The sequence below is a fragment of the Gobio gobio genome, assembly GCF_949357685.1.
Source record: "Gobio gobio genome assembly, chromosome: 5".
Taxonomy (NCBI): Eukaryota; Metazoa; Chordata; class Actinopteri; order Cypriniformes; family Gobionidae; genus Gobio; species Gobio gobio.
The window spans coordinates 38168626-38240714 of record NC_137101.1 but is presented as its reverse complement, the minus strand read 5'-3'; the positions used below and the strand labels follow the sequence as shown (position 1 = coordinate 38240714).

General features: G+C 37.9%; 1 protein-coding gene across 1 annotated transcript; it reads right to left on the bottom strand.

The window, feature by feature from the left end:
- Window positions 1-27128: 27128 nt before the first annotated feature.
- Window positions 27129-62398, bottom strand: LOC307126292 (uncharacterized protein; the record flags this gene model as incomplete). Its single annotated transcript, XM_079816756.1, has 5 exons — window positions 62331-62398; window positions 59200-59347; window positions 43574-44808; window positions 29752-29825; window positions 27129-27333 (listed from the first exon to the last, which is right to left on the bottom strand). Exons 2-5 carry the CDS (start codon window positions 59282-59284, stop codon window positions 27129-27131), a joined length of 1599 nt encoding a protein of 532 aa, XP_079672882.1. The 5' UTR covers window positions 59285-59347; window positions 62331-62398.
- Window positions 62399-72089: the final 9691 nt, after the last annotated feature.

Genomic DNA, 72089 nt, shown 5'->3' with positions numbered 1-72089 from the left:
CTAAAAACGATGATCTTCCATGAATCGGTAGAAGATAAATAAAAGCAATACAATTGTCAAATATAGATATAATTCATTCAATACGAAAAGGTATTGCTAAGATAGTTCAAATTGAGCATTTCTGTTGCTGCCTGTAGCAAAAATAGTTATTTTCTCAAGTCATCCTAGGTGTATATGACATTCTTCTTTCAGACGAATAAAATCTGAGTTATATTACAAAAGGATGAAATATGCTAATTTTTGAGATAGGAATTTGGGGTTTTCATGAGCTGTATGCCAAAATCATCAGTATTAAAACAATAAAAGACCTGAATCCAATCCAAGCCTAATTGGAGCCTAATCCAAGCATTAGAATTGGATTTATAGTTGCACTGTTTTTGAAGTCCATAAAAAGTGCACCTGCCCATCAAATAACATGCTCCACGCGGCTCTGGGGTGTTAATAAAGGCCTTCTGAAGCGAATCTACAAGTTTGTGTAACAACAATAACATATATTGAACACTTCCCTGTTCAATATATGGAAAAATTGTTGAAAGTTCCTCTGCCGATCGAAAGACTAACGCGACCAGGTAGGCTCGTCATGACGTCACGTATGCATCTTGAGTTTCACTTTCAACATTCAACACTTTTCCACAGAAGGCGGTCGGCCGAAAGTTTACTTGATAAAGTTTTAAATATGGATATTTTTCTTACACAAATGCACCGATTCGCTTCAGAAGGCCTTTATTAACACCCCAGAGCCGCGTGGAGCACTTTATTTGACGGACAGATGCACTTTTTATGGACTTCAAAAACAGAGCAACTATAAATCCAATTCTAATGCTTGGATTAGCCTGGACTTTTGTAATATACAGGTCCTTCTCAAAAAATTAGCATATTGTGATAAAAGTTCATTATTTTCCATAATGTAATGATAAAAATTAAACTTTCATATATTTTAGATTCATTGCACACCAACTGAAATATTTCAGGTCTTTTATTGTTTTAATACTGATGATTTTGGCATACAGCTCATGAAAACCCAAAATTCCTATCTCAAAAAATTAGCATATTTCATCCGACCAATAAAAGAAAAGTGTTTTAATACAAAAAAAGTCAACCTTCAAATAATTATGTTCAGTTATGCACTCAATACTTGGTCGGGAATCCTTTTGCAGAAATGACTGCTTCAATGCGGCGTGGCATGGAGGCAATCAGCCTGTGGCACTGCTGAGGTGTTATGGAGGCCCAGGATGCTTCGATAGCGGCCTTAAGCTCATCCAGAGCATTGGGTCTTGCGTCTCTCAACTTTCTCTTCACAATATTCCACAGATTCTCTATGGGGTTCAGGTCAGGAGAGTTGGCAGGCCAATTGAGCACAGTAATACCATGGTCAGTAAACCATTTACCAGTGGTTTTGGCACTGTGAGCAGGTGCCAGGTCGTGCTGAAAAACGAAATCTTCATCTCCATAAAGCTTTTCAGCAGATGGAAGCATGAAGTGCTCCAAAATCTCCTGATAGCTAGCTGCATCGACCCTGCCCTTGATAAAACACAGTGGACCAACACCAGCAGCTGACATGGCACCCCAGACCATTTTACATTTACATTTATGCATTTGGCAGACGCTTTTATCCAAAGCGACTTACATTGCATTCAAGATACACATTTTACATTTTGTCAGTTCTTGCTTTCCCTGGGAATCAAACCCATGACCTTGGCGTTGCTAGCGCCACGCTCTACTATTTGAGCTATAGGAAAGGCCAGACTGTGGGTACTTGACACTGGACTTCAGGTATTTTGGCATTTCCTTCTCCCCAGTCTTCCTCCAGACTCTGGCACCTTGATTTCCGAATGACATGCAAAATTTGCTTTCATCCGAAAAAAGTACTTTGGACCACTGAGCAACAGTCCAGTGCTGCTTCTCTGTAGCCCAGGTCAGGCGCTTCTGCCGCTGTTTCTGGTTCAAAAGTGGCTTGACCTGGGGAATGCGGCACCTGTAGCCCATTTCCTGCACACGCCTGTGCACGGTGGCTCTGGATGTTTCTACTCCATACTCAGTCCACTGCTTCCGCAGGTCCCCCAAGGTCTGGAATCGGTCCTTCTCCACAATCTTCCTCAGGGTCCGGTCACCTCTTCTCGTTGTGCAGCGTTTTTTGCCACACTTTTTCCTTCCCACAGACTTCCCACTGAGGTGCCTTGATACAGCACTCTGGGAACAGCCTATTCGTTCAGAAATTTCTTTCTGTGTCTTACCCTCTCGCTTGAGGGTGTCAATGATGGCCTTCTGGACAGCAGTCAGGTCGGCAGTCTTACCCATGATTGCGGTTTTGAGTAATGAACCAGGCTGGGAGTTTTTAAAAGCCTCAGGAATCTTTTGCAGGTGTTTAGAGTTAATTCGTTGATTCAGATGATTAGGTTAATAGCTCGTTTAGAGAACTTTTTCATGATATGCTAATTTTTTGAGATAGGAATTTTGGGTTTTCATGAGCTGTATGCCAAAATCATCAGTATTAAAACAATAAAAGACCTGAAATATTTCAGTTGGTGAGCAATGAATCTAAAATATATGAAAGTTTAATTTTTATCATTACATTATGGAAAATAATGAACTTTTATCACAATATGCAAATTTGTAACTGTAGGGACCTGTAACTCCGATTTTATTCATCTGAAAGAAGAATGTCATATACACCTAGGATGAGTTGAGGGTGAGTAAATTATGGGCTAATTTTCATTTTTGGGTGAACCATCCCTTTAAGGATCCAATTGTAGCCGACCACAAGGGCATATTTGACATGCTTCAGGTGATTTCTCAAGTGTTGATTGATGTGTTGATTCGAATGTTCGATGGCACGCATCAAACGGAGTGCAAATTTTCCACTAGTTTGCCGGGAGCATGCGTTGCTTCACTGTTGCAAGCAGCATATACTCAGTGCAAGCGTGCACATGCTTACGCGATTAAATGTCATGGCATGTATGATGGCCAATATGTGAGCAGGCACCTTGGTCCAGCTTCTCCTTCCCTTCTGTTGTTTTGTTGTTGTTTTGCACAGTGAGGTGAAGCCCTGTTTTTTTCTGCCACAGGTACTGTATAATACATCCTGGGTTGCGGGGATAGAATCAGTTTCTCAAACATTATTGTGTTGACCAGGCACGGTGCCAGGATTCCAGTTTTGGATGGGCCAGACCAATTGTGGGTGGGCCTTAAATTAAAAATGTTATTAAATCACTGTTTAACCTAAGAAACAATGACTGACTAATATACTGTTATATTATCTGTGCTTACATAATAGAGATTTTAATAGCTTGATGCTCTTTAAATATTTTTTTGCATTGTAAAAAGTTTTGGTGCATACTACGGACCTGTCTGCGATCGCTCTCCATGGTTCTGACCAACAAAAAAAACGCTTTGGAATCTCCATTACGCACCTGGCTGTGATTTAGCACATCTCTCTATATGGCCTATATACTGTAAAAGTGGTCAGGAATCGAATATTTCCCCAAAACAAAGTTTAGTTCTGCTCGTATAACATGAGGCCGAATATTTGTCAATTCTGTTTAATTGTTTAAGTTTTCAACAATACAGATCAACAACACTTCCCGACAGTTTCAATCAATAGTTGGCAATATACCTGTTTGACGCTTTCATACAACATTAATTTCTTTCGATTTCATTAACAACAGACTGAGCTTGGCTTATTAGACAGAGAAGATGCATTAAAATGTAGTCTATAGGCTACTACAAGATAATAACTAATACAATATGCTACCGCATATTCACGGTCATCCATGAAGATTAACAGCCCTTTAACGCAAATCGGATCAAGCATCACAATATCAACAAAGTTTGCTGCATTCCAAAAAAAAAAAAAACATTTCAAAAGCCATTAACTTATCAGGCTAAAAAAATAAAACTTGATTGTCTAAATGACACTCATATTATTGCGCCAACAGGCAGGCTTAAAAGATTGCAAAATGTGAAAATAGATAGGCATGGGAGGAAGAGAGAGCATGAGAAGAATATTCATTCATTGCGAATCAAATTGTTTAACAGAGCAGTAGGAAAGGGCATGCTAGGGCCTACCTATCTCTCTGGCAAACTGGGTACATTCCAGTACTCGACATCATGATCCTCCATCATCTTATTTGTTCTCTGAGAATGCACAGTCACCGGAGCGAATGTCTGTCAGTTCTTGTTTGAGGTTCTCGATCAAATCAATCGTGTCTGTCACTGATGTGTCGATGGACTGGAGACTTTTAGACGTGAAGTCTGATTTACTGAACAACTGTTTGAAAAGTACAAGGAGGAATATGAACTTTTTTGTTCTGATCTGCTGAAGGAGTGTCTGTGCCTCAATCTCTGTCCCCCCTCTTCCGCGTACTGTGCCAGCACCTCCATGATAACATCATACAGAATTAAAACTTTTGTCACTGCGGCCGATCTTGAATCCCACCTTGTGTCGCACCCTCACTCCAATTCATTCCAATGACCTCTGATTCGGTCGCATCTCTCTTTGTGTGTTAAGGAAACAGGCATGACGTTCGCTAGCGCACATGAAGGTGTGCATGGTGTTGAGAGAGTCAAAAAAGGTTGAGGCATCCAGCGATGTCTGGGCCATAGCTGACAGGACAAGGTTTAACCTATGAGAGTGACAGTGCATGTAGATGGCGTTTTGAAAGGTGCCCTCAAGGATGGCTTGGATACCCCCCTTATGCCCAGCCATTACCGATGTACCATCAAACCCAAAACCAATGCAAAGGCTAGGGTCTAGTTCAAAAGGTGTGACAACTTACAATATTTTCAGTGCTATCGCATAAGCAGTCATGTAAACATGATCGCATCTATAAAATTCCAGGAAATTACCTGCGTTTTTGACCTCATCATTCTCCCGGTTGCTTCTTGTTTGGCACAAGTGATAAGAACGTCCACAATGACTTTGATATGCTCCCGATTGATTTCACCCTGTCTGCCATCTGTGTTGTTGAGTTGATGGATGACAGAGCCACGCTCAGACATTGGCAGCCTGTAATTGTTAAATTTATCCAGTGCAAATGTGTGCGATTTGCACTATTTTGGTGCTTTAAACAAGAGTGTTTGAGGTGCTTCCAGTCCCAGTATCCAGTCTGGCTAAACTTCTCCTCCTTGCCTCACTCACCAAAGTGCCTCCACATCTTACAGAAGACTGCATCCTTCCTAATGCTGTACTCAAGGAAATTGTATCTGCTATACCAGTTTGTGGAGAAACTCCTTGCTTTGTCACCTATCACTGTGACCGAATACTTTAGCCCTTGTTGAGTTGCGGGTTTATCCACAGAAGACAGATCCACAGGGCTATCATCCACTTGCAAGGGAGAGGCGGAGGCGCTGGCGCCATCCTAGCACAGGCGCTAGTCGCGCTAGCATCCTGGGGTGGCAGAGACAAAGATGTGCTAAGTGTTGTGGATTTCAGATCTCCTTCATCTCCTGTTTGAACCTCAATGTCTGCTTAAAATTATTTTGAAAACTTAACATTTAGACAATTTTAGCACAAATTATGAGCTTATTTGCCGATTTTTAATCATTCTTGACAAAATTTAAATTTATTAAAAGTTAAAAAAAAAAATTGAAGAAAAGTTTTGGGTGGGCCTGTTAAAGGGCATATTGCAGGTTACATTTTTTTCGAGATTAATATATAATCTTGTATGAAAATACCATATGAAAAGGTAATGCAAGATTTAAAATGTTTTAAAAAGACATAAGAGCACAAATTTAGTAGATAAAGTGGCCGTTTTATTGGCCGCTTGGAAAAAGCGTTTTTTTTTTCCAACAACGCATCATATTACGTCACGAGAGGGAGTCGTTCGCCCAGCTCTGCGTTGGCTCAGTGCAGAATAGGTTGGTATTCAGTAGAGTCTGTGTATTTTCGGTAGTTTTTCTATTCCAATTTATCATTGTCATGTTAAATTATTGTGTCCAGCCTGTCTGGACATCGAGTCTACAGGTTTCCTAAAAAAAAAAGAAGTTAGGAATTCAGCATGGTGGCGTTTTGTGCAGGTGAAGAAACGGGACTTCTCTTCACGCATCTGCTTCGAAACACGCGGTGGTCAGTGTTGCCAACTCTCACGAGACAAATAAGCAACCGCAGCTTCAAAAACAAGCCCAAAACAAGCCCAATATTATTATATTATTTATTATCATCAATATTATTTATAATAATGTGAGATGGTGGTCCAGTGGGTTAAACCATGGAACTGATAAGCAGAAGATTGCTGGTTCGATCCCAGCGGTCACCACCAGTGTGTCCTTGAGCAAGGCACTTTACTCCATGTTGTTCCAGGGGGATTGTCCCTGTAATAAGAGCACTGTAAGTCGCTTTGGATAAAAGCGTCTGCCAAATGCATATATGTAAATGATATGTAAATTATGTAATAAAAAAATGTTTATCAATAAATGAGCCTGCAACATATTAAACTGACACCTCTCGGAAATTTGAACAGCAAAAACAGATGTGATTTTACAAAAATCATCAAATTGCAATAAAGGACATGCAATATCCTCCGATCAGCTGTGAACAGAAGAGGTTTGGAGAAAAAAAAAGAAAAAAAAAGTGACATGAAGGCCAATTATGGTAACCCATAGTCGGAGTTAGTGCACACATATTAGGGGCAGTAAGTAGTGAACACACACACTGCAAACCTTGAAAAAGATAAGCCCTACATCTCAATGTGCATATACTATCTGCCCTAAATAGTATTGAAAATGACTGTCACATACTATTTAGGATGGATAGTATGCACATTGGGACACAGGCAAGCACTAAGGGAGCGCTGCAGTATATCCACATATTTATAATAAAATACATTCAAACCATACCTACTGTTATTATTACTATACTTGTTTTTTTTTATAATGGCCAGTAATTTTAAATACATTACAAATTTGTTTTTATTTTTATTAAATTAGGTGCCTCTCTTCCCTGTTTCCTCTCCATCTCAGTACATCTCAGCTGTTGGCATTGTTTGTAAAAATGTATACGTCTATTTAAGTCTACTAACTATCATTACGTGCATTTATAACGTCACATACCTGCACGTGGAAAGCGATTTTTCTTCAGTGAGGGGGAGAAGGAGGTGGGATATATGAGGACGAATTACTACAGCACTTGTATCGTTGCACTGAATGCCTATTAGCTGAGAGAAGACAGTGTCAGTCAATGTATTGGACAAAACAGTGACCATAAATGTAAAGAAACAAAGTTGCTTATTATATTTTCCTAACAAGCAACCACACTTTTTAAAATAAGCCAAAAAAACTGCAACCCGCGACTCGTGATTTTTTAACGCGACTTGCCAAAAAAGAAGCCCAAAGTCGCGTTATACGCAGACTTGGCAACTATGGCACTGGTGAGGTGGTGGGGATTCTTTTGTGGTGCCCGGTGGTTTGTACTTGCTTTTGAGTGCCGTGGATTCTGTGCTGAATTTGCAGTGCGAGTTTCAAGTTGTGGTGTTTTTTTTTATTTGCACACTTCACGCCTGTTGGAACCTTGTAGTGTGCCGTAAATGTGTGTTCATTCTTTTTTTCTATGAACGAGACCGGTATTAGCATTTTAGACATTTAGAATTTCATGCAACATGCGGTATTTGTGAAATTGTAATAAAACTGCTTGTACAAGCAATACAGCTTTCACTACAGTCTGTGGCCAGTTATTAGCCCGCTCTTGTCTGGTGGGTTACAATCTGGCGTAGTCGGCAGGGTCATTATTGGCTTATTTTTTTTATTTATTTATTTTTCTGGCCACTGTAGTGTTATGTTTATTTTTGATTGTAACCCACCAGACAAGAGCGGGCTTTAATCTAAATCAAATACCTTTCTAATAACTGGATTTAAGAGATAGAAGAATTAATAAAAATCAACCAGATGGTTCTTCTTTAAAAGAGACCTACAAAACAAACTTTCATGAAAAACTATTATCTTCATAAATGAAAATAAATAAAAACGCTTAACAATACTTATTACCTCCAAGCATAGTTTGATCATTAATCATTCAACACTCTGCAGACTGCGTCACCAGGCCGATCACCATCAATACACACGGGATAAATCATTCAACACTCTGAAGACTGCGTCACCAGGCCAATCACCATCAATACACACGGGGTTCTGAAATGCAATAACAAAATCAGACCACTTTCTTCCTCCTCCAAGTAACGTTAGTCTACTACTTTACATAAACCCATTATCTCAATAATAAAACCCATACATGGAGCTACCTCATGCCCACATTTATTTATGTGAAGGTGACCTAGAGATACACAAACAATTCTAAGCATGAGCAGCATAAAACAATTTGCATACAAGTCTTTTTGCTTTAAAAGAGAACAGTCCTCTTCATTAAATTTCTATTTCTAAAACACAGTCGAACATAAGTTACCTGAAGCGAGCTCACGCTTGTTTGCACAATGAATGAATGAGAACGCACTACGCTACGGTGCGTCTATTTATAGTACGTGCAGACGTAGGCATTACGCTAACCCAAGGGCTTATGGGAAATGTAGTCCCGAATGCATACGTCACCCTGTCACATATATAGAAACTTTTCTTCTAAGAGTGTAGGAGGGAACACTGCAGAACCCACATCGTACCCCGAATGAGTTATGTGGAGTACAATACTGAGCCGTAGCCCGCAACCGAGAGGGGGCTCCAGCCCCACTGAAGCGGAGGGCTCTGCCAACTGAAAGACGCAGGCTTTCGTTAAGGAGTGACCGTGGAAAAATATATGGGATCCCCGCAGGGTCACTCATAAAACCCGAGCCCAGTACCGGTTGTAATGGTGTTAACTACCTCCTGGGGCAAGTCACCTAGAACCTCCGTGTCCTGTCCAGGGACCAGACATGAAGTTTCTAGAGGTCTGGACGCGGGTGCCACAGGATGCCCCGTCTCTGAGTCATAAGGTCCTTCCCTAGAGGAATCTGCCAGGGAGGGGTTGTCGCGAGGAGCATTAGCCAGTACGGCGCCACCAACCGGACCTGCTCCTCGTCCTCCCTGACTTTGCACAGGGTTTGTGCAAGTAGGCTCTCTGGGGGAACCGCATATTTGTATATAACCGCATATAGCCGTGCGCAAATGCATTCGTGCCAAGTGTGCCCTCGGTCAGCAAATAAAACTACTGGCAGTGGGACGTTTCTGGGGAGGCAAAGAGGTCGACCTGCGCCTCCCAGAACTGTCTCCAGATCAGCAGGACCACCTGGGGGTAGAATCGCCACTGTCCCGGGAGCGCAGCTCGTGATAGCTCGTTGGCCACACAGTTGAGCACACCAGGGACATGAATGGTCTGAAGCGACCTCAGACACTTCTGACTCCAGAGGAGAAGATGGCAGGTGAGTTGCGACATGCGACGGAAGTGCAGACCACTTTGTCTGTTGATGTATGCAACGGTCAGTGTTGTCCGTGCGGACCAATACATCTTTGCATCATAACAGCCTTTTGAGGCGGCTCAGTGCAAGATGTACTGCTAGCAACTCGAGGCAGTTGATGTGCCAATGCAGGTGCGGGCCCATCCAAACCCCTGACACTGCATGTCCATTGTACGTGGCCTCTCAGCCCATGGCAGAGGCATCTGTGAAAACCACAGCATGCCTTGACACCTGTTCCAAGGGCACTCCGGCCCGAAGGAACAAGGGGTCTGACCACGGGCTGAAGGTTTGGTGGCAGGCTGGTGTGATACTCACCTGGTGAGGCAGTTCAGCATCGACTGATATCAAGATATTTTACTTTATAAAGTTTTAAATATGGATATGTTTCTTACACAAACATGCCACTTCACTTGAGAAGGCCTTTATTCACCTCCCATGGAAGAGCCAGGACCTTTTTAATAAAACTCAGATTTTATTCGTCTGAAAGAAGAATGTCATATACACCTAGGATGACTTGAGTGTGAGTAAATTATGGGCTAATTTTCATTTTTGGGTAAAAAATTTAAGTAAATTGCTCTGAAATAATGTTTGATTTAATGATTTAAACATCTACAGAAATCAATGAGTCTGTGTTGCACCGACAACAGCGGCAGAAAGGCAGAGGCAGTATCGTGCACACCTAAATGCTGATCCTGGAAAAAAAGGATAAATACTTGCAGAATGAACGTCAGAGATGGAGAAAAAATTTAGAGACAGGGAAAAAGAAAGGAATCAATGAGTTAAGTGAAAGACAACAGCGCCTGAAGCGTAGAAAGCTGAGAGAAGCTTACAAAAGAAGCAAGGAGAGGAGAGAAGCACTGAAGAACTTAACCCCACTCCTCCACAGATCATGCCCCAGAGCAGTATCCACGGCCAGGATCTTCAAGGTAGAGCAATGAGCAGTTAAGAGTGTTAGAAAATGACTAGGCTGAGTGATAGAAAGTGTTAGAAAATTAAACGTTCAGTTTAAGGTGCAGTGTGTACATTTTGGCAGCATCTAGTGGTGAGGTTGTGAATTGCAACCGGCCACCACTCACCCCTCCCTTTCGAAGCACATAGAGAAGCTACGGTGGCCGACACAGGACAAAGATGCCGTCGTCTGAGACAGCAGACAGTAGTTAGCTCTCTGTAGAGAAGTTTGTCTGTTTAGGGCTACACAATGCACCTTTAATAAAGTACTATTAGTTGTTTAGGTTGCATGTGATAGTTTTACTGACTGAAAAACCATCTGACTGATGGCTGTTCGTCGTGTAACAGTAATGATTCAGTCTGGCAGGAAGGCCAAAGTCTGAACACCTCACAGCCCTCGTGACTTTTCTAATCAAATCATACTTAAACAAAGGGCCTGTATGTTGATGTAATCATCTACGCTGATTAGATCCGAGGCATCATCGTGTAGCCGCAAGAGATTGGAGCGTTGAACTCTTTGGGCGTCGGCCATCCCCTCTATGAGAACAGGAGCGACCATCAACTCTTTGCATTCTCGCCACCACAAGGAAAAGACCTCTTGGCATTTCGCCATGGAGGGGAAGACCAACCCTGGTCTTCCCAACCCTGAGAGAAGGCCTCCCTGCATGGAGAGAGAAACCGGCAGACTTCTGGAGCGACTTTCCTAAACTTCAAAGAAATTCTCCTGGGACCTGAAAATCCTTAGCGAACTTCCCAGACGATTCGAGCCCAGACACTTACACGAGAAGCCGTAGTAATGCAAGTATTCTATTTCACAATCAAACTGCTTGGAAAAGGTTGTCTGAATTATTCCCGTTCACGGGACTATGAATTTCTTGAGGGCTCTTGTGAAATTGCTGTGAAGCTGTCTCTCTCTCTCTGTCTTTCTCTCTCTCTCTCTCTCTCTCCCTTGTTAATTCTCTCTTCCCATCATTCTTCTTCCCTTTATATTATTCGTTAAGTTTCATGTTTCCTTGTTTGTACCATATTGTTTATTTTCTCCTACATATATATGCATATTTCCCCCGTATGAATCGTAGCTTTGTAAACTGTAGTTGTTTTATTAAAACCCAATGATTGCATTAAATTGAATCCGTATTGCTTTGCTCACAAATATCGAAGTCAATGAGACGTAAGATTTTAGCTACCCATTTAAGCTTGATTTTCCTGTATTACTACTTCAGTAATACAAATTGTACAAACATAAGAGATATTATTAGTCCTGATCAAGCAGATTAATGTTTCTTAAGGTTTGTAAGATTTATAATTGATGAAGAAATCAATTTGGATAAAGGTTACTTTTAAATGATTAAAGGTTCCGTTATACGTTGATATTGTCTGTACAACAAGCAAATCATATTCATAGACTCATGAATATTTATACCATTTGAATTAATTATTCCCCGAAACTCATTGTTGTTACAGTCGTTTTGACAGCCATCAACCGGATTCCTTTTTTCAATACCTTTTACCCATCTACAGAGCCCAGATTTTTGTTGTCCTTTTCCCTGTGTTCTCTCTGGTTGTTCCATCATATCCATTTCTCATCATTATTGACTAATTTATTGATTGTGTTTGTAGGCAACATGTGGAGGGTGAGAAAAAATTAAGAAAAGAAAGTAACAGGATGAAGAAAATAGTAGAACTTCTGGAAAGACTGGACAAGCTAAGAAAACAGAAAGAAAAAAGAGGTGCCAATGGTTAAAGAAGCATTCTGATACACCACGGTCAAAGGTGAATGAGCTAACAGCAAATTGCCCCGTAAACCCCAGAATCAGGAAGACGTTGCTGCATCACCAATCACTGATTAAAGACATCAGTAACAAATATCAACAGACCACCAAAGAAAGGGAAAGACAACTAATTGCAAAAGTGATAACAGGGAGAATTGTCAAAAAATACAGGTTACAGAGATTTGCTGAGGATTCCATCGGCTTCAAGAGTAAGCGTTGACAACATAAGGAGAGTCTTAACTCTGAAAGGAAGAAGACCAACAGGTTCACTGATGAATTCAAGAACAGAGTGAAGACGTTCTATGTCCAACACCTCAATCCAGATTACCTTCAGGCCACACATCCACAAGTGTCTGTGTTGCACTTTTTTAGCGATGGCCTCTGTACTCAGTACAAACAAAGAGGCAACTTCTTCCTTTTTATCACAGAATTAGACAGAAGAAGATTCAAGGCTGGTTCTTGGAATTTTTTTGAGGCTAGTCACGTCAAAAGAGCCCCGGATGGCGTCGGGGAGCCTTGAAAAGAACAGCTGACACAATTGTGGCAAAAGGGCCGTGATATCCCTGATGCACAGGAGCTGTTCAAGGCCTTGACCGAGACAAACACAACAGTGAAACTGTTCTTTGTGAAGAGTGAGGATGTTGAGAGTGCAATGGAAAAAATGCCAAAGCAAATACCAGCAGTCCCGGGAACAATGAAAATCCACCAGGTAATTACTCTGGCTCCAGGAGAACTGATACACCATGATGTCAGCTGCATGTGCGCAACATGGAAGCAGTTTAACTGCAAGTACTTCAACACACAGTGTTTCAGTTTTGGCCCGGAAGGTACCAACTGCTGTGCCACAGCCAGCCAGTGAAGGCAATCCACTGCCACAGCCAGAAAAGGAAATCCAGTGGGGAAGTCCAGAGCTTCTTGGGGAGTGATGCATGCTCCAATATGATCAAGAGCTGTATCCATGCATCATCCTTAGCACAGATGAAACACATGTCCAAGTGAAATGTATGCATCGTGTTGGGCCAAACCGATTCTTCTGGCCGACTCGGGATGATATCCTCTGGATGATATCCCCTGTTTGATGATGTCCTTGAAAGGATTCCACCCCAAAAGCCTTTTATGATGACCTATTCAGTTGGTTTATAATGTTCTAATGTATACAGTGATGCCAGTAACGCGTTACTTAGTAACGCATTACTCTAATCTGACTACTTTTTTCCAGTAACGAGTAATCTAACGCTATTCCAATACTATTTCCAATCCAGTAATCAGATTAAAGTAATTTATCCAAGTCACTGTGAGTTACTATTTTTTGTCATTTTCCTTAGTAAAAATATATATTTTTGCTTTCTTCTTGCGTCTCAACAGGGTTTTTCTGCATAGAGAATTACGAGGCGGCCGCCTCCGTCAAATTTCATGCCGCCTCCGTCTGTCGACAAAACTCAAGACAGGCAGTCACTTGCTCAGATTAGGCATGTCGTGATAATTAAATAATCATCAGAAATATATATTGTCACATGATCCTTCAGCAATCATTATTAGTATATTATGTTTTGCTAGTACAAAGTCATCTAAAGCCATTCCATAGCTGAATGTCTTTCCTCCGTTGTAGCTGTCAATCATTCTCCGTTCAGCATTCACGGTGAGGAGGGAAGTCAAACGCTGGTCATCCCATTCAGAGATCACGCTACAGGCAGCTCTTGATGACGTCGACTGGGACATGTTCCGCGCAAGTTCTGAAGACGTCAGCGAGTTCACAGAAGTGGCGCTCTGCTTTATTAACACACTGACAGAGCAAGCCACACAAACAATAACTATAACGTCCTTCCCTAATCAGAAACCGTGGGTGGACAGTTCAATTCGCACTGCAGTAAACTCGCGCACTACCGCTTACAATGCCGGTCTCCTAACGGGGGATATGAGGGAGTACAAAGCTTCATGTTATGCCCTCCGGCGCGCCGTTAAAGCCGCAAAACTCCGCTATAAAGACAGAGTGGAATCTCATTTCCAACTCAACGACTCCCGGCGGATGTGGCAGGGACTGAGGACCATCTGTGCTTTTGGAACTAAATCCTCTGCAGAGGTGAGAGCTGATCCGTTGCTGGTGAACGAGTTAAACTCTTTCTACGCTCGCTTTGATGGTAATCGCGGCAGCGCGACTCCGGCGAGTGACGCGTCAGAGAGAGTCCCTCAGAGCAGCAACGGTCACGTGATCTCTGTCTCGGAGGACGAGGTTCGGAGGGCACTCAAACGTGTGGATGTCAGGAAAGCTGCTGGGCCGGATGGTATTTCAGGTCGTGTTCTGCGGTCCTGTGCTGATCAGCTCGCAGGGCTCTTTACATCCATATTTAACGAGTCCCTTGCTACATCTGTTGTCCCCACCTCCTTCAAACGATCCTCCATCATCCCTGTACCTAAGATCAGTAAACCCTCTTGCCTAAATGACTATCGTCCAGTGGCTCTCACATCTTTAGTCATGAAGGTCTTTGAGAGACTTATTAAAAACAACATTTGCTCCTCCATTCCTGACACTTTGGACCCTCTTCAGTTTGCCTATCGTCCCAATAGATCGACTGAAGATGCCATCTCTCACGTCCTTCACTCCTGCCTCACTCACATCGACAGCAAAAGTGGGAACTATGTCAGGCTGCTATTTATTGACTATAGCTCAGCCTTTAACACCATAGTTCCCATTAAGCTAACACACAAACTCCTGGATCTAGGCCTGAATTCTTCTCTCTGCCTCTGGATTGAAGATTTCCTCACTGGCAGACCCCAGGCGGTGAGAGTAGGCCAGTTCACCTCCACCTCCATCACCCTGAGTGTTGGAGCTCCACAGGGCTGTGTGCTGAGTCCCCTGCTCTACTCTCTCTACACCCATGACTGTTTGTCCACACACCGCTCCACCTCTATCATCAAGTTTGCTGATGATACTGTTGTCCTGGGTCTCATCTCCAACAACAATGAGACGGCATACTTGGACGAAGTGGAGCAACTGACATCATGGTGCCAGGACAACTGTCTCTCTCTGAATGTTAACAAGACCAAAGAACTGATTGTGGACTTCAGGAAGAGACAGCATCGGTCATACTCCCCTCTCATGATCAGCGGGACACCGGTAGAGAGAGTGAGCAGCTTCAAATACCTGGGTGTGAACATCTCCGAGGATCTGACCAGGACCACACACATCCAGACACAGGTGAAAAAAGCCAGGCAAAGACTGTACCACCTGCGCCAGCTGAGGAAATTCAGGGTTTCACCAGCCATCCTGAAAACTTTCTATCGAGGGGCGATAGAAAGTGTCCTGACTCAGTGCATCACAGCGTGGTACGGGAACAGCACCAGTCACGACTGCAAAGCCCTGCAAAGAGTGGTGCGCTTATCCGAGCGCATCTCAGGCTCAGCTCTCCCGTCTCTGCAGGACATCTACACCAAACGCTGCAGAGGTAGAGCTACTAAAATCATCAGAGACATTAATCACCCTGCAAACTCTCACTTCACCCTGCTGCCATCTGGTAAGCGCTTCCGTAGCCTGATGGCAAAGACTGAAAGACTCAGGAGGAGTTTCTTCCCCCAGGCCATCAGACTCCTGAACTCAGTCACGTGACTTCACTTCACCCCGCACACGCATAAACATCCAGTTTAAACATTAACATCCACATACTGCCATTGCACTGCACTTTACGTTCCTATTGTTACTGTGTAACAACCTGTAATAACCTGTTTGCACATCATACTCCTGTTTGCACATTATACTCCATTTGCAATTATACCTATTGCATGCACATCATACTTCTCTATATATTAATATATATATATATTTTATGTTAACCACTTATTTTTAAGTCTACAGTTTCTCACTTATCATATCCACTTATTTTATATTTTATATTTTTATTTTATTTTTTTATTTTTATCTTACTTGATTTATTTATAACTCTACTTATGTTAATACTTTTTATTCTAATTTTATTCTATTTCTATTTTAATTTCCCCTTGTGTTCTTGTAACTGTTATTTGCACTGTCCATGGAGCGGACCTGTTTACATTTCACTGCCAGTTGTATATTGTGTATATAACTGTGTATGTGACAAATAAAACTCTTGAATCTTGAATCTTGAATCTTGAATCTTCAAACTGCGCGTCACGTTCGGTTACAGTCAGCAGCAAGGTAAAGCTCACTTCAAGATGATATATTCCTGTTATAATACTTGATATGTAGATAAAATAATGTATCTTCCTGAAGTTTATCTAGCGGATTCTGAACGATGTTGTGCTCGCTACCCGGGTGACAACACAAGGACTATTAATTAGCATCACACGCACAATAACCGGAATTTAAAACTGTGAAGAAACAAATAATCAGTGAACTTTTGGACCGATATACATATTAGACTAGGATTTGTGGGCTCAACGCTCATCTTCTCTTTATGCCGTGAACTTTTCAATGTGCACTCGTGCTGCACTGCGCACTCTGATTCCATGTTGCTTTAAGCACATCATTCTGCACCTGGGATGCGCATAAGCACTTTGTTGCCGCTCTGTTTTGAAGCGTTTCATATATTTTCATAGTTTTGTGCACTTAAAGATTATTAAAAAAATATCTTGTTCTCACGTATCTATCATATATTTGTTGTCCCTTTACAGAGCTGCACATTACGTTTACAATACACTATAAATCTTGTAATTTTATATTATTTGTGTAGGCCCATATAATTATTTACATTCATATATAAATTAAAAATTAAATATAAACTGTTTTTCATAAATGTATTTAATAAGAACAAATTAATTTGTACCTTTTCATTAACATGTTTAGATGTTATAAAATTAGTCCAAATATTTTTTTTCAATAATTACTTTTTCAATAATTGCAATTTTTTTAACTATCCACTCACCTAATTTAATATATATTTTTGTCATAGCTTATGATTACATATTTTTATTAATTTATTGTTTTTTCTATAATGAGTGTGTACTTAGTGGATTCTGGATTGTGTTTAACAAAAAAAAGAGTGACCATTAGTTGCACAATCACAGATGTAGATATTCTATAGTTATGTAGAAATATATGAATCATACATTTATAACCCTTTTATTTTGCCAGTTTGTTGTGCTTGTTTCAGTTATTTACTGATTTGACTATATATTTAAATATTTAAAGGTGTTAGCTGTAATCTTACACTGCAAAGTGATAATTTAAAAGGGATTAAATTCATAATTATTTAATGATCGAGGCACACAAAAAATTTATAACAAAGCCCTAAACTAATTTTGACAATTAATTGGCAAAATCGCGAGCCACGGGTCGGCTGGGCCAATCAGGATTTGACCACCTCCGCCTCATTTTGAGCCAGGAAAAACCCTGCTCAAGGAAAGTATTTATGTTAAGTGAAATCTAAAAATTTCAGGAAGTATTTTTTCGTTTCAACTTAAAATGTCAGAAAATACATTGTTACTGTTAAAAATGCACTTCCAATAAAGTGAGTGTTGGCAAAAACGGTTGTCTTTTTTTGTTGAGGCGGCAGGGGTGTTGACAGCAACTGCTGAATGTAACTAATAAAGTAACTTGCAATCTAACTTAGTTACTTTTAAAATCAAGTAATCTGTAAAGTAACTAAGTTACTTTTTAAAGGAGTAATCAGTAATCGGATTACTTTTTCAAAGTAACTGTGGCAACACTGTTACTGTACAATGTTATCGTATACATTATTGTTTTCCTGCAGTTGGGTTAATAAAACTCAGTTCAATCGCAATTTATATCTGTTGTCTTTGTTGGTTACATAATGAAATACAGAGTAGAAAATCTTACTTTGAATTTAAGTAAAAAGCTACAATATATATGTTAAAGGAGGGGTGGGTGAAACACTCAGTTTCAGTCAATCTCATGTCAATCTTGAGTACCTATAGGGTAGTATTGCATCCTTCATATCTCCAAAAAGTCTTTAGTTTTATTATATTTATAAAAGAAATATAGGCTGTACTGAGTCTTTCTGGAAAAAACTGAGCGGCTGGGGGCGTATCGTGTGGACGGAGCTAAAGAATGACGAGCGCGCGCAGCCATTGTGTTGAGAGCGTCTGAAAGCTGACATCCTTAAACGTTGAGAAAAAAAACGTTATCCTAAATAAACCATTGAGATCAATCTGATTTACCCATACATATATGATCCAGAATCAGATCTAGAGGCTGAAATTGAACAGGATAAGCAGCAACAACGACTACAGCAGGACGTCTCTATGGTATGTACTGTAACTTATATATGCTTAGCGGCTTGTCATGCTCGCGAGTTTTACAACATTTGTGTGTGTTTACTCATGGTTTATGAGGACATAATTTGGTTTATCGACTGTATGCGATTTAATGTTAGCAGTAGCAACCGGAACGGCTTTGCGTGTCAGACTAGTGCGTGTTTACATAGAAAAACAATGGAATAGTAGCGCATTTGAATGAATGAGGCGATAGCTAACAACACAAAGACATTTGAAGCAGTTTTACTCACCGCCTGCTTCCAACGCATGACCGTGAACCTTAAACACTAGGACTGCTCCATCTTTCAACATTAGACAAGCTACAAATCCGGAGTTGAACTGTACCTTGTTTATAAACCATTGTTGCCGAAATTCAGGTAACAAACAAAAACACTTGCACAACTCCGTTGCTGCTCCGGAAAAACAAACTCCATCCACTGTCCCATAAATACTGGGTTCTTTGGGAACCTGTGCAGGGTTGTCTCGCCATGGCAACCAAAAACACACTTCTTTGGTGACATTGTTGAAGTCCTGTGACTGTGCCGGCTTCCCTATGAAATGACTGATGTCACAACCCCCCCCCCCCCCCCCCCCCCCCATTCAATACATTTTTGTTGAACTCAATCTGAAATGTTCAGAGCAATCATAACAATACTGATATAGTTCAAATTCTGAAGTTAAGATGCATCTTTGATAAAAAATTATGAGGTTGCTGCAAAAAAAGATTGTGGCGTTTATTGTATTCTAGGTAGCTTACCCCCATGTTGTCACTCATCTTTGTCATTAATGTATAGGGTGGTGCAGGTATGATATCACTTTGTAGGCCAAAACGCAGAAGCAAGTTAGCATTTCCCTTCCGGTTCCCTCGTCCCGAAGTCAATGGGGTTTTTGAATGGGGTTTTGTTTAAATGGCTGAAATAAGGTATGCGGTGAACACAAACTCAAGACACTTTCACGTTTTATTCTATGAATTAAAAAAATTTTAAGCTGTTATGTGTCTTAAAAAGGTGGTTGCTAACAAGTGGCTATATGGGACTACAGAGGCTGTCGGGGAGATAAATGTCATCACGCCGAATAGGTAAACTCAGTCCGCTTTTACTGCCTCATTATGCATATAATTGTGATCTTATAAACTAGTTTAACTCAGACATTCTGGGAAAATGTTTTAGATAAAAATTGAAAGAGTTGTCGGAAGCTTAGTGATGGTGACATTTAAATCGTGGGACCGTGGTGTAGTCCGTATATAGCCTACCTTTAGCTTTTTACTTCTGCTGACTGCATTTAGGCTTCAAAAATTATAAAAGTTGTGTTTATCTGTGATAATTATCTTGATGGACAAAACCTGCAAGTATCATAAACTTGTGTTGATCTTGCTTGTTTTTAGCGATAATCCAAAATCCTATTGGGTTTTTCTCAAGGGAACCAGTGCGATGCTAACTGCCCGTTGGCCTACAAAGTGATGTCATACCTGCTCCACTCTATTTGGCACCTTTAATAAAGTCTAAAGATGTTAAGAGTTATGGGTACGAGAAGGTGCTGGGGCCACTGATAAATGGTCTTGTAAACTTAGAGCAACATTGTGTTTTCATTAGCAGGTTGGACGTGACTCTTAAAAGTACAGTTCAGTTTGTTGTTACAGATAATCTTGCTGCTAGTATTGGATGATTTGTTGAGAACTTTTCTGGAACTCCCATGTGCAGGTTTTGTACTGCTGAAAAGTCGGACATACAGTCAAAAGAAGTTAGAAGTGGGATGTTTTGTTTCAGAACAAGGGAAATTCATGTGAAGCACCTTGAAACAATCGGACGCTAAATGAGCTGTTCAGAATAAAGCAACACAAACATCTGTTGATGAGCTCCACTCTGTGTTAAGAAAACATGGATATCGGCTGCCTAAAGATGCAAGAACACTGTTAAGAACTTCTCGTCAAGTAGAAGCACAGGAATTATTTTTATTTTTATATCTAAATTTCATAAAAAGCTTACTAGGCTCCAACAATATGTAATTTCATTCAAAGATGAAACCTTTAATGAAAAAGTGAATGCTTTAATTTATGATGCTCGTTCTGTTTTTGACAGCGCAAATAGGACAATTTTTGAAATAGCACCATTTTACTAAATGTTATGGGAAAATTTAATCATAGCTATACATTAAACATTGCGCATGAAATGTTTATTGATTTGCATATATTCATACAGAACCAGCTTACTAGGTAAAAGGTCATATACAGAATATAGAGAGCACGTTCTACACTTACACATGGAAAACATGTTTTGTACAGGAGACATGAAGACTGGGATTTGACACTCAGGGTTCAGGATGGCCTAAACATAGGGAGTTAAAATGAACAGCACACTTGGTATTTGAGCAATGCCACGACACTAAACAAAAAGTATTTCAAATTTAATTCAAGCACTTTCAAGGACCTATATTGTTTTCACGTACTTTCCAGGCCTTGAAACCATGTGTCTGAAATTCAAGTACTTTCAAGAAGCGTGGGAACCCTGGGATCCTACATTCCCAGCCCCAACCATTCATCTGAAGGACTGTGGCAGTGGGAATCCTTTGAACCACCAGTGGTAGTTTCCACAGGATGAGAAAGGATTGAGGATGATAGGAGTATTGATATCGCACTGACGTTTGCCTACTGTATTGACTGTATTACACAAACATACAGTTGTGGTCAAAAGTTTAGATCACTTTGCAGAATCTGAGAAATCTTAATAAACATTTTTTTTTTAGTACTGCCCTTATGAAGCCATTTCACTTAACATAAGTTTATATCTTGTCAAAATTATAGCTGAATTAAAATAAATATAAGTGATCCTCTTCAAAATGTTTTATACTTTTCATTCTTAATATGTGTAGTTACTTGGATCAGCGGTTTTCAAACTTTATGATTCCAAGGACCCCCAAATATGATGAACCTTTTATGAGGGACCCCCTTCCTAAAAATCCATCTCTATATTTTTATGTATGGAAAAAACATTTAAACTGTTAGATAAATAGTAAGTGTGACATTATAAATGCAACATATTGTTTCCAATCTTGGAACCTGAAGAAGAACATTTTCAATAGAAAATTGTATGCAATGCAGCTTACGCATTGCATTAAGAATACTGACTTATATCCCCAGTGAGCGAGATAAAGGGGACTATAGTGAGAAAAACTCACTAGAAAGATACAAAGCAAACATACTGGAATGTATGTATATGGCAAGAAAGGAGAGAAACATTTAGAACTGAAACATTTAGAACGTTCGGTAGACCATTTTTGCTTTGTCTTTTTATTCTCTGAAATTTTCTGGGGACCCCTTAGAACCTTCTGGAGGACCCCTGGGGGTCCCCGGACCCCAGTTTGAAAACCCCTTACCTGGATGATTGACGACAGTTTTTTATTTTTTTTTATTTTTGTATAGTTGTTCATGAGTCGCTTGTTTGACCTGAACAGTAAAACTGCCCACTGTTCTTCAGAAAAATCAGTTTTTTGGTTTTCCAGCATATTTTGCATATTATAACCCTTTCCAAAAGTGACTGTATGATGTTGAGATCTATCTATTCGCACTGAGGATAACTGTGGGACACAACTACTAAGAACTAAGGGTGAAAACATTCACTGATGCTCAAGAAGTAAACAATGCATTAAAAGGTTAGTTCACCCAAAAATGAAAATAATGTAATTTATTACTCACCCTCATGCCATTCCACAACCGTAAGACCTCTGTTCATCTTCGGAACACAAATTAAGATATTTTTGTTAAAATCTGAAGGCTCAGTGAGGCCTCCATAGGCAGCAATGAAATGTACACTCTCAAGATCCTTTAATGTACTATAAACATATTTAAATCAAATCATGTGAGTACAGTGGTTCAATATTAATATTATAAAGCGACGAGAATATTTTTGGAGCGACAAAAAAAAACTAAATAACGACTTATATAGTGATAACCCATTTCAAAACACTGCTTCATGAAGCTTTGGAGCATATCGAATCAGCGTATCGATTCAGTGGTTCGGATCGCCAAAGTCACGTGTTTTCAGCAGTTTGTCGATTTGACACACTGCAAAGCTTATTGAAGCAGTATTTTGAAACTAATTCTTTAAGATCCAAGGTGTGTCAACTTTTTGAAAACAATGATCAGGGTAAATAGTACTTATTTTGTCTTCTGGGACACATGCAGGTCATCTTCTGTAGCTTCTGAAGGGCAGTATTAATTGAAAAAATATGGCATGCCCCTGATGGTACTATTAGAGTTGTATAATATTTGTCTAATTGAGAATGAGCGCTATAATCACTGTCCTGAATTTGCAGTGTCCTTTGCAAGTATATTCATTATTGTTTTTGGTTTTAATTCATGTACAGTGGGTTTTTATGATTTCATTTGTTTTCACTTTATTGTTTATTCAGTTTAATGGTTTGCTTAAAGGGTTTCATGTTTTTGCTAAATATTTAAAACCTTTTTCTCAATGTAAATGACAAGTTGAATGTTGCAGTCCTACTGTGTTTGTTGAAAATATTTGCAGTCCTGTTAAATTTTTTTTTTTAATTTACTGAAAAGTAAAATTGAGTTTTGTTGATGCCTTGCTGTTTGTGGCTTAGTTTTTTGTTTTTGTTTTTTATGCTTTATTTTCAACAAAAAGCATGTACAAAGTCCTCATTGTATAACAAAGCACATTTCACATGCCTCTACATAAAATAACAAGAAACAAATAACATAAAACAAAATAAAGGAGAGAGGGTACATAATCATCAGTTTACATATAAATATATATTATATATTATACATATAATTACATTTGTATTATATTTCAATGTTAAGACAGAAATATATTCTGCATGTAAGTACCACTAAATACTTTCACTTTCTGAGAAAATGTTCAAGTTGGAGCATATATTAATCGTTTTAAGGACTATAAAAAGCGGTTTGCCTTTTGTAAACTTGCACTTATGAATATGAAATTTACATAAAAATAAAATAAAATGTATGATCAAATTTACATCCTTTAAAGAGCGTTCTTTAATATAATAACCAAAAATCACATGTTTAAAGATAAAGAAAATGTTTTTAAGAGATTATCAGCAATGAAAACCTTCACATTATTCCAAAAATTCTGGGTATATTGACAAGACAAATGAGAAATTGTTTCCGTGTAGCCTTCACAAAATGAGCATTTTAAATCGATATCAATTTTTAATTTTTGTAAAAATTCTTTAGTAGGATAAACTCGATGAATTAATTTAAATGATATTTCCTTTACCTTATTAGTAAGGAGGAATTTTTGAGGTACTGACCAAACTTGAGACCAATCTATATGATTAAAGATATTGTTCCAGTAAAAAATAGCAGACGGAGTAGAAATATTTTCTTCAAGAAACAAGGATCTAATCTTATAGTTATTCGGCTTCAACCCAGAGAAGCAAGTAGAGCCGACTGAGGTATGTTCAGGTCTAGGAGGACAAACAGAAAGTGCTGATGGATATACACTGCTTTTGAACAGCATATGTACACCTGTAGGTATGGCTCTGATAAGTATCTTGAATTCTTTTAGTGTAACAGGTATATTATATCTTGAGACAAAGTCTTCAAACGTAAGCAAAGTTCCATCATTATTAAATAACTGAATCACTAATAACAACCTAAAAATAAAGTCTTATTTCTATATAAAATGTTGGTGTTATTCCAGATGAGAAAACTTTGAGGGGAAAAATTGTGTTTATAAATAAGTCTCCAGGTAGCAAGTACTTGTTGGTAAAATGTTGAAAGTTTAATTGGAATTTTTTTCTATTTTATAATTACATATTAAAAGAAATTCTACCCCCCCCCCAACTGAGAGAAAATAAGTCGAGGAATTATATTCCAAATAGATGAAGAATTTTGAAGATATTGTCTTAGCCAATTCATTTTAACGTTACTGTTTAGAGAGCCAAAATCGATAAAATTCAGACCACCTTTATTATATGAATTCAGAATTACGGATTTCTTAATATAGTGGATTTTGTTTTTCCACAGAAATGTTATCTACATGATGTCAATTAATTTACAAGTGTGTTATTCAACAGATATTGATTGAGCAGCATATGATAATCGAGAGATGCCTTCTGCTTTAGTGAGCAGTTCTGCCTTTGAGTGATAAATCTCTTTGTAACCAATGATTCAGCACCTTACGTGTCTTCTCAATAATTGGGAGAAAATTCGAGGAGCATCTAATTTTATCGTCTTTTATTATTTTAACTCCAAAATAAGTAACACTCTCTCTTACAGGGATATTACAAATGGAGGATTCCAAGTAATTACCAACTGGAAGTAGCTCACATTTGCTAATGTTAAGGCGAAGGCCTGAGGCTTTAGAAAAGGGCTTAAGAGTCTCTAATGCTACAGCAACCTGGGAGGCGTCTTTTAAAAATAAAACTGTATCGTCCGCTAATTGACTTATTACCACTTCAGTATCATTAACAGTTATTCCTTTTAAAGAGCATTCTCTGATATACAAATTTAGAAGTTCGGTGGCTATCAGAAACAGATACGGGGAGATTGGGCATCCTTGCCTGACTCCCCGATTTAGAGAAAATCTAGGAGATGTCCCACTGCTGAGTTTGATAGAGCTATTGCAATTGGTATAAAGCATTTTAATTGATCTACAAAAGAAGTCACCCAATCCCACCTTACGAAGAGTCTGTAACAGAAAATCATGTTCCAGGGAATCAAAGGCTTTATAATAATCTAAGAAGAGAATAAAATTATCACTAGAGAAAAAGTCAGAATAATCTAGAATGTCTAAAACCAGACGTATGTTATTAAAAAATATACCTTTTTTGTAGAAAGCCAGATTGACATTCATCAATTAAGTTATTCAAAACACATTTTAATCTTTTTGATAAAACCAGAGCAATTATTTTATAATCGTTATTTAACAATGTAACTGGCCTCCAACTATCAATTAATAAGGGGTCTTTATTTGGTTTTGAAATTAAAGTTATAAGTCCTTGGCACAAAGTCGGAGGGAGCGAGGCTCGTTCTATGCTCTCTGTAAACACTTCAAATAAAAAAGGTGCTTAGCTCTTGCTAAATGCTTTATAAAACTCAGCAGTTAAGCCGTCCGTTCCGGGAGACTTATTATTTTTCAAAGAGTTAATGGCCCCAGTAATTTCTTGTAAACTAATAGGGGCTTCGCATAAATTGAATTCTTCATTACTAATCGCCTTCATATTATGTAAGGACTCAAAAAACTCAGATGTAGACTGTTGACAAAAATTAGATGCATATAAATTACTATAAAACTCAGAACAAAAATCTGCAATAATTTTAGGGTCTTCAACAATATTACCATTAATCCTCAATTTTTCAATATGATTATTTTTAGCTTGTTGCCTCTCAAGTCTAAAAAAATAAGCAGAGCTCTTTTCGCCTTCTTCAAGCCATTTCCTTCGAGACCTTATGAAAGCTCCTTCTGCCTTTTGTTTGTAAATTTCCTCTAGTTTAAGTTTCTGTTCAGTAAACACTGCTTTATCGAGTTCTGACAAATCTTCTACTCTTTTAGATAACAAAGTAGATATTTTGAACAGAATTTTATCCTCTTCTATTTTCCTCTTTTTTGCCAACTCGCTACAATACTTCCTAAAAAAATTCCCTATTGCAAATTTTAGAAGTTCCCAAATGCTACAAAATTCTTTTTTCAATTTTAGCTTTATTCCAGTAAGTTATTATTATTTTTTCTACACCAGTGATTATTTCATTATGTTGAAGTACTGAATAATTTAATTTCCAGTATCCAGACTTTTGAATTAGATTTGCGGAAGGTCTAAAAGGAATACTAATTGAAATAGCCTTGTGGTCCGAGAATGGGGATGGTATTATATCAGTAACAATATTATCCAAATCCTTAGATGTAAGCCAAAAATCTATCCTTGACTGACTAGATAAAGAATTATTACTCCAAGTAAACCATTCTTGTGATGGGTGAGATTTTCTCCAAGAATCAATTAAAGAAAATTTCTCCAAAAACGTAATTACATAATCAGGACTTGGACTTCCAGTCTGAGGAAGCCATCTAGCTAACCTACTGTCCAGGACGACATTGAAATCACCTCCAAAGATCAGAGAAGAGTTAGGATATATGGCTAACATATGAGTCACACGATCACCTAAATTGTCAAAAAAGGTCTTATTTTCTCTTTGCAAGTTTAAAACATAAACATTAATAATAATACAGGTTGAGTTTAAAACTTCAAGAGCAAGTACAATGTAGTGTCCAGAAGTATCACAGTCCGAATTTAGTATTTTTCCTTTAAATCGATTTCTCAATATGCAAACTCCAGCAGAATGAGTGGTGCCATGAGATAACCATAAATCTAGCCCCCATTGCGACCTCCAAAAATGTACATCTTGAATATCGGAATGACATTCTTGTAAGAAACAAAAGTCTGTATTAAAGTTATTAATGCTTTAAAAATGCTTTCCTCTTAACAATGTTACGTAACCCTCTACAATTAAGAGAAACAATAGATAAAGACATAAACAAACACCTATAGAAAACACACAATTTAACCCAGAAGATTCCTATAAAAAGTTATAGCAAATCTTAAACTTAAAGGAGAATACCTTTCTTTCTAGTGCAACATTTTTTTTTTGTGATGTCACCTCTTTTATAAATTCACAAAAATATTTGGACTGGAGTCACAGACTCTTTCAAGCCTTTAAACAAAATAATGAGTAAAGTACCATTGTATTAAGAGAGGCTATAAACATATCTTCTTTCAGTTCCAATCACGGTAGGGCATACCTCGCAGTTCAAGTAGGTGGAGAAATCTCCACGCCTTCTACAAAAGCACGGCCCCTGACGAAGAAAGCTCTCTTGTTTTCCTTTCGTGCTTTTTCTACAGCGGGCCATAATTTCATCCTTCTTTCTCTGTCGGCAGGGGACAAGTCCTCTGTGATCCTCAGGTGGTTGTTCTTCAGAAAATCTGCGTCTTTGGCAGCACGCCACACGCCATCCCTGAAGAATCAGAATCAGAATCAGAATCAGAATCAGAATGAGCTTTATTGCCAGGTGTGCTTACACACACGAGGAATTTGTTTTGGTTACAGAAGCTTCCAGTACACAATGTAAATTGACAAGACAAGAGACAAGTAACATAAAAATAAATTTGTAAGTTAAACACACAAAGGTGGAAATGCAATGTGACAGAAGCGCTTCGGATGGAATAGAATATGTACAGATGTTTTGTAAATATAGGTACTATATATAAGTTATAAGGTGCTATATGTGAAATGTCTGAGGTAAAGTATTGCACACATTTATTACACAGTAGGGTGTATAATATGTATATACGGGTGCTATAGGATCTACAGGTGTTTTAAATATACAAATTTACACATTTTTAAGGTGCTATATACACAGAGTCTGACGGAAGTGATGTGAACTGAAATGATGTGAACTGAAATACATGTGATGTGAACTGAAATAAAATTCCTCCAGGAATGCTGCTCCCAGGTTTTTTACGACCAAGACGGTGTGCAATGTCCACGACGTCAGGCACAGTGTGTGCAAACCTGGTGAAAAACTACAGGAAACGTTTGACCTCTGTAATTGCAAACAAAGGCTACTGTACCAAATATTAACACTGATTTTTTTCAGGTGTTCAAATACTTATTTGCAGCTGTATCATACAAATAAATAGTTAAAAAATCATACATTGTGATTTCTGGATTTTTTTTTAGATTATGTCTCTCACAGTGGACATGCACCGACGATGACAATTTCAGACCCCTCCATGATTTCTAAGTGGGAGAACTTGCAAAATAGCAGGGTGTTCAAATACTTATTTTCCTCACTGTATTTCTGAGCGGCGGGACTGAGACGAGAGGAATGCGGATCCAAATGCTAAGCCTTTTATTTACAAAAGATGTGTTCAGAACAGGCAGGGGTCAAACCAAGGCAAACAGGTATGATATGGGCAAGACAAAGAGCATTCCAGGGACAGGCGAGGGTCAACAAACAGATAACATAATCCAGTGGACAAGGCAAGAGGATAATCCAACTACCAGGCTAAAATAACGCATAGCCTACCATTAATTTCCCCCTCAAACGAATGCTTTTTTGTTCATTACCATTTTTTTATGAAAACTCAACTACAAAAAATTTGTACAATAAAAAAAAACCTGCGTAGGCTTTATTAAACTTTTATTAAAAAACGAATAATACGGATGACACAAAATACTCACATTAATAAATAAAAGATCTTTGGAAATTCCCCTTTAAAACGAATGCTCAGTTTGTGGGTCACTAGTATTTGATTGAAAACAACAACAATAAAACAAAGACAAACTCTTACATTAAACAAATAAATATTTTTTTTTTAACAAAAGTTATCTTGCGCTTGCCTCCGCTATCGTCCTATCAATCATCTCGCTCGCGGCTATGATTACAGTTAGGCTACAGTAAAATTGAAAATCACCATCATCGCTACCCACCCTCTGCCGATATGTATTACAGTATTTGCAATGACCATCCCTTGTCCAAAACTGATCGTATTGTAAAGAAAAGTTATGACTGCTGCGTATTTACACTTGACGTTTGGTCTGTGTTTCACACCCGCTCTTCGCTGTCTTGCGCAGCTTCACCACACATATTTAGCCTACTCCACACAGCTAAATAAATCATGCTGGGTGCAGATTAATATTTAATATTTCTGATATGTTTTTCTGTGAAACGCGTTAAGTTGCACAGAAGAAAGCCCAATCTAGGACATGCCCTGTACAGTTTAAGAAGACTATTATTTTGTTACACAGACCTGGGGAAGGGCTGATGACGTCACATGCTCAGATTTGCCTGACCAATCGGCGAAAAAGGGGCGTCTCATGACCGCCCACATGTGGAAAACGAATTTTGATGTAATTTATCCGTTTATTACACGTGAAACAAAAAACGAAACATCAAGCTGAAATCTCGTTTTTTCGTTGAAAAAACGAATAAAGGAGCCGTTTTCTCGTTTCTGATTATTTAATTTCAAATAGGAAATCAAACTATCAAAACGTACACGGACCCTGTACTAATGCCAGAATTAATACTTAATTCAACATGAACTAATGATTACTAAAGACATGAACTAATCATGAACCAATGAAGAACTATCCTTAACTACAACTGGAGTCAATATGGATTCACACATTAATAACAGCAACCTCAGAGGGGTGTGGATGCAGTCGTGGCCGTGTGGAATCACGTAGCCGCTCACCAGGACCGTGTACAGGGGGCTGGCCCGGTGGCTAGAGCCACTGCCCCTCTGCCCTCATCGGCTGAGGTGCCCCTCTTGCTCCCCTTCCCTTCCTTACCCCCAGACGAGAACCATAAAAAACACTAATTCCGCTAATCCACTCTGTGTTTTCCCGCTCGCTCTGCGGCATCGCTCACAGTCTGTGGCAGTGCCCGCTTTCTGTGGAGACGACAGTTCCAGAATATCGTCCCATTAACAGGTCGATTACAAACTACAATCCACATTACAGACAGTGCTTTATCCGCGGAGTTAGTAATTTGGTAGTTTGTTTTTGTATTTTTGTCGGTATTTGCTCCTGTTCTTTTAATAGTGCTAACACGTTCTTGGAAGATAATTAATTGTATAAATCAAATTATTGTACCTGAACTGATCTTATATAAATGACACCAAATTTACTGTTGTCGGTACACTTTGTAGACAAAAAACAATGACTTCACAATAAAGAAGAACGAGTAAAGGGAGGCTAATGCCCTTTGCTGGATTCAAAGCTCCAGCGGGTAAATCATCATATAGAATATATGTTACAGTTTGTCACACTTTAACTCCTGTAAAGTATATTTCCCATCATAATCAATTGTGAGAGTTAAAATGAGTTTAACATTATGATATTTTATTAAGACCATATTAGTATACTCAATTAAAAAAGGTTGTTCTATATAAGTTGTAGTGGGGTACAATGGGGCTAAAGGCACACCCTAAGAAAAAAGTGATTTTAATCATGTCTAAATTAATACTTGTTCAAAAAAATCTCTTTACCAAAGTTTGCAGTATTTTCTGTTTATTTTGATGAATAAAAAAAGTCATTATTGTTCAATAAATAGTAAAATATGTTAAGTATATTTTAAAAATACATTTAAAAAAATTAAGTAAAGATTCTAAAGCTTTACAGTACTAAAAATCAATAAATATATCTGTATTATATGAAATGATTATTATCATATTTTTAAATCTGATGGTTTCATTATAAATATGATGGTGGACTAAGGTAAACACCCAATCTAATATATGACATTTACCACCTGATTCGAACCGTCATGTCAAAAAATGGAAGTCAGCTAACTATTTATTATCATTGTGCCTTTTACCCCAAATACCATACATATTCTTCTGCTATTGAAAAACGGTTGCTTTATTTACTTTGAACAAAACTGAAAATCATAAACAAGACATTTGTCTCAAAATATATTCAATTATTTTAGCAATTCTCATTTGCTACTTAAAAAAAACAAAACCTGAAATATGAGATCAAATCAGCGCAGAATCAACTTTTTGGAGCATAATTACAACAACATAAGTTGAATTAGCACTAAAGCCTAACAATTGTATTTACAATATGATTGTGAAAGGTTTGTTTTTCAATCTTTACAATAAGATGATACTCAACCCCCCTATAGTGCCCCTTTTTTTGGTTTGGTCCACTGCCCTTCCAAGTGTCTGTGCATGGCCCTGCCACTCACCAATAACGCAAGGGGGAAAATGGAAGACCCTGATATAGTGCCCAATGTTACAAGGTTTACTACCAAAAAAACACCTAGTACAGCCTCCACTCATATTTGAAAAAAGTCTTCACTTGATATTTTCTGTCAAACAAGAATGTTGTGAGAAATGTGGAGAGGGATAGGAAATGCACATGGATTGATACATGCCCTGAAGAAATGGAAAAAGTACATGGGTCTGCTTCTTTACATGGGTGTGATGGATTTGCCAAAAGTGAGGGACTTCTAGAGGAAGAGGATTTGGTTTCATGTTCCCTTTCCCGCTACTGTGATATCCAGAGATCGTTTCCTAACAATCTCCTGCAATCTGCACATCAGTGATTCAATGTAAGATGCAGAGAATGACATGAAACGGGGCAAGAGGCGTATGACTGTCTCTACAAAGTGCAACCACTCTTGGACATTATGAGGAACAGGTGCATGTCTATTTACCACCTTGTTGTTCTGTTGATGAAAGGACGGTTGCCACTAAAGCCAGGATATCCTTCAAGCAATACAGTACATGAAGGCCAATCCCATTAACCCTCTGGGGGTTTTCTGTCATTTCTGACCCGAATCTTTTTTTTTTTTTATGTTAAAAATCGTAGCTTCATCGGAATTGTCAGAAACTTGGTGACTTTATTGGTACTTGGTATATGAACACACAAAACAAATTGGGGACAGGATTTGAAAAGTCTAAGTGGTCGTAAAAAAAATAGTCACACTCAAGGTCTTCGGGTCAAAAATGAAATGAATGGGAAATTGGCAAAAATATGAAAATACAGAATTTTTTTGTGCGTACAATCTACAAATCAGCCACAATGCAGAAAAAAGCACAAAACAGTGAAGGGATGAATCTCTAAAACATCAAGAGTGCAAAACAGACAAATACACTCTCTCTCACACACACACACACACACACACACACACATGCACACACAAAGGAACATATGTCATTGCAAAAGCTAATTCTGTGAAAAGTGTGAAATAAAAGCAATTATTCATCAATGTAAGAAATAAAGCACACAGCAATGAAAGTATGCGACTGTAAGCCATCAAGGTTGCAAAATAGACACACTCACACACACACTCATAGGGGAAATATGAGACTGATGAAACTGTAACAGAGAAATGTGAGAATATGTTAAATAAAATCAATGAATCAAATAAAGGGGAGACATTGGATCCAAAATGCAAAAGTCACATACCATGTCTCTCTCTTGAACACACACACAGACAGACACAGACAGACACAGACAGACACACACACACACACACACACACACACACACACACACACACACACACACACACACACACACACACACACACACACACACACACACACACACACACACACACACACACACACACACACACACACACACACACACAGAGTAAGATTTCCATTTACTGTTTGATAAATATTATACTTTTGCTGTTATTTTAGTTTTTTGTGTTGCTGTTGCCAATTTTTTTTTTAAACTGTTCATTGAATTGTACAAAAAATTATTTTAATGAAAATGTTTATTATAAAAGGTTAATAAAAAAAGGTATGACTGAAAGAATTGCATTTTTATTAAGTAACAATTAAAACAATGGGTAATAAAATGCTTTCCAATTGTTCTCTTTCTAATTCAATGTTCAGGTTTGACTGTATTATAAAGTAAAACTGGCACTTCAAATTACCATTTAAACCAACCAAACAAACAAAAAACTTGACAAAAATAGTCTTTGAGAATCTCTTATTATATATTAAAATCCACAACCTGAAAAAAAAATAGGCAAATATGTGCAAAAATAACTAGAATTCACAAGCCTTTCTACAGAGAGCTGTAAATCCATCTAGTGGCTAAAATATGATATTGCATTATAATAATGCTCACTGCTTCCACCAGATGGCACCAATCTGATTTCAAAAATTGTTTTCTATAGGGCTAGTCTCTACTTTAACCTGAAATACAGCATTAATAAAAAAATTCAAAAAATTATATATATACATTTTCTATTATATTCAATTGGAAAAAATGGATCATAATTATTGCATAAATATTCATTATTATCATAAAATTATCTCAAAACACAAAAAATAGAAAGAAATAATATTATTTTTATTAAATAATATTATAATAAAAATATTATTAAAAATAATATTAAATGTATATTACAAAAATACATTTAACTGATTTTACTGAAAAAATAATAATAATTGATTTCAGGGGTCGGGTCATTTTTGACCCGAAGGTCCTGAGTTTGACTGGAAAACGAAGACCCCCAGAGTGGGGCATAAACCTTTTTGTGATGGCTGATGTCAGGGGCTGCTAGCCTGGATGCCAGCCGAACTTAGCCCCGCCCACAACATTTTAACTCGGACAGTTCGGTCTGGACTTGATCGGTAGAGAAGTAATTATGCCCAAACAGAAACTGTTCGGAACAATGCAATTGTCAGGGCGGGCTTTAGACGATGATGGACAGATGATAAACAGTAACGTAATCATCAACGTCATCAAAGGCGCTTGGGTTGAATTTGTTCTAATCCTAAATGGAGAACTTGTTCGTATGTGCATTCACCTTTACTATTTCTCTCAGAAATGATCTTGTTGGTAAGTACTCTGTGGATCCTTAAATTCTTTTTTTTACAACACCGGCAAAGATTGTTTACACTCATCTTTTTCTTCTAACGTTACTTATTCCAGCGTGCGTGCAGACAGGGTTGCCAAGTGTTTACAACAAAACCCGCCCAATTACTACTCAAAACTAGTCAAAAACAAGCCCAATAGTTCTCCTTGAAAAAAAGGCATTTGGGGGGTAAAATATGTGTTATTTTGGCAGGGCTGCCTGCTAAAATTCGCATTCCTGGGTCTGTATATCACATAATTGGGGTCACTTCAGCCCGTGGACTTGGCAACACAGTGCAGTTGAGTTCTGTTGACATTTGACAACTAATGTTATGCGTCGCTCCGTCGCTCTGATTGGTTGTAGGTCTATCCAATTGAGGACTTTCCTGGTTCGGTTGAAACACACCCCATAATCACAGCCCAATGGAGCAGTATCAGACTCAAATTCTGACTAGAATTGAGTATGACGACGTCAGGCTAAGGGGCTGCACCATTGACTTTAAAATTGGCTCTGTAAATTTTCATACACATTTTCAACATGCACGGCGCCAGAATATTTTCTCTACCGGTGCTAAGGGGGGGCTAGACCAATATGTGGGGGTGCTAAGAAAATAATCAGTATTCATGACGTCATAGTTACTTCATAAAGAAATTGTCGTTTTCTTTTTTTAAATAAAAGCAGCTATGGTACACACCACATTCATCAGAAGTGTAGTTTAAAATTATATATGGTCAAAGAATAGGCATATTCAACAAAATAGATTTTTTATTTAGGTGACCACAAGACAACGACAAAAACCTTTTACATGCAAAGGTGACAAAATTTTGAAAAGAAGAAAAAATATATTGTCATTTTACTTATCTAGTAAATGCATCTTGATTTAAGAATGTTTAGATATTTAGATTAGGAAAAAAGACAAAAATACTAAGAAGAACATTTTTTGCAGGACGATTGCGTTTAGATGAATAGCCTATATAAGAAATGTAGGCTATTAAAAACAGAAAGACATATTGTTTCAGTCTTAAAGGCCGCGGAAACAGGCAGGTTTCGTTAAGCATGTCAATCCATTCCGAACATTCTTGGTTGGTTTGCTTCTTTATTGATTCAAGTAAAGATACAATTTAAACAAAACGAAATTCACTTTAAAAAAATGGCTTTCTGCATAACAAAACGTAATGAAGTCAAAATCATGTCTGATCCGCATGTCCCCCGACATATTGGGCATCTTAGTCTTATGATGTAGTGATCTTGCTCAAGCTGTTCACTTTTTTAACATAGATGAAATAATATATTTTTTTTAATATAGTAGAGCCCTGCACGGGCCTCAAAACTAAGCCCTAGCCCGGCCCGTGTCCGACAGCTCATCAAAATGATCAGCCCGACTGGATCCCGTGTTTTTTTTTATCCTCCCTATTACACATTAGTTGCAGCCATTAAAATATTTCAGTTTTGTTATTAATGTCAAAGTAGTTATATTTCGTTTTGTTTCTTTATTAAGTTTATTTAGAAAAATATTTGAAGCATTTTGTTGCTTGTTAAATTAAAGTTTTTGTTATTTAAAGTGACGACCAAGCGGCCCTGGCCGACAGTGAGTTAACCCAACACTTTAGCCTCTCAAATCAACACTTGACTTCTCTTGCTTATAAAATCCATATAAACACTTAAAGCATCGTTTAAACGTTTAGCCTACTATCACCACCATCACAATAAAAATATTTTTTGACAAGATGAGGCAGGCAGATCGCAACGGCGCGCGCAAATGAAACGGGCTACACAATCTAAACAAATAATAAATAAAAAAAACATGGTTGTCTTGCCTACCTCTCCGTGAAATGAATATAAATCCGATCTTCAATTCCAGTGCTATATGCACATTTAACGGAGTTCATGTCAACGAAAGCAACAGATATGAGCATTTTATTCATCAGCTCATTTCAACATCAAAGACCGCATTATGGGAAAGAGCGACCTGAACACTGGTAAGCCTTTAGTCTCATTAGTTTTAATGAAGATGGTTGTGTTTTTGAACATCTCAGACTTCGCTTATTTTCAGTAGGCTATCACTTGCGGCAGTTTGCGTGTTGGCTTGCTTTACTCATTTGTGGGCTCGTGTAGGCATAGCACCGTCCTCTAAACACTGCGCGAGTCAGTCTTGACAGTTGCGGACTCGCGATATCATGGTCTCATGTTGTTTCCACCAGCGCAGCATATCTCATTGTTTCTTTTAATTCTTGAATGTCTAAAATATAAAATGAAGGAGAAGCCTAAAAAGGCCCGAAGCCCGGCCCGCGTTTGAGGTATGACGGGACAATTGGCCCGAAGCCCGGCCCTATAGGGGTGTAAAAAAGTCGGGACCGTCGGGCTTGGGCAGAAATGCAGGGCTCTATAATATAGGCTACTATTTAAACATAAATATGAAACTAAATAGGCTATACGTTTTCTTTAACCCTCTGGTCGACGAAAGCGGCGGCACGTTCTGATGGATTTTTTTCCCCATGACAGCGGGAAAAACTCACTTTAGCCTACTGCATAATTTTTGGCCATACTGTGCTTGAGACATAATTATAAATTATAGGCTAGATTGTCTACTTTTATTTGTATACATGCTCACAATAACGACAGTGGTCGTCAGTAAGTGCCATTAATGCGCATTGTATGTCACAAATCCTGCGGAGTCACTTCTTCGTCGTATTAACGGATTAGATTAGATTTACCGGTAGTTAGATTAAAGTGTGTACACAGTCCCGCCGCTGGCCGTTTTGATGCCCTAAGCGTGATCACTTAGAGTCATTTAGGTAGAGAGAGTATTTTCTTGTGGTGCCCTACGCATCGCGTGTGATGCATGGTGGGAGCGGCAGCACTGTGTGTATTTTCTGTAGCCTAATGGCCTTCGATAAGGGCATTTCTCTCTCTTTCTTTTCTCCTTTTGGACCCCATCAGAGACAGGGTTTCGGCCTGCACTCTGTATTCTTTATCAAAAAACGGTCCATTTGATTCTCAACTGCTTGGGGGGGCTAAACCGGGGCTATTCAAAATTCTGACGGGGCTTTAGCCCCCCCTAGCCCCGGTGTAGCGCCGTCACTGATTTTCAACATAGGCATACATAAAGTCTGGGGACAACTTATTAATTATTGCAGGTTTGCATATAGAGTTCAGTGTTTGTATTTCCTCTCTGATTTGATTAATAATTAGGAATACAGTTTTGAATCCAAAATATGTAATTCATGTGATGTGATCTGCTGTTTTGACATACGTGTGGTTTGGGGGAAAAACATTAATTAGCCAACACAACCTAAGAGTTTTGTCATTTAAAGAGAGATGCCTACTTCAGCTACGTGTTAACTGAAATTATTAAAATACAGATTTAACTGATGTTATTTATCATTCACATAATGAATGCAACATGCTCACATTAGAGGCTTTTTAACTCAATTCAAAACGCATTCAGTTTAATACACCTATTTGTTTAATGCACGGATGTTTTGAAATGTGAGGTTTTTCATCCGTTGCTATGGTTATCACTGTCAATAACCTCAATTTCATGAGTGACCGTGGTGGTTGGGCCAAGAACATGCAGGACAGGTAGTGAGCAGAATAGACGTTTATTTCTTCCAACAACAACACAAAAAAAGAACAAAAATAATAATATATAGGGGAAGAAAGAAAGTTTCATATCCAAACAAAGTCCATACAAAAACCAAAAGATAACTGAAATAATTGAAACTGATATAAAAAATGTTACACAGGCCTACAATAATATATCTAACGTAAAAAAAACAAAAGAAAAACAAAAAGGGTCACCAGCCTATGATGTTGATATGGCAGAACAGCATTGACTAAAGGCCCATTCAAACCAAGAATATATATATATATATATATATATATATATAACTATATTAGCATCCACACCAACAGATGATATTGTTCTGTTTATTCAACGTGCGCTTCAATCTTGTCATCTCTTTAAAGCAGAGTGGATTCTGAATGGCTCTCAATGTTTTTATAGGTCATCAGCTGAAAAAAGTGATTCCTATGATATTGTTTCTCTGTAACATTGGTCACGTATTTCAAACTTCGTTTACCCCAAAATAAAGAATGAAAAAGAGCTTTGCTGTATGTTGGGGCCTTTAGGGAGGACTTTATGAATGTCCTTGAATGACCCAGCCAGAGCCCAGACTTGAACCCTGTGGACAAACCTGAAAATTGCTGTTAACAGTCCACATCCAAACTGACAGATCTTGAAAGGATCTAAAGAAACAAATGGCAGATAATCTGTAAATCCAGCGGTATGAAACAAACACAAAAAAGACTTGGCTGCAGAAAGGTGCTTCAACAAAGTTAAGGATCTGAATACTTATTAGTCCGGGCAAAGTAACTCATTTTGGAGTCAAAAATAGAACTGCAACTGTAAAATAATTTTTTTCAGCTTAGATCATTTCTATGAGGTGTCCAGAACAACATACTAAAAGTCCTAAGAAATCCTAGTTGAGGAAATATGTTAAAGGGTTAGTTCACCCAAAAATGAAAATTCTGTCATTAATTACTTACCCTCATGTCCTTCGACACCCGTAAGACCTCCGTTCATCTTCGGAACAGAAATGAAGATATTTTAGTTGAAATCTGATGGCTCTGAAAGGCTTCCATTGGCACAATGGCACGGTTCACTCTCAAGACCCTTAAAAGGTACTAAAGACGTCGTTACAAAGTCCATCTCACTACAGTGGTTCTAAAATAACTTTATGAATCGGCGACAATAGTTTTTGTGCGCAAAAAAACCCTAAATAACGACTTGTATAGTGATGACGATTTCAAAACAAGGCATCATGAAGCTTCGAAGCGTTATGAATCAGTGAGTCGAATCATGATTCGGATCGCGTGTCAAACCGCCAAACTGCTGAAATTTGGCGATTCAAACCGCTGATTCGACTCGCTGATTCATAACGCTTCGAAGCTTCATGATGCCTTGTTTTGAAATCGTCATCACTATGTAAGTAGTTATTTAGGGTTTTTTTGCGCACAAAAACTATTATCGCCGATTCATAGTTATTTTAGAACTACTGTAGTGAGATGGACTTTGTAACGACATCTTTAGTACCTTTTAAGGGTCTTGAGAGTGAACCGTGCCATTGTGCCAATGGAGGCCTTTCAGAGCCATCAGATTTCAACTAAAATATCTTCATTTCTGTGCCGAAGATGAACGGAGGTCTTACGGGTGTCGAACGACATGAGGGTAAGTAATTAATGACAGAATTTTCATTTTTGGGTGAACTAACCCTTTAAATTCTCATCAATCCGACATGTGCGCTAGTAAGGCCAGACAACAATAGACCCCAATGGGGCTATTTTTTTCCTTTACTCCTATCAAAGGAAGACTTTATACAATGAAAGTATCCATGAGAATAAATTTTTTTTGTATTACAAGTTTCTTTGACAATGAATGTGAATATGCAAATGAGCTATAGACTAATCGAATAAAGGCTACCCAAAATATACCCGCATAGGCTTAATTTTTTCCTTTACTTCTACCACAATAAAACTTTACACAATGAAAGTCTACATGAAAAGTATAACATTTTGTATTAGAAGTTTCTTTGAAAATGAATTTTAATATGCAAATTAGCAATATACTAATCGAATATGCCCAAAATACACCCTAATGGGCTTTTTTTTCCCTTTACTCCTATCACAATGAAAGTATACATACATGAAAAGTAAAATTTTTGTTTTCCAAGTTTCTTGGAAAAATCTATTTTAAATATGCAAATGAGCTCAACACTATGCCTAATTGACTTAATGCCAAGAAGCCATAAAGTCACAAGTAAAACAATTCTTGCCGATGTCCTCTGGAAATCTATTGAGCAGCAGCAAAGACAACCCAGCAGTGATGTCCAGCATGTCCTTGATGGGGGTGCATTACTACATCGTCTACCATGGCCACAAGGGTCCACTTATGACAGTGTGTGTGAAATGTATGTCAGATATGTCACACAGAAATATGGTACTTACATAGTCTTTGATGGCTACAAAGAAGAACCAACAATAAAAGACACCACTCAACTGCGTCGAACAGGTATTACTCCCGGTGTGACTGTACACTTCTCTGGTGACATGATCATCCAATCCAAAAAGGACCAGTTCCTTAACAATAAGGAAAACAAACAACGGTTCTTGGCTTATCTCAGTGATAAACTAGAGAGGGCTGGGTGTATCACAGACCATGCAAGGCACGATGCAGATGTCCTCATTGTCCAAACTGCCATTGCCAGAACAAAAGACACAGTCTTATAAGGTGATGACACAGACTTGTTAGTAATCTTGTTGCATCATGCTGATCTGAATGCACAGGAGCTGTCTCTGGCACCAGAACCAAAGAAAGCAACAAAAACAAGACGGATATGGTGCATAAAGCAGGCGAAGGAGTTACTTGGTCCCAAGGTGTGTGATAATCTCCTCTTTATCCAAGCCATTTTAGGCTGTGATTCTACGTCTCGTCTATTTGGCATAGGAAAGGGAATGGCACTGAAAAAAGTAAAGAATGACACTAACTTTCTCGAACAAGCTAAGGTGTTCAGCCAGTCACTGGAAAATATGGGAAAAGGCATCATCATTGCAGCAGGTGAAAAAGCTCTATGCTCACTGTATGGGGGGGGGGGAAAGATGAATCACTGGATATGCTGAGATACAGGCGATTCTGTGATAAAGTAACTCAGAACTCATCTCAAGTGGAACCTCAAACTCTCCCTCCGACGTCAACAGCTGCAAAGTTCCATAGTCTTCTGTCTTTTACCAAATGATGGAGTGGAAAGGGGAAAGTGAACATATGGACCCAAAAGAATGGGGGTGGCATGTTTTGGATGGGAGATTTATGCCAAAAATGACCGATCAGCCTGCGGCACCACCAGAAATACTGGATGTAATCCGCTGTAGTTGCAAGAAAGACTGCAGCACAAAGAGATGCAAATGCAAAAAACATGGACTCCCTTGCACTAACATTTGCGGAGAATGTCGTGGTACTAGCTGCACAAACTCACAGTTGCCTGATTTATCAGATGAATATGACCCAGAGGGGAAGAACTAACAAATCAGAAACTGATATAGTGGGGGGTGCCAGAACCAAGAGCCACAGAGAAGGGGTTGAAGATCCAGGCTGGATTAAAAAAAAATTAAAAGTAAAATTAAAATAAAAAAACCCTCCCCTGTTGTTGCTACACTCAAAAAAAATATTTATGATGCGGTTCACTTTATTTAAGCAATTCATCTTGATTTAACACCATTATATTAGGTTTCTGGTTCAAATGTAATTGATTCATGTTAAACTGACTTTGTAAAACCATTACTCTTTGACATAACTTGATGTTTTCATTTTGAAATAACATCAAGTAATCAAGTGTCAATCAAGTAACCCAAAGAAATAAGACTTTCATTTCCCATCATGCTTTGCAAAGGGGCTGAATTCGGAGAGTAAATGTTTAAATAAAGTGCAATTTGATGCATTTTTAACAAGATGAGAAAATTGAGATATTTTTTATTGCTTAATGTTTTGTTATGTTGGTATTTAAAAGTTTGTGTTATGATAGTGTTTTTGGAGGTTACCATTGTGGTGAAGTGTAGAGCATGTGCTTGGGGTGAGGACCTACTAATAACTATTAAAGTTGTTTTAATAATACAAATCTACTCTGGGCATGCCATGGATGTAACAAAACCATCTTCTGGCTAGCCAATCAAATCTTGTAAAAGGTTTTGTAAATGCACTCAAAAACTATTCTTTGAACTAATGTAATTAAATCATGGAAAGGATTTCCATGTGATTAAGGGCGTTTTCACACCTGAAAGTCCGCACCAAGGTCCGAACCAAAGTTCATGTTTTGATACTTTTTATATATTCGGTTAGTTTTGGTTTGGTTTCACATTGCAATTATGTGAGCGGACTAAAGAACTTTACATGACGCACTTGCGTCCACTCGTCATCATCTGTGTGGGCGGCATCTGGACATTGATTGGTTTGTAAACGGACGTGCGTCTGACGTCAGCGTCTTTGACAAGTTGAACGAACGGACGCATATCATCGTTGCCACTATTGAACAGTGCGCATTGCTTGACTATTTTTTTATTCGTTACGTTTAAAAGTGGACATTTCAAGCTTTATATACACATATTTCTCATGTTTGTGAGGCAAGTAGCCTGCTGAGTTTCGGTTTATTTGAGACCCGCTCCAGTTCATGTGTAAAGCATGTGATCGCTCCCGTGATTATTGTCTGCTATAGACTATTTGCTTCTTATTTATTAAATCCAGGCAATTATCTGATTAAACGTTGATTACAATTAAGATACAATTTATACAAAACGAAATTCCCATTAAAGAAATGCTTTCTAAGCAAAATCATACAAAATTTCGTTCAAAATTATTTCTGACTTTCTGTCTACTGACATATTGCGCATATTTTCACTTTTCATAATCAATGTAGCCTAGATTGAATTTAAAAATAACGTTATAATATTTAAACATAAACAGGAACTTCCTATAAATGGTCTGAAAGTCCGAACCATACAGAAAATGCTTTCACACTAGAAACGAACCGAACCTTTGTTCAGTTTGATCCGGACCGAGACTACCTCTTTTCGTCGGACCAAATATCGTCCGTTTGGTCCGGATCGTGGTACGGGGGAGGTTTCACACCTGCAATTTTGATTCGGACCAAACTGAAAAGTCAGAAAATCCGGACCAAACAAGGTAGGTGTGAAAACGCCCTAAATGGCTTTCAGCATTAAGCACTTTTGTTAGGCTAACTTAAATAAATTAGCTGGTCCAAAACATTGCAAATGAGTTGGGCTGACACTATTAAATTAGGCTGTGCCTAACCATAGTAAATAAGTTGAATCAACCTTAATAAATTAAGTTGACTCAACGTAAGTACATTAAATTGGAATAACATAATTGCATAATGCTGAAATAAAGCAAGTTTATCATGTGGAAATACTTTCCATGATTTTTTTTTATGTTCATTCAAAGAGTAATTTTTTTGAGTGTACCTTGTCGTGGTGGGGAGGCTTGTGTGCCTCCGTGACCCTGAAGACTATACCAGCGGGGGTTATACCCCTGGCAGGTAATACCAAGCCAGGCAGTTTTCAGGTTAGAGGCCTGTCTAAAAGCAGCATATTGGCAGTAGGATGATTGGATGAAGATTGGGCCTACTATGCAGTTCTGCCTACTATGCAAATTAGGACATATTCAATAAGTGTGGAGCTCATGTGCGTATTCAAAGTCATTTAAAAAGAAATTTGTAATACAAAAAAAGTTACTTTTCATGTATACGTTTACTGTGTAAAGTTTTATTGTGGTAGGAGTAAAGGAAAAAATAAGCCTATTAGGGTGTATTTTGGGCATATTCGATTAGTTTATAGCTCATTTGCATAATAAAATTCATTTTCAAAGAAACTTGTAAAACAAACTTTCATTGTGTAAAGTTTCATTTTGATAGGAGTAAAGGAAAAAATAGCCCCATTGGGGTCTATTGTTGCCTGGCCTTACTGGCGCACATATCGGATTGACTCTTTGATTGGATTGACTATCATATTGAGAATTTAACATATTTCCTCAACTAGGATTTCTTAGGACTTTTAGTATGTTATGCATTTTAGCATAAGGTAAACAAAATGGCAAAAAGGAAAGGGGTCTGAATACTATCAGAATGCCATGCAGATACACTATTATACTGAATCAAATAATATGAGGGACAACTCTATAAAATGGAAATTATAGGACGTGAAGCTTGGATTTCACACGGATACATATTTTCTGGTGCCATTTTAAATTGCTGAGCCATTTAAAACGCTTTCGACAATAAGAACAAGAATAGGGTCTCACAACTGCGTGACTTTTCATGTGTATCTTTAAGTGTGATGGCAAAATAAATGTTTTTTTACACTGATCACAATTAAATCGCCTTCCTCCAGATTGAATATGCAGGTAATTTCTTAAAATGCTCCTTTTCGTAAACCTTCTCTCATATTGTAATTTCTTTCCAGAATGAGTTTGTAAATGAGATTTCAGGTCTCTTTGATATGTGAAACTCTTCTCACACTGAGGACACTTGTAAGGCTTCTCTCCAGTGTGAAGCCTCATGTGAACCTCAAGGTTTCCTTTAATCGTAAAACACTTTCCACACTGAGGGCAGGTGTAAGGCTTCTCTCCAGTGTGAACTCTCATGTGAATCTTAAGGTTTCCTTTAAGTGTGAAACTCTTTCCACAGTGATCGCACATGAAAGGCTTCTCGCCGATGTGAATTGTTACATGATTCTTAAGATGTTTCCTGTCTGTGAAACTCCTTCCACACTGATGACATTTAAAACAGTTCTCTCTTGAGTGAATCTTCATGTGCTCATTAAGAATTACTGTAAATCTGAAACTCTTTCCACACTGACTGCATACAAACGGCTTTTCTCCAGTGTGAATTCTCATGTGGGCAGTAAGGGTTGGTCTATGTGTAAAGCTCTTCCCACATTGAGGGCATGTGAAAGGCTTCTCTCCAGTGTGAATTCTCCTGTGGGCAGTAAGGGTTGGTTTATGTTTAAAACTCTTCCCACATTGAGGGCATGTGAAAGGCTTCTCTCCAGTGTGACTTCTCATGTGGCTTTTAAGGCTTCCTTTTTGAGTGAAACACTTTCCACACTGTTGGCAGGTGAATGGGTTCTCTCCAGTGTGAATTCTCATGTGGACTTTAAGGCTTCCTTTTTGTGTGAAACTCTTTCCACAATGTTGGCAGGTGAATTGACTCTCTCTAGTGTGAATTTTCATATGGAATTTCAGGTTTCCTTTTTGAGTAAAACTTTTTCCACACTGTTGGCAGCTGAAAGGCTTCTCTCCAGTGTGAACTCTAATGTGGCTTTTAAGGCTTTCATTTTGAGTGAAGCTCTTTCCACATTGTTGGCAGGTGAAATTACTTCTAGCTCCTGTCTTTTGAGCTTTTTTTCGTGACAAAGTCTTTTCAGTCTGAGAGCAACTAAAAGATTTTTCTCCAGTTATGAAATCATGTTTCTCATACTGATTTTTATCTTCCTTTTCATTTAGTTCTTGATTCTCTTCTTCCAGTGCCATCAGATCTAAGGTGAAAAAGACATAACCCCAGTTTAATGACAAAAAGCAACAAACATAACATTTAGACATGTAAAACATAAAGAAAACATATATGCTAGATTCTAGGCCTATTCCACACGGGCATGGGTATTTTTATAAAGTTTTTCCCTCCATTTAAAAAAAGAAAAATCACGTCCAAATGAAAACGCAAAACACGTTATGAAGCGCTGTCAAGAGTATGCCAAACCAGCAAGTGGCAATATAACCCTAACCGTAAAGCCATGTTGGCCAGAAGGCTTCGAAAGTTTTTATTGCCGATTCCGGTTCTGACGCAACAAGCCAAAATCTCCAGTTTCACTGTCCACTTGACCACTGAAGGGTCAAGGGTCAAGCCAAACATCACTTGTCTCTTCATCAGACACATATCCTTCAAGAATGATTTTATGTTCAATATTAAAATAAGAATTAATGATAATCAAGTTATAACAGTGTCCTACATTTGATAAATCAGTTCTCTATATTCAAGGAGTGATTTAGGATATTGTAGTGTTTTAGTTGCTCTGTGCTTTTGAATCCAGACTTTGATATACTTTTCTTTCTTACTAAATAGAATAAATTCACTTCTGAACTAGAGTTAGTATCAGCATGTTTTGGAGAAGTGCTTTGTTGATAGTTAGTTAAGATGCTCCCGACCTTGATGGAAACTGTTATTCTGTGAAGCTTTGTGTGTGCGTCTCATGATTCTGTGCAGATCCAGTATTGGAGATGGTCCTTTCGGCAGACGATTCTAGACTTGGAGGCGTCTTTTCTATGACCTCCGAGGTCGCTAGGGACTAATCTGGGCCTGGGCGACATCAAGTCTACGCATTTTTAGTGCTATATGCTCCTATCTGTCTACGTGTGGAAAGTTGCTTACATTGCATGTTGTTAGAACGAATCAGAATCATTCCACATGGCAGTAATGACGTGTCTAGACCTTGAAAACCGTATAACTGTTCAGAAAATTGTATGTACGTTAGACGGAGGCGGGGAGACTGTTAGAGGGAGTGCGGCCTACGAACTCCTCTTGAGCTGGCTTCTGCTGATGAAACTGCAAACTATTCTTCAGTAAAATTTTCTTTAATTAATCTGACTCCTGGTCTTCATTTTTCACTACTGGTCCTGGGTCCTAAGCTGTTACCCCAACAGTTTATGGTGGAGGATTTGGCGAGCAATCATTCCTTGGTACACCTCTGGCAAACAAGTAGATAAGGTAGAATATTTTTATTATTAGACTTGTCTGACTGGAAGAGACTGGGTTAGGGGAACGGGAGAGCTTTATTTCAATGGGAAATAGGGAATAATTATACTAAGGATTGTGTTTCGGCTACTCTGAGTAAGTCGAGAGCTTTTTGAGAAACACACAAGGGGTATAAGAAGTCACTCCAGTAGGCCAATAATTTGGAAACGGGGTGCAACGTAGGCATGCTTAAAGGGGAGAGAGCTGATTAAGGGCTAAGGTAAGGATACCACTCCTAAAAGGGGCATGCGGCACTGGACAAAGGGGGCCAGTGCATCACCGCAAACCTTCTCCGTCTCTTCCAACTCAGATAGGGGATCCCCGAATTTAGGACAATAGACAGTTAGGGATTAAGTTATTAGTTAAACAAAATAAAAATAGATTCAGGGTTGTTTGCCAGGGATGCATCAGGAACGATCCCGAGTAAAATGTAAGGTATGACCCAAATTGGAATGGACCAGTAAGTAACTTTTTCGTATAAGTGTACTTTGCAGTTTCATCACGCAGAAGCCACAGCTGTGTTGGTTAAAGATCGCCGCCTCCATCTCTGCTGGTATAATTTCAGGTGAGTATGAACTTTGACTAAAATGATGGCTAACAATTTGAGTGACATGATCAGTCCAGATAAAGATTTTGAGACGAAAGACAGCAAACGCTGTAAGCAGCGCTGCTCTGAAGCCCTGACGTCAAAGAAATTTGAAAGAATTATCAAGTAAATGGGCAGCAAAGGTTTTAATTCTAATTTGAAAAGTTAATCAGAAACTTGACTGGCTAAAAGCTAAAAGACTGGAAATTTTTTTGATTCCTAACTGTTTATGAGATAAATTGGCAGGAAATCACTGAAACTTATGTAGGATTTGGTCTGTGTAGTCTGAGTAAAAGGACTTGAAGTTGTTTTTGAAAAAAAAAAAGAAGGAAAAAACAGATATAGTCACGGACACGGAGGGATTTTAAACAGAGGTACACAGATTGAAAATAAGGAAATAAGTAATAAGTTCATATATTGACGTCTTAAGGAATTCCTTTTAAAGGAAAGATCCATGATCATTTTAAAATAAATTATGAGGTTAACAATTAATGGCAGTAACTATATAATTAGAGACATAGAGGGTTTAAATGATAAAAATGTTAAAATGATTCGTAAAAAATTCTGATAACGTTTATTTGACTGGATGTTGGTAAAAACACCGTAGGAGAATGGGTGTTAGAAGCTAAAAACCCTAGAAGCTGATGTTTTGGTTTCAAGAGATAAGCTCATGCAGAGCTGTAATAAAACAATTCGCTTATCTGAATCTGCCCCACCATGTCATTTCTGGTGCTGGGGCTAAAATTGGAAGAGTAACTCAGACTCAATTTAGATGTTTGAAGTTAAATTTATTGTTTGGGCAAAAGACAAATATAAAATTATGGTTACTTGGAACCGTCAATTCTGGCAAAAGATAGAGTTAAAAGGAAAATATCTGTCGCTTATTTGAAAACAATTTTAATTTCTAGCCAGGTCTTACGCTGAGATAGTGTGAAGTCTGATGTTTATTGGAAGATAAATGCAATCTCTAGCCAAGTCTTATGCTGTGTTAGAGTGACAAGTTAAAAGTTTATGAAAATGCAGTACCAGTACTGAATGCATAGAAGTCTCTCTCTATTTCAAAACCAGCTCAAGGCTGATATCTGAGCCTGTGCCACAAATGATAGAAGATATTGATGAGTAAAAGCACATGGCATCACTTGAAAATAATAAGACATGTTTTAGGGAAAACAGTGTTTAAAAAGGTATGAGATGAATTTCACATTGAAGTTAAAGTCTTAGAAGACTGTTAAAAAGGTTAGAGAGAGAGAGAGAGAGAGAGAGAGAGAGAGAGAGAGAGAGAGAGAGAGAGAGAGAGAGAGAGAGAGAGAGAGAGAGACTGCTTGTGGAAGCAGGGATGGTGCAATTTGTTATCGCCCTGCTAAAGCTGAAACAAAACAAAGAAATTATATCAGAACCAAAACAATCCAGCTGACTTTTGTAGAGACAAATTAATAATGAGCAGATGCAAAAACTGAGTTTAAATAATAATTTGAGTAAACACTAAAAGTAAAATTTGCGAATGAACAATTCATGTTTAATGTGTGTGTGGGTGTGACTGCTCTTTATGTTTTGTATGTGTTGTATGTGTTCCTAGAACTGTTCTGTCCTAATTGGGTGTCATTAACCTCTGGACTGAGTATTTGACCATTACAGATGGGTTAAGGTAAACGACAACCTTTAGAGAAACTGATAATTTTGAAGGAATCTGGTGAAAAGATGATCCAGAACACGGGACGAGCTTTAAATGGATTGTTATCCAGCTCTGTCTGTTATGACGACTTTTGTCATTTATGATGTTGATTTGAATTACTCTCTGGATTAGTTAAAGTGGAATTGTAAAGTTAAAGATTGCCATCCATCATGGGTTAAAACCATTGTCTAAATTCAACTGAGGGCTTAAATTTAAATAATGTCAATTGATTCAAAATGGTAAGCGTAAATGTTATAGACTTGACGGCAGAGACAAAGTGACACATTGGCTGAAGTCACTATCTAAATTATCCAGAGACTCCCTCAAAATTCTGAAAGGCCGGAGGGCGACCAAAGAGATAACTTCTAAAAATGAAAAGTTTTAGTTTTACTTTATTTTAATTGTTTTTTTTTTTTTTTATGATATTTTGATTTATATAGAGAACCACAATTAATGTTAAAGAAGCAAGTGACTTTAAGTCTTTCTGTGTGACTGGGATGAGATAAGAGGAATATAATATTTTGGTTTCTGCAGAGCAGTAGAGATAAGAAACAATAATGATCATATTGTGTGGCATCTTCAGATTGATAGAGGAATAATGAATTTAGGAACACCGGTAAAGAGTTAATATAGTTATAAATGAGTGATATTGATGAACAAATCATTCTAAAACAGTTTTAAGAAAATTGATGATGACTTATAGTCCAAATTTAAAGTAATATGGGAGATTATGAAATCTGTAAGTTCTTGGTAAAGTTATGACACGTAAGTGGCAAGATAAGGCTAGTGAGGATTTGATGAAGTATCACTACCAAGTGACATGAATTAAGAGGTTTAATATTTTGGTCATTTGGAGCTTACACCTGAAGAGTTTTAATGAACAAGACATTGAGAATAAACGAAAATTAAAAAAGGGTACTTTAAAGAAAACCCTGATGAATGATTTTGAATGTTTTACTAATAACATGGTGATTAATAATTTGGTATTTAGTATGATTAAGCATAATGTCAACAAGATAAAGATGAGTGAACAAGCTTATTGAATGGAATACGAATTGATAATTAAGTCATTTTGATGAAAAGGTTTTAACATTAACGATTTTCTTTTTATGGATAAGTCCATCAACAGTTATGTGGGCTATGAGGGGAGAACATGGGTCTGTTGGGAAAAGTAAATTTAGCAAAAGGGTTCTTGAGTAAAAATTAGGAACAAGTTTATGTTTTAAGTGGAAATAATGAGATGGATGATGTGAATGTTTTCTTTTATTTTCTATTCCTTTGAGGTGGTGCATGCTATATGAGACTGAATGCAATTGGATGGACTATTATGTTGTTTATTTTTATTTATTTACTTTTTATTTTTATTTCAGGCCACTATTGAGTTTTATACCTGAAAAGGTCTGTTTTGAAAAAGTAATTACAATCCTATTTTTAATTGGAAATTAGGAACCAGCCTAAATTGGTAGACCATTAATAACCCCACTTTGGCCTCAGTAGAAACTTAAAGGGTGGGTTCTAGAATCCACTGCCTCTCCAATATAACTGTATATATATCTTAATTAAATTTATAATCAAAGACTCAGTCAATATTTATCTTTCTATATTATTATCATGAATTGAATGATCCTCCCTAGGTATGATTTTGTTTCTTCCTTTATATTTTCTAAAGTTTGTATTTGCTCTCTGAGTGGTGACTGAGGGTCTGTCCTAGGCGTGTGTGATGTCTCACGAGAACACTCGTATCAGGAAAACTGTGTGATCAGGAACTATTATTAACCTGTCTCCATGTTTTTTACTAATTTGAAATCAGACCCGGGGCTCTGCTGACTCTTGAATGCACTTTCCAAAAGGTTCCAGAGAATATCGGATCCTGTTGAGGGTCAAAGATCTTAAACGATGACCAATGAGCATGAGGTGATTCCCCGATGACGGGTAAGCTCGCCTTTTGGCCAGCGGAGGACAACCTAAGCCAATGGGGGTCACCGCCATTGGGGCACCTCCAAGAAGGGGGGTGTTTTTATGTGAGGTGTGTATGAGAGGTGAGGCAGATGTCTGTGAGGCCAGCAGCATCACTGTGGGGAGGGGAAGCTGTGTTTCGTAGGGGCCAAGGTCAAGACTGGACACGGCAGCCCCTGCCCTAATATTGGCCCCTCTATACCGCTCACCAAATACCGCATAATTGAGAGCCAGGAAACACCTTAAAGATTGGCATTCAAGGGTCAGCTGAGATCATTCTGGTCACTTTAACCTTGCAAATTTCAGTCATGTGTTCAGATTTTAGAGGCATCACACACACCTCTAACTTGATGGGAATGCAGCAACAGAGATTGCTCATTTAGCCCGGCTTCCAGAGATTAAATATGGATTTGCCTTTCATTTTATTTTATTTTATTTTATTCTATATTTCCTTTTACTGAAACCCTAAATAATTGTATGAATACTATTGTACTATATTGTCTGTTCCCCTCTCAATGAGAGAAAGCACGCTATCAGTATGTTGATCAGGAGTTTTGAGTTAAGAAGAACATTGGGGCCCTGTTTGTGAGTGGAAGGGGTAAAAGAGCCTCAAAACGGGGACTGGTCTTTTTAGTGGCCAGCATGTCCGTGATGAGGTGAAGAGACAATTGTGACCCTAAAGGGAAACATGCGTCACCACTTGACCTTCCGTAGTGACCTCACTTGTAGACCAGACGTGGCGGTATGGGACCCCCACATATGGTCTAAAAGGGGGGAATGAAGGGTCAAGGGTCAAGCCAAACATCACTTGTCTCTTCATCAGACACATATCCTTCAAGAATGATTTTATGTTCAATATTAAAATAAGAATTAATGATAATCAAGTTATAACAGTGTCCTACATTTGATAAATCAGTTCTCTATATTCAAGGAGTGATTTAGGATATTGTAGTGTTTTAGTTGCTCTGTGCTTTTGAATCCAGACTTTGATATACTTTTCTTTCTTACTAAATAGAATAAATTCACTTCTGAACTAGAGTTAGTATCAGCATGTTTTGGAGAAGTGCTTTGTTGATAGTTAGTTAAGATGCTCCCGACCTTGATGGAAACTGTTATTCTGTGAAGCTTTGTGTGTGCGTCTCATGATTCTGTGCAGATCCAGTATTGGAGATGGTCCTTTCGGCAGACGATTCTAGACTTGGAGGCGTCTTTTCTATGACCTCCGAGGTCGCTAGGGACTAATCTGGGCCTGGGCGACATCAAGTCTACGCATTTTTAGTGATATATGCTCCTATCTGTCTACGTGTGGAAAGTTGCTTACATTGCATGTTGTTAGAACGAATCAGAATCATTCCACATGGCAGTAATGACGTGTCTAGACCTTGAAAACCGTATAACTGTTCAAAAAATTGTATGTACGTTAGATGGAGGCGGGGAGACTGTTAGAGGGAGTGCGGCCTACGAACTCCTCTTGAGCTGGCTTCTGCTGATGAAACTGCAAACTATTCTTCAGTAAAATTTTCTTTAATTAATCTGACTCCTGGTCTTCATTTTTCACTACTGGTCCTGGGTCCTAAGCTGTTACCCCAACACCACACTGCAAACTGAGTTTTTAAAAATGTTCACCCTGGCAGGAGTGTTCAAAAAAGTTTGGTTTCAGTGTCCGGATACTGTGTTTGCGTGTGGACAAATGGCCAAACCGCAAAGAAAAAGCTGCGGTTTTGAAAATATCCGTGTTCGTGTGGACAGGGCCTAAATTACTCCAGGGTTCCTACCCAGTTTGTAAAAGTATGAAAAAAAAAAGAAAGAGTAATAGGAAAATATGTGTATTTCCAGACTATTGCCCCTATTTAGTTTTCTATATAGAAAATTAAGAATTTAATGAAAATAAATGTGTCAAAAGAAGTGTGCTTTCATGGCAGCTGTTTAATGATTCTTTATTGTTGTCAAACAAGGCTGAAATAATTCAAGGTGCATTTTTTCATTATGCAAAAATCAGCAATTATATGAGTTTTGGGTTTCTACCCACAATATTCTTAGCACTGAGCCTCTCAAAGGTTACCTTGATAAAATACACAGAATTTTGTGTGCACAAAAGAAACCATTAAACTTAGCATATAGGACAATGCACACTGAGCCACCAGCCGATTTTGTGGTGTGGTTTCTTGGCACAGAGTATGTGTTAAAGCAGCAAGGCTCGACATTAAGCTTTTTCATTCATTCCTTCGGACAAGTAAATCTGTCATTAATATATATATAATATATATTTAAATCTGTAAATTTGTAAAACTTTTTATAGAGGGCATTTTTTTCATAATCTTATTAAATATAGGCTATGCTTAAGCTTTAATTTTACATCCTTAAATTTGATCAAATTAAATTAGAATAAGACACTATAGGGCTGTTACCAATCAAATTAAACTATTTACACTGAAAAATTATAACTGCATTAATGTTATGAGATTGAGATTTTTTAATATACAAATAAGAAATGTTGGAAAGAATGTTTAAACATGAAACTAAACTGCCAGTAGGTGGCGGCAGGTCTTAATGAGCGAGTCATTGAGTCGAAACAGCTGATTCATTCAAGAATGAGGCAGTCGTCTACGAAAAGGTCATTGAATCTTTGATTCAACCGATTAATTCAAAACTCGGAATCATTCAGTAACACACTGTTGATGAGAGACATGTTATGGTTCTGCTGTGATCTTGGAACCATTTCGCTGCTGAAATAGAACAAAAACTGTCAATATTGCATCTAAAATGTAAGTGACTTAATGTTAATGAATTGTTTATGGAACATATGGTCATATGAAATCAGTGTCACATTTTAAATCGTGATGGTAATGAGGAAAATAGCACTCTTTGACATCGAACTGTATCATATGTTATAAAAAATAAAAACTTTTTTACCACAGTATGTTAACTGAGTTTCTCTGTGTGAGCTGAGCTTATGTGTTTCGATTTCTCCTCGAGAGGATGCACGAGCGTCAGAGTATGTGAGCGGAGTGGAGCGGCAAGAATTTTCGCCCCGCGCTCAAAGCATTTCATAATCACTCCGCTCCAGCAGCACTCTGGGTTTACCACTTCCCGCTCCTCGCTCACTCCTCGGTCCCTCCTCACTTAAACCTCGCTCCGTGTTCGCTCCATGGAAAAAAAATGTGCCTAATTAAAGGAGAACTCCGGTGAATTTTTAAGTTAATCTTGATCGTTATACCTTTGTGAATACTGTCTATAGAAAAAAAAACGAACCGGATTGCAACACGGAGCTGTTACAGTTAATGCCTAGAGCTCCCACTCAGCTAACATGGCAGTTATGGGGGCACATACATAATGAGTGTCTTTGTGCCTCTTAACAGACACAAAATGCAATTAAAATGTCTGTCCAACATGAACAGGGCCCTTGCATGACAACGAGATGCGTTTAGTAACTTAGCCATTGTTTAAATTCACCTAAATAGTGTTTTAGATGGCTTGCTGTAGTCTCGCACTGAAGTCCCGTGGCAAATAGTCCAGGTGGGAGGAGCTGCAGAATCTCGAGGTCATGAAAAGGAAGACGATGAAAATGTAAATTCTTGTATTTTCGCATTCTGTTGCCACAATTCGGAACGGCACAAGCGCGAACCAAAAAATGTAAATAGTACAGGTGGGAGGAGCGTCGTGTGTGTGAAGATCGGCTCACAAGTGAAGAAGAAATGGTTCGCGCTTGTGCCGTTCCGAATTGTGGCAACAGAAAGCCAATTTACTCTTCCTCTCCTGTGATATATTTATTTTTGTCGTTTGTTGTTGAAAGAAGCGTTTAAATCTACTGCTTTCTGCTTCTTTACTTGTTTGCGGTTCTTCTTCCTCTACAAATACATTTAAACTGCACATATTATAGCCAAAAATTAATCAGTAAAAGCTACAACTTATTAACAAATTAATTAATTCAGTTGGTGTTGGTGGTTGTTAAAGTTTAATTAAATTTAATTTGGGACATTACAGGTGAGATAGCGCCCAGCAATCATTGGTCCGACGGCAACGTCGTGTCCCTGGCCAAAAATAGTTGCGGTAGGATGGCATAAATGGGTAAAAGTATGTAACAGAACATTTCCTAAAAACGCACTCAGGAACATTTGTACATGTCTACAGTTCTCTGGGGTTGCATGTATAATTGTTACTTTGACTTTTAGCTATGTGTAGTATATATACCCTGTTGTGAATCAGTTGTGAGAGGCCTTTACACGTGCATTTATAGTCCATCATGACCCTCTATGAAATCCTTGTGAAATATGCAAAAGCTGTGCTTACACCTTGTTAATACTGCAATAATTAATTTAAGTGCCCCAAGTAGTTTTTAAGAGGTTGTGAATAGACGTCCACTGACAAAAAAAAAAAAAAAAATCTTTATGAAATACAAGATTTATAATTACTTTATCTTGCTTACTGTGCCCTGTGTGGTTAAGTGATTGTGAATCCACAGCATTTGAGTCATTTCAACCTGTTTTATGTATTCGTTGTTATTATTTTTATGGAATGTATGCATATACATATGTAAAACAAATATATCCTGTCACCATTTAAGTCTGACTTGAACTGTGCTGCCAAGATGTAAAAACAAAAGATAGTAATAAATCTAGCGATATTACAAAATTCCGCAATATGATAGATTATCTCTGACTGGGCCGATTTTGACCCTTTTTAGAATCTGTCAAGATATGTAAACCAAGACATAATTGATTGCCTTTCACGATGTTTCACAATGGGGGTGTGATTATTTTATAATCAAAATTATCCATTTTTCTTTTATGCCAAAAATCATTAGGATATTAAGTAAAGAGCATGTTCCATGAATATATTTTGTAAATTTCCTACCGTAAATATATATATTTTTTAAAAAGTATTATTATTAGTAATATATGTTGCTAAGGACTTCATTTGGACAACTTTAAAGTCAGTAGTGTAATTAGATTACTGTACAAATTACTCTCTCCAAAAAGTATTTTATGACTAATTACTTTCTGAATCCTATATCAACCTTGACTAGTTAAGTAATTCAAGGATAGACATGAAACGGCTTTTAATTCAATCAAATAAAGAATATATAACTACATAAATTATTCTTATTAAGTTGGACTTTAAATTTTGATGTTAATTCCACTATTGTATAATATATAATTGTTCTACAATCTATACACAGTATTTAGTTAAATTACATTACATTGTGCTCTTCCCAAACTGATGGCCTGATCTAATTTACCAGTGTTGCCAATTTAGCACACTTTTCGGGTGATTTCCAATGCTGATGTCCTACCTAGTCAATCCAGCGTGTCTGCTGAGTCACTGGTATGCATTAACGACAAACTGAATCCTTACTGTGGTCTAAGGTGATGTTGCTGCAGTAGTTACATCACTACCAACTGTAACCAACCTAGCCATAATCCTGGAGGAAATTGTTCTTGAGGACATTACAGATCTGCCAGCAGTATTCACTAACTTGTTTGGACTCGTGTATGCTCTGAATATGGAGTATCTTGAGAGAACTGAACTTTCAAAGTAATTCAGAAGATTTTCATGGTCAATAAAGTCTAAATTCTGATTAATGGACAAAGCCTTTTTGGAAATGTCAAGGCAACATTTGAATTAGGGGTGCACGATATTCACAAAAATGTGATATTGCGATATCGATAATGAATATTGCGATATCGATATTAATTTCGATATTTTTAAGCCTATGTAAAATTACCAAAGTAACAGAAAACGCATCAAAATAGATTCATAACAAATAAAACAAATTCTTACAACACAAGGTTTAAAGGTTTTCAACTGACAGTCATATTGGACTGGTACAACATGAATAAATAAATAATAATCATATCTGGTTGTACAGTAGGGATGCAACAATACAGTTAGTCCACGGTTCAATACATACCTCTGTTTTTAACCACGTTTTTGGTTCGGTTCTGATGGCTTGTCACATCAGTTTTTTTCTATTCTATTCTTAGCCGACAGGAACAGAAAGAGTTATTATTATTTTTATTATAATTTTTTTATTTTATTGCAATAATCTTTTTGAATTTTACTTAAAAGACTTGGAAAAACCTTACTTAAAACTATACTTAAAAAAACCTTGTACACATTCCTAGTGTATAGTATAATATAAAATAAATATATAAATATATATTATATATAAAGATTTACAGTGGCAGCTCAGAGCAGTACAGCATGAAAGTGTATGAATAAATGTAAAATTAAAGAGAGTTCACTCAAAAATGAAAATTCTGTCATCAATTACTGGCGCTCAAGTTGTTTTAAACCTGAATAAAGTTCTTTCTTCTGTTGGACATAAAATATATTTTAAAGAATGTTGGAAGCCAACAGTTGCTGGTCCCCATTGTAGGAAATAATAATATGGATGTCAATGGCTACCATCAACTGTCTGGTATTCAACTGTCTGTGTTCAACAGAATAAATTAATACAGGTTTGAACAACATTAGATGAGTAAATAATGACATTGTTTTAGGTGAACTGTCCCTTTAAGGACTAGCGGCAGCATGTTCACTAAAGGCTGCGCTTCTGTCAATGTAAGACCTCTACACATCTAATACACAGACACGCGATTTTACTTTCACTTTAGACATAACTGACTGTGTTTATGTTAACCATGTGTGTATTTGACAGTATTAGCGCAATAAGACTACTTAGTTCAGTAATCACGTGTTTGACAGGCTTTTAGTGCGTGAGCTCAGGGCATGTTAAAACAGTGCATGAGCACGCGAATGAAATGTTTAACCGTTAACGTAATGCTTTAAAACGCATTCAAATAATTAACTTTCGTAATTGTGCATAACTATAGTGTTCCGTGAGTATAACTCTCTGACACCAGCATTGCAAGCGTGGCTAAACACCCCTAACTTGTGCATAGTGATCGGATATCTGCTCATATCAGCGCGTAGACTGAAAGGCACACTCCGAAGAGAGCCGAAATAAACTGAGAGAAATATTTAAAACGGAGAGAAATAAAAATAGGCTTGTGGTGGTTCTTAACTATTTCATCTTCTCCCTGAGCAACACTCATTTTCTTACTTTTGTGTTCTTTCTTTTGCTCCACTTGCTCCCTTCACTCTCTCTTTAGGTCCTTTCTTTTCTTTCTCTTCGATTTGTCGTGCGCTGGTGTGTGCGTCGAGCCGGCCCGACAAGTGTGTGTAGAGCGAGAGAGAAGTGAGAGAGTGACGGTTAGCTTTGGAGCGAGTAGGAGGGACCCGGTTTAAAAAAAAATAGATCCGATAAAGAATGTATACAGTGAAACGCGTCTCAATTTGTCATAAACGAAATATTGCATAATTATCGCGAGACTTACAATAAAATATCGGGCAACGTGATATCGCGATAACGATATTAAATCGATATATCGTGCACCCCTAATTTGAATGACATTATTCCACTGGACATTGTTTCTTTTATACTTTCATAGTTAATTACTATGATTCATGTTAAGTATTTATTGGTTTCAACCTTTGCTTTAAAGGTTTAGCTCACCCAAAAAATGAAAAGTCAGTCATCACTATTTATCTTTAAGTTGAACACAAAAGAAGATTTTTAAAGAATGCTGGTTACCAAACAGCTAATGGTAGCCATAAAATGATTCCTCTGAATATTAAAGAACTACCGTAGTAAGAAATTCATACCAGTAGTTTGGAATTACTCACTTGAGAGTGAGTAAATGACAGCATTTTAATTTCTCTCAAGTGAGTAATTCCAAACTGAATTTCCTGATCATTTACTAGTAAATTTACTTTGAGGAAAACATTCCAGGATTTTTCCATCTCATCCAATATGTTCATGTCTTTCTTTTTTTAGTTGAAAAGAAATTATGTTTATTTTTAAAGGAAAACATTCCAGGATTTTTCTTCACATAATGGGTTTCAATTGTAACCAACAGGTTGAAGGTCCAAATCAATGCAGTTTCAAAGGGCTTCAGAGGTCTCTGCACGATCCCAGCCAAGGAAATGGGGTCTTATCTAGCGAAACCAACTGTAATTTTCTAAAAAAACAAACAAACAAACATTTATATACTTTTTAAACCTCAAATGCGCAACTTCAGTGTTGTTCTTCACGACGTATGACGTCATCATGTTGGAAAGGTTGAAAACCATTATGTGGAGAAAAATCCTGTAATGTTTTTCTTTAAAAAACAATTTCTTTTGGACTGAAGATCTTGGATGAGATGGGATGAGTAAATTATCAGGAAATGTTCATTTTGAAGTGAACTAATTCTTTAAGGATTAGTTCTGTCTTTTATTTAATTATACAATTTAAATAATATATAATGAATCAATCTATGCCTATAGATAATAGGCCTATTTGTGTTCAGCCAACAAAAAATACTTGGTTCTATAATTCTTTAGTTAAACATGACTATTCATGTTGCAACATTCAACTTATGATTTTAATGTAATCTTTTGAGTTGGACGGACTTCAGTCACTGTTTGTGGAGTTGACTCAAATGCGCTTGCGAGAAGTTGCCTTATTTTAAGTTGACTCCTGTTTTATTTTATTTTTATACAGTGCAAATTAATTAGGACATTCTTGACATTTAAAAATATCATTCATTTCTGTGGACATTTTAAAGGGATAGTTCACCCAAAACTTCTGCTGAATACAAAAGAAGATAGAGTGAAGAATGTTTGTAACTAAGCAAATAGAGCAACTATTGACTACCATAGTAGGAAAAAAAATACTATGGTAGTCAATAGTTGCTCTATCTGCTTAGTTACAAACATTCTTCACTCTATCTTCTTTTGTGTTCAGCAGAACAAAGAAACTCATACAGGTTTGGAACAACTTGAGGGTGAGTAAATTATGACAGAATTTTCATTTTTGGGTGAACTATCCCTTTAATAAAGATTAAATGACTGAGATCAACTTTGAGAATTACACCAACCTGTTTGTTCCTCAGTATCTTCTTGTTTCACACTGAATGTTTCTTCAATCTTCATTTCTTCACTCTCCTCTTTAATAAACGCCATCTTTATAATAGCGTGTCACATGGAACTCAGTCACTTCACCAGGAGTTTTTCTGCGTTTGAACACTGTCATGATTAAGATGAGAATAATTAACAGAAAGAAAAATAAATCCACACTAAATCTCTGTGTCTCAATCAGCTCTAGTTCAGTATCAGTCGCTGGTAAGAGAGTCAGTCAGAATTAATAGAAAAAGTTGACATGAAATTAAAATTGTTCTTCCTATTTCAATCGAAACTTAGACTTTTCCATTTAGATAGGGACACCCCGAATTTAGTAATAATTTTATCTTATTTTCTATTTTTATTTTTATTTCTTATGCATCTGTTGTGACAATTTTATGATTATTTTAATTCCTTTTTTATGTAAAGCACTTTGAATTACCTGTGTGTATGAAATGTGCTATATAAATAAACTTGCATTGCTATTCAGTTTTCATATGATGTCACACCTTTGTTTACTATAAAAAAAAGTTTAAAATTCTAAGTCAAGTGGACAAATTTGAGCATTGTGTTGAATTTACTTATGAAAACTATTTAGGTGCATGTTTACTACTACTTTGGCCAATGAAAATAAACAATTAAGTACTATTTTGAGTTCTTTGCTTGACTGTTTAAATTAAAGGGTTTATTCACCCAAAAATGAAAATTAGCCCATGATTTACTCACCCTCAAGCAATCCTAGGTGTATATGACATTCTTCTTTCAGACAAACACAATCAGAGTTATATGAAAAATGTCCTGGCTCGTCCAAGCTTTATAATGACAGTGAATGCTGCTTCGTTTTTGAAGTCCATAAAAGTGCATCTATCCATCATATAACTCTCCGCACGGCTCCGGGGGGGTTAATAAAGGCATTCAGATGCTTACGTTGTCAAGTATTTTTAACTTTTTGTACACTTTTTCCATAAATTGAATACGGAAGGCAATCGGCCTGAAGCTAGATAATTTACTTTATAAAGTTTTAAATATGGATATTTTTCTTACACAAACGCATCGATTCACTTCAGAAGGCCTTTGTTTGGAACTCTTTCCGTTGGTGAAACCGAACTAAACTGTCAATATTGTGTCTAAAATGTAAGTAACTTTACTACTTGTTTGTTGAATTTAAATCAATGTAACGTGCACTTGTGAAAATACTCAGCAAAATAGCTCCCTTGTCATGGTATACAGGGAGTGCAGAATTATTAGGCACGTTGATTTTCTGATCATATTTTTTTTCCAGGCACATTTGACCAATTCCAAACCACAGTAATCCTAATAACTACTATTGATTTAGTATTTAATAATGTATAAGTGATATATAATTGTTCATGAAGGCTGGAAATGAAAATCACCTTATATTCAGGTGTGCAGAATTATTAGGCATGTTTTCTTTTACAGATAAATTGAGCCAAAAAAGAGATTTAACTCAGACTGAAAAGTCAAAAAGTATTAAATGCCCATGAGAAGGATGCAATACTAATGCAATACTAGACATTGCAGTTAAGGCGTGACCATTGGACAGTGAAATGCTTATTGGGTCAGCAGGATCTGACAAAAACAGGTGGTGAAGAAAAGACACCTGTTAACTGCAAAAGAATTAAGAATTAAGGTGAAGAATTAAGGGTGAAACCATCAGGAACCCTTTAGTCTCCAGCGCCACCATTTTCCAGAGCTGCAACCTACCTGGAGTCTCCAGAAGTGCAAGGTGTCAGGATCTCAGAGACTTCAGTTAGGTAAAGAATCCTAAAAAATGACCCCCACTAGATAAGAATCACAAGCTGAAGTGTTGTAAAATACATGAAGAAGGTTTTTTAATAGGCTTTATGGACAGATAGGTTGAGAGTGACTCTTGAAGGACCAGCACCACATCCTCTAGTACCACTGTTTGAAGAATTCATATTCCAGAATCTGGCAGTACGTTTTGGGAGTTCATTTTAGTCCATCCTGAAGTCCGTTTTGCAGAGATGGACTAAAAATGAACTCCCAAAACGTACTGCCAGATTCTGGAAGATTCTGAAATTATGCTGCATTATTTTCCTGTTTAACACTGTAAAGCTGCTTTGAAACAATCTACATTGTTAAAAGCGCTATATAAATAAAGTTGACTTGACTTGACTTGACAAGAATATGATGTAGAGCCGGTGTTCCTTCGTCTTCCTCTGCTTGTAAACAAAATTCCATGCTTCCGGGTCATGTGTCAGAACGTCTGCTTTTTTTTTCTTTTGTTACAAATTTCCAATTTTTTTTAAATGACATCGATCATTTTAGGATAAAATGCAAGACAGAAAAACTTTCAACTATAGCAAGTCTTAAATTAAATATTAACGCGTTAAATCAGGTGCCATACAAATTTATTTTTACAGACGTCCACGTGAGAAACAATTACCTGAATAGGGCTTATGTAGATTTCGTGTTGACTTTAAATTATCAGCCAAAACAACACAAAATTAGCACTAGAAATTAATAATAAAAAACTAATTATAGAAACACTTTATGTTTAGTCATTTATGCTTTACATTGGCGATTTGTAGATTATATTTAATAGGTTACACTTTACTGAAAATATTTCTAAATGGTTTGTGATTTTTGTCATTACACGTTCGTGTTCCCGATGCAAATACCTGCAGGACAGGTCTCGTCGGCGTGAGGTGATTCGCGTGCTTTGCATCACTGAATCGTTTTACGAAGCGATTGATTTAATTCTCGCGGCGTTTCGAAAAGCTCAGTTTCTCCATCACTACTTGCCAGTGGCAGAATTCGTGTTTAAACGGATGATAAACTGATTCACGATATAGGGAGCGAAATGAGACGCACCTTTTTTGTAACTTAAGTTTGGATGGGCTTTCCTCACTTAATAACGTTCATTATTGTTAGGTAAAACCGTATAATGTTAAATTCAATAATATATAATTTACTTTACATCGGGTGTGATATATATATATATATATATATATATATATATATATATATATATATATATATATATATATATATATATATATATATATATATATATATATTACAGTTTGCATTGATTTAAACACATTAAATGCTTTAAAACACTAACCTTTCTGCAGCCGAATCACAACAGACACAGCAGAGCGACGCATTCGTATGACGTCACATCGCCTGAACAAAATAAAAGACCTGTTCAAACGCTGCTGTCTAAAATCACAAGTGTGTGTCTGTTTTAGTGAGAGTGAGAGTGAGAGAGAGTGAGTGAGTGAGTGAGTGAGTGAGAGAGAGAGAGAGAGAGAGAGAGAGAGAGAGAGAGAGATGTATAATGTAATATTAATACATAAATAATATTTATGTATAAATATATAAATATGTAAATATATTACAAACACCAGCCACCCTTTGCCCTTATATCGCCCAAGAAATAATTACGACAAATTCACCAACAAAAGAGGGAGAAGCCTTCTCGAGCTCTGTCAGTCACTGGGCCTGTATAAAGTGAACGGGCGCATACGGGGAGACTCTTTTGGCTCTTCTCTTTTATGGGCAACAGTACTGTAGATTATTTCATCCCAGAGTTTGACCCAGTGCATCTCAGAGCATTCACAGTCAGTCCTCAAACACCTCTGTCAGACCACTGTAAACTTACACTATATCTAAAACCAACTCAAACCAATGCATCCCACAGACAGCCCTCTCAATTACTGAGGCTGCAACAATCCTACAAGTGGACAAAAAACAGCAAAGGAAATTATCAAAGTTCAATAGAAAGTCCAACTATCACATTATTATTAGACACATTTACAATGAAAACATATCCACAAAATAAAATAGGCATAAATCTGGCACTAAGTGACATTACCAATATATTCCACCAATCAGCATCCATGTGCAATTTGAAAAAATCATCAAAAAGGAAGCCAAAAAACACCAGTGAAAAGTGGTTTGACAATGAGTCAGTGTGAAATCTATCCAATCAAAAACACAGAGATCCTGACATCAAGAACAATCAAGAACTCCGCCATCAATACCATGAAGCGCTTAAAGTGTACAAACAAACACTAAGAGCAAAAAAAGAAGAGCACACAGAACAATTATTTCTAGAAATGGAGGAGTCAATAAATAGCAGTGACTTCTGGAACATTTGGAACACTCTCTATAGACCACAACAGGAAGAATTGGCCATTCGAGACGGGAACATATGGAGGACACACTTTGAAAATCTGTTCAAAACAACTGAAACAAATCCTGCTCAAAACGAAATGAAAAACAAATTAGAAATCCTGAAAGAGAAAATTAAAGAAAATCAAAACCCCCTTGATTTCCCAATCACCGTAAATGAGCTAACAGAGAAAATACATGCTTTAAAACCCAACAAGGCATGCGGCATTGATAAAATATTAAACAAAATGATCAAATACACCAACGATAAATTCAAAACCGCAATTATCAAATTATTCAATATGGTTCTGAGTGTGGGATATTTTCCCGACAACTGGAATCAAGGCCTGATTACACCGATCTTTAAACAAGGAGATAAATTTGAGCCAAACAATTACAGAGGCATATGCGTTAATAGCAACCTGGGGAAAATATTCTGTTCGGTTGTTAATATGAGATTGCAGAACTTTCTCAAAACCCACAAAATTCTGGACAAAAGTCAAATTGGATTTCTGCCCAAACACAGAAGGTCTGACCACATCTACACCCTCCACACGATCATTGAGAAACATGTACACCAGAGCAAATCCAAAGTCTTTGCTTGCTTTGTTTACTTTGAGAAGGCTTTTGATTCAATCTGGCACGAAGGACTCTTCCTAAAACTACTGGAAAATGGAATTGGAGGGAAAACATTTGATTTGATCAACACCATGTACAAAAACAACATGTGTGCTGTAAAAATAGGGAACAAACAAACAGATTTTTTCCCTCAAAAACGAGGAGTCAGACAAGGTTGTCCATTGAGCCCCACTCTATTTAACATTTATATAAATGAATTAGCCAAAGAGTTAAATAACTCGACTGCCCCCGGCCCAATCCTGACTGAATCAGAAATCAAATGTCTCCTCTTTGCAGATGATTTAGTCATTCTGTCTAAAACAAAAGAAGGACTACAACAGCTCCTTGACATCCTAGAGACATTCAGTCAGACTTAGGCTCTTAAAATTAACTTTGCAAAAACTAAAATAATGATTTTTCAAAATAGATCCAGGTGTAGGGAAAATAAATACACCTTCAGAGCAGGAAACCAGGTCCTCCAGCACACCCATGAATACACCTATCTGGGACTAAAACTGAGTTCAACAGGGAACTTCAATCTGGCTATGAATGAGCTGAAAGCAAAAGCAATGAGGGTCTTCTACATGATTAAAAATACAATTCGACATGAACTTCCAATCCAAACCTGGCTAAAAATCCTAAAAGCAATAATTGAACTGATTGCACTATATGGCAGCGAGATATGGGGACCCCTAAAAACACAAGATTTTTCAAAATGGGAAAAAGAAGAAATTGAAACTCTGCATACCCAAATTTGTAAAAGCATCCTAAAAGTAAATGGAGCGACACCAAACAACTGATCAAATCATGCAGAGCTGAATTAGGACAATACCCCTTATTAATAAGCATCCAAAAGAGAGCTCTGAAATTCTACCAGCACCTGAAGCGCAGTGACCCGAGCTCATACCAGGCTGAAGCCCTGCGGTGTCAAGAGCAGAACCGGCCCCGGAGCGCTCTCTCACAGCTGGTGCTGAAGCTACACCCGCACAGCACAGCACAATCTGGCCCAACCAAATTATACAACTACAAAAACAACATTACATTACCTATTGGAAAGAAGCCACTAAATTACAAAAGAAGATGGAACTCTATTTACACCTGAAAAGAGAATATAAACCAGCAGAATACCTGAGCTGTGTGAAAGAGCATAAAGTGAGAAAGACCCTAACCAAATACAGGCTGAGTGACCACAGTTTGGCCATAGAGAGAGGACGGCACAGACAGAGATGGCAGCCGCGAGAGCAGAGACTGTGTTCCCTGTGCTCTCAGAGAGAAGTGGAGACAGAGGAACACTTCCTGCTGCACTGCCATTACTATCACAACATCAGATCAGACTATTTCAATAAATTCCAACAACTAGAACCAAATTTTATGGCATTACCAAATTCAGAAAAATGTATTCATATTCTGGGAGAAAAATCTAACTTGACTACAACAGCAGCAAAATATGTGACAGCCTGCCACAAACTAAGAGAGTCAGCCAGTGGACAAAACTAAAGGCAGAAATATTCCCATCTCATCTGAATGTGTATAAATGTATTTTTTATCTTTTTATTATTTTATTGTCGTAATACTTTTCTTGATTACAAAATGCATTCATGTATTTGTTTACTGATTGATTTATTGACTTTATTGATTTTCTTTTCTTTTTCTTTTCATTGCTTATGTGATGGCCAATGCTTTGGCAATACTGTAAAAAAGTCATGCCAATAAAGCTCATTTGAATTTGAGAGAGAGAGAGAGAGAGAGAGAGAGAGAGAGAGAGATCTGATCTGTGGCCCAGATCCGTGGCTTATATTTTATATCTGGGGCTCATCTGGCCCTGGTCTGTGATCCATATTTAGGCTATCAGACAATTAAAGGGATAGTTCACCCAAAAATGAAAATTAGCCCATGATTTGCTCACCCTCAAGTCATCCTGGTATAATGACATTCTTCTTTCATACGAATATAATCAGAGTTATATTTAAAAAATGTCCAGGCTAATTAATTGCAGTAGGCCTAATAGTTGCTCTGTTTTTGAAGTCCATAAAAAATGCATCTGTCTGTCAAATAACGTGCTCCACGCGGCTCTGGGGTGTTTACAAAGGCCTTCTGAAGAAAAGTGATGCGTTTGTGTAAGAAAAATATCCATATTTAAAAATGTATCAAGTAAAGTTCCAGCCGATCGGCTTCCATGGAAAAGTGTTGAAAGTTGAAAGTGAAACTCAAGATGCGTACGTGATGTCATGACGAGCCTACCTGGTCTCGTTGGTCTTTCATTTCGGCAGAGGAACTTTCAACAATTTTTCCATTAATTGAACACGGAAGGCGGTCGGCCAAAACTTTACTTTATAAAGTTTTAAATATGGATATTTTTCTTACACAAACGCATAGATTCGCTTCAGAAGGCCTTTATTAACACCCCGGAGCCGCGTGGAGCACGTTATTTGACGGACAGATGCACTTTTTTATGGACTTCAAAAACAGAGCAAATACTGCTATTATAATGCTTGTATTAGCCTGGACTTTTGTAATATAACTCAGATTTTATTTGTCTGAAAGAAGAATGTCATATACACCTAGGATGACTTGAGGGTGAGTAAATCATGGGCTAATTTTCATTTTTGGGTGAACTAACCCTTTAAGGCCCAAACACCTACACAATTTGTAATTTTCAAAATATTTTTTTTATTTTAAAAAGGTAAAATAAAACACTATGAACAACGATCTGTAGACGTGAATCATCAAGTGAGAAAAAAATAATATGGTTAAAGATACATGTCAATTATTAAAATTACAAAAAAGTACAGAACCAAGTAAAACCTAATGTGAACAATATTAACACTAATGTGCACAAATTTTACTGCTCATTAGTTGGGTGTGATCGGACACGATTATTTTGATTAAATAACGTAGTATAAATAAAGAGTGGCGGAACCAATAATTGAGAACGCAACGCAGCCCCGGGTCAAAGTACAAAATACTGCGAACCCATGATGCCTTCAGTAAATGAAGATCACGCGCTACAGCACCACAACCATAGACTGCAACACAACACAGACCTCAAGCAACAAGCAAAGGAGAAGTGCGAAATAGGTTTAAATTTTTTTATATAAATGGTCTTAAAAAGACTTGAATTGAACTTGAAGAAACCTGTAGGAACCCTGTGAACGGACGCATATCATTGCCACTATTGAACAGGGCACATTGCTTGACTATTTTCTTTTCGTTACATTTAAAAGTGGACATTTCAAGCTTTATATACACATATTTCTCATGTTTGTGAGACAAGTAGCCTGCTGAGTTTTGGTTCATTTGAGACGCGCTCCAGTTCACGTGCAAAGCATGTGATCGCTCCCACAATTATTGTCTGCTATAGACTATTTGCTTCTTATTTATTAAATCCAGGCAATTATCTGATTAAATGTTGATTAAAATTAAGATACAATTTATACAAAACGAAATTCACATTAAAGAAAGGCTTTCTAAGTGTTGCGTCCCAGATGTAAAAAGTCTAGGGCAAGGGAGTAACAGAAAAGTTTGAATAAGATTGGTTGGGGTGAGTGCGTACTAGTCCCCTGACCCGCACGACAGACCAAATTAATAATTTTTGTCCAAATTAAGAAGTGTTTTATTGACAAATGTACAATTGATAAAAGTAAAAATGGGAAGCAAAAATAGACTTCAGGAGGGGGAAAGGCCAAAACAACAAACAAAAAGGACCCTCTATTAGGGTTAACTAATTAGGGAGTAAAACTGTCTAAACTTCACAAAATAAATACAAATTAACAACAAAAATGTACACTAACTCCCTAACTAAGCAAAAACAGCAACAACAACACTAGACACTTCATTAACCAGCTTGGCTACAATAAGCCGTATCTGCTAAGTTTCACAACAGTGCAATATCTGTGGTACAATAAACACAGCAACATGGGGCAGGAAAGAGGAACAGCACTCTGAAGGTGAAACAGAAGGTGAGCTTCACTGTGGCAGGCATGTTGAGCGCTTTTGAGTTTGCTGCCCCGGCACAGTAATGAGTAGCAGGTGCAAGCAATCAGCTCCCTCTCCTCCACACCTGGTTGAGAAACAGGTAGAACACACAGAAAGAGAGAGAAGCACACCACAGCATCCAACAATACCATGAAAATAAAGCAGAACGTAACATAAGCAAAATCATACAACATTTCTTTCAAAATCATTTCTGACCTTCTGTCTTTTGACATATTGCGCATATTTTCACTTTTCATGATCAATGTAGCCTAGATGAAATTTAAAAATAACATTAAAATATTTAAACATAAACAGGAACTTCCTGTAAATGGTCTGAAAGTACGAACCATACAGAAAATGCTTTCACACTAGAAACGAACCGAACTTTTGATCAGTTTGATCTGGACCGAGACTACCTCTTTTCTTCGGACCAAATTTCGTCTGTTTGGTCCGGACCGTGGTACAGGGGAGGTTTCTCACCTGTAATTTTGATTCGGACCAAACAAGGTAGGTGTGAAAGCGCCCTAATACTTACGAGCCATAATGGCCTTGGTTGCCATCTCAACCAACATCTCTTGTAATGTTTAATGTTACATCTCTTTCCCACCGCGGCACCACCCCACTGTCGTTTTGATTTTTATAGTAATAATATAATTTAGTTCAGTTAGAGAACAGACACTGCAATTAAAAACTGAATGTGTCTGCTCATTACAGCATGAGCCGAATGAGTGTCACAGCACAAACGCAGCAAGAGTCAGATTTACATTTACATTCCAAACATCTTACCCTTATTACAGGGACAATCCCCCTGGAGCAACATGGAGTAAAGTGCCTTGCTCAAGGACACACTGGTGGTGACTGCTGGGATCGAACCAGCAACCTTCTGTGTATCAGTTCCATGGTTTTACCCACTGGACCACCATCTCACATTATTGTTTTCATTCATCAGAGATTGAGGAGCTGACAGACCAGGTGATCGCAGAAGATTTGGTTTGGAAGCGAAATGCACCTATTTAAGTGAGTTTGTCATTGTAGGCCTACCGTTTTGTTGTTGTGTTTTCATGAACCCACAATTCAAGCAACCCGCCTCTGAATTGGTGCTAATTTTAAACCAAAACTAAAATGAGCACAGCCGACTGGATTTCATTCACAGCCGCATTGTCATTCATTCACAGCCTCACAGTCATTCACGGTGTGTGTCCAGTCTGGCGCGTTTTCAGTTCATGCCTATGGAAGCTTAACTTTCATAGGAATTCATTGATAACACTCGCTTTGCTCCGCACCGCTCCGTTATGAATGTCCATGCGGCCATCTGTGTCTTCCATTCTCTGAGTGAGATCCCACCCCTATGGGCGGGTTGAAAACATGCAGTACTAGCTCTTACTACTGGCAGTAGTCTTTAGATCTGGCCAAAAAAGCCTCCGATGACGCAAAATGACGATATTTGCATCATCAGAGGCTTTTTTCCAGACATAAAATGCATAAATCTCTCGTCTCAGGGGGATATGAGGGGGGAAGCACGAGCATTCAAATATACTACCGGGTTTCTACTGATACCAAGCTTAATGCTAAATCGCTGAAGCAACCCTTTAATGTTTCTTAGTAAATTTCTCAATGTTAAAATGATCTGTATTGGTTTTGTTGATAACCATGTCATGTGATTCAACATTGTGTAAGCATATGTTAAGTTGTTAATGCTATGTTGCTATGTCTGCGCTATAATTCACTTACGTTTACAGATGATTGGGTCCTTCACAGAACGCCCCATATTCAGGCTGGGCACAAATACTTCAGTGGCGGTGGAGGTGGAGAAAATGAGGATGGCACTGGAGGGTCGAGTGATGGAGGAAGAGAACAGGAGGATGGCCCTGGAGGGGTGAGTGGTGGTGGTTGAGAAAGGGAAGATGGCCCTGGAGGTGGTGGTAGTGGAGGTTGGGCGAAGTAGGATGGCCCTGGAGCTGGTTGGTTGCTAAACAATAATCATAAAACATAAGGGAATGGTTATAAGGGAGATATTTTAGTGACATTTGGAACAGAAGAGTTCTAAAAAAAACAGTAATTTAATAGTTTAACAATTGATTTCCACAATCGGACAAATACTGGTTATATTTACCATCGTGACATTAATGAGGGTCCTGAAGATGGGCGATGTTGAGCTGATGGTGTTGGTGCCTTCTTGGGTGCAGGATCTCTGTCGCTGTCTTCAGTATCACCATAACGGTGGCTAATTTTTAGGAGAGACACATTTCACTGAGACTGACAGTCTCAGTGAAATGCAGGTGATGTACCCATTTACATAGGTAAATCACCTGCATTAATCTTGACTCAAGATATTAACAAAATAGTTACTGCTGGCTATTGGGAGACACAGTACAAGGTAATAATAACAACTAGGTGATTCAAAAATGTATACCATATGTCTTTAATAGTCTGACAGGATGCTTCAACCAGTTGTGGCCTGGCACCTCTGCGAACTTCACAGCTTTGTTGATCCTCTCATCGCTTGTGTAATTTGGCCAGAAAGTAAAGGCGTCATTGTACCAAGACTGAGGCACAACAGACACAGACTTCTTGCAATCAAAATATTGCACAACACAGAACATTCTTTTGAGAGAGAGAGAGAGAGAGAGAGAGAGAGAGAGAGAGAGAGAGAGAGAGAGAGAGAGAGAGAGAGAGAGAGAGAGAGAGAGAGAAAGAGAGAAAAAAAACAGCATTATCCATTTACAGTGCCTGAAAAAAAAGCATTCTTCAGCCCCCTAAAAATAATCAGGTTTCAAGTATGAATGGTGAATACTCACAGCAAATTCTTTTTTTTGGAATAAACTCCCTGTTAGTTAAAATCAACTGAGTCGGAGTGTACATGCGTGACCATCAAATAGATTCCAGCGCAGATCAAATAACTCTGCTCTTGGACTTTTTCAGAGTTAAAATGTAACACTTTCTGTCTTTGTCGGCACAACAAAACCCCTCCAATTGTCACAGGCCGGCTCATAGCCTGTGGCAAAAATGAGGGGACACCAACAACAGGTAAAGGCCAAAAAGAGGTTCTTTATTGTAAACCAAAAACTAGTAACTATAAACAAGGAAAATGGAATGAGGTGTGAAAATGTCATAGTGTAAGGTGTATGTAAAGTGCATGGATGCGTGAATCTATGTGTGTAACATGTCTGAGTGGAAACTAAGTAAAACTACAAAGGAACAAACACAAACAGGATCATACCTGGAGGAGCGAGAGAGAGAGAGAGAGAGATTAGTGAGGCAGTTTAAATACCCTGAGCCCAGGTGGCTCCAATCACCAACGGCCCTCCTCTGCCTGCAGGAGGAACCACCCCTGCAAGGCAGGGGAGGGGCCGTGACACCCCCCTCCTTAAAATGAGGGTCCCACCCTCAGCTCAAAATTGGCCCAACATTAAAACATTTCAAAAGTTCCCCAAAGAAAAACAAAAAAACAACCAGTCCTGGCTCCTAGCGGTCACCGCGGGTCCTCTGACTGTCCAACCCTCCAACTCAGCAGCCCTGGTACCTAGGGAGCAATTTAAGAGAACGAACAGGCAGACAGCCAGCAGGGGTCAGCAGAGAGAAAAGATAGAACCTAGGTTAACGGAGCACGGAACAAGGCATCAGCAATGATATTATCCTTGCCACTAATGTGTCTAATATCAAGGTTGAATGGTTGCAAGAACAAAGCCCAACGCATCAGGCGCTGGTTAGGATTTTGCAAGGACTTCAGAAAAATGAGTGGGTTGTGGTCAGTGAACACAGTTACAGAGGTCAAACCGGAACCAACATAGACTTCGAAGTGCTGTAGAGCCCAAATGAGCCCCAAAGCCTCCTAAATTCCTCTTGACACTGGGTGGACCAGATAAATGGAACCTTGGCCATCAACAGATTGGTCAGTGGGGACACTACTACAGAAAAGTAGTTACAGAACGCACGGTAGTACCCCACCACTCCTAGGAAGCGCATCAATTCTTTCTTTGTAGAGGGCTGCGGAAACTGCTTCACAGCCTGGACCTTGGCCTCCACGAGACAGACAAAACCCAGCCCCACAACCTTGCCTAGGTATGTAACTGTTGCATTAGCAAACTCACACTTTGCCAAATTGATAGTCAAC